The 69,833-nt window shown below is 35.5% G+C and overlaps 8 protein-coding genes, 1 long non-coding RNA gene, 1 other non-coding gene and 1 pseudogene across 22 annotated transcripts in view; 5 read left to right on the top strand and 6 right to left on the bottom strand.

Moving 5' to 3' along the window:
• The first annotated feature begins 5,477 nt into the window (after positions 1-5,477).
• Positions 5,478-9,299, top strand: LOC121265085 (nuclear intron maturase 3, mitochondrial). Of its 2 annotated transcripts, XM_041168552.1 has the most exons (3): positions 5,478-7,965; positions 8,223-8,305; positions 8,389-9,299. In XM_041168552.1, the coding sequence occupies exon 1, from the start codon at positions 5,529-5,531 to the stop codon at positions 7,851-7,853; it is 2,325 nt and encodes a 774-aa protein (XP_041024486.1). In that variant the 5' UTR covers positions 5,478-5,528; the 3' UTR covers positions 7,854-7,965; positions 8,223-8,305; positions 8,389-9,299. The 2 variants fall into 2 exon arrangements, with proteins under 2 accessions (XP_041024486.1, XP_041024485.1); XM_041168551.1 differs by lacking the exon at positions 8,223-8,305.
• On the top strand, positions 9,071-9,284 carry LOC121266629. The gene has a single exon (XR_005940851.1). It is a non-coding gene; the product is annotated as a small nucleolar RNA U3 (small nucleolar RNA).
• Positions 9,300-11,294: 1,995 nt separating the features above from the next.
• On the top strand, positions 11,295-15,615 carry LOC121265092 (probable methyltransferase PMT6). 2 transcript variants are annotated; one of them, XR_005940606.1, is made up of 7 exons: positions 11,295-11,648; positions 12,033-12,447; positions 12,895-13,184; positions 13,744-14,127; positions 14,258-14,504; positions 14,611-14,781; positions 15,371-15,468. XR_005940606.1 is itself a non-coding variant. In XM_041168560.1 (7 exons), the coding sequence occupies exons 1-7, from the start codon at positions 11,483-11,485 to the stop codon at positions 15,527-15,529; spliced, it is 1,800 nt and encodes a 599-aa protein (XP_041024494.1). In that variant the 5' UTR covers positions 11,297-11,482; the 3' UTR covers positions 15,530-15,615. The 2 variants fall into 2 exon arrangements, 1 of the variants encoding a protein (XP_041024494.1); XM_041168560.1 differs by having other exon boundaries at positions 11,297-11,648; positions 14,643-14,781; positions 15,371-15,615.
• Positions 15,616-32,728: 17,113 nt separating this feature from the next.
• Positions 32,729-37,855, top strand: LOC121265101 (BTB/POZ domain and ankyrin repeat-containing protein NOOT2-like). Of its 6 annotated transcripts, none has more exons than XR_005940608.1 (4): positions 32,729-33,482; positions 34,399-35,387; positions 35,576-35,705; positions 37,645-37,855. XR_005940608.1 is itself a non-coding variant. In XM_041168582.1 (3 exons), the coding sequence occupies exons 1-3, from the start codon at positions 33,018-33,020 to the stop codon at positions 35,619-35,621; spliced, it is 1,500 nt and encodes a 499-aa protein (XP_041024516.1). In that variant the 5' UTR covers positions 32,729-33,017; the 3' UTR covers positions 35,622-35,954. The 6 variants fall into 6 exon arrangements, 2 of the variants coding, with proteins under 2 accessions (XP_041024516.1, XP_041024518.1); XR_005940609.1 differs by lacking the exon at positions 37,645-37,855 and adding an exon at positions 36,816-37,202; XR_005940610.1 differs by having other exon boundaries at positions 32,730-33,482; positions 34,399-35,368.
• A 6,769-nt stretch (positions 37,856-44,624) lies between these two features.
• On the bottom strand, positions 44,625-46,665 carry LOC121265140. 3 transcript variants are annotated; one of them, XR_005940615.1, is made up of 3 exons: positions 46,558-46,665; positions 45,295-46,296; positions 44,625-44,850 (listed from the first exon to the last, which is right to left on the bottom strand). It is a non-coding gene; the product is annotated as an uncharacterized LOC121265140 (long non-coding RNA). The 3 variants fall into 3 exon arrangements; XR_005940614.1 differs by lacking the exon at positions 44,625-44,850 and having other exon boundaries at positions 44,959-45,448; positions 46,156-46,296; XR_005940616.1 differs by lacking the exon at positions 44,625-44,850 and having other exon boundaries at positions 44,959-45,451; positions 46,156-46,296.
• On the bottom strand, positions 46,660-49,252 carry LOC121265131 (annotated as a pseudogene).
• A 417-nt stretch (positions 49,253-49,669) lies between these two features.
• On the bottom strand, positions 49,670-53,223 carry LOC121265128 (ganglioside-induced differentiation-associated protein 2). Its single transcript, XM_041168623.1, has 3 exons — positions 52,901-53,223; positions 51,434-51,698; positions 49,670-50,414 (listed from the first exon to the last, which is right to left on the bottom strand). Exons 1-3 carry the CDS (start codon positions 53,139-53,141, stop codon positions 50,180-50,182), a joined length of 741 nt encoding a protein of 246 aa, XP_041024557.1. The 5' UTR covers positions 53,142-53,223; the 3' UTR covers positions 49,670-50,179.
• A 1,809-nt stretch (positions 53,224-55,032) lies between these two features.
• Positions 55,033-58,163, top strand: LOC121265100 (lycopene beta cyclase, chloroplastic). 4 transcript variants are annotated; one of them, XR_005940607.1, is made up of 3 exons: positions 55,073-56,819; positions 57,385-57,579; positions 57,654-57,877. XR_005940607.1 is itself a non-coding variant. In XM_041168579.1 (2 exons), the coding sequence occupies exon 2, from the start codon at positions 55,514-55,516 to the stop codon at positions 57,026-57,028; it is 1,515 nt and encodes a 504-aa protein (XP_041024513.1). In that variant the 5' UTR covers positions 55,033-55,178; positions 55,402-55,513; the 3' UTR covers positions 57,029-57,166. The 4 variants fall into 4 exon arrangements, 3 of the variants coding, with proteins under 3 accessions (XP_041024513.1, XP_041024514.1, XP_041024515.1); XM_041168579.1 differs by lacking the exons at positions 57,385-57,579; positions 57,654-57,877 and having other exon boundaries at positions 55,033-55,178; positions 55,402-57,166; XM_041168580.1 differs by lacking the exons at positions 57,385-57,579; positions 57,654-57,877 and adding an exon at positions 58,138-58,163 and having other exon boundaries at positions 55,076-56,819.
• A 42-nt stretch (positions 58,164-58,205) lies between these two features.
• On the bottom strand, positions 58,206-58,871 carry LOC121264774 (putative UPF0481 protein At3g02645). Its single transcript, XM_041168073.1, has one exon. It carries the CDS (start codon positions 58,869-58,871, stop codon positions 58,206-58,208), a length of 666 nt encoding a protein of 221 aa, XP_041024007.1.
• Positions 58,872-62,074: 3,203 nt separating this feature from the next.
• Positions 62,075-63,675, bottom strand: LOC121264775 (UPF0481 protein At3g47200-like). Its single transcript, XM_041168074.1, has 2 exons — positions 62,799-63,675; positions 62,075-62,717 (listed from the first exon to the last, which is right to left on the bottom strand). The coding sequence occupies exons 1-2, from the start codon at positions 63,673-63,675 to the stop codon at positions 62,293-62,295; spliced, it is 1,302 nt and encodes a 433-aa protein (XP_041024008.1). The 3' UTR covers positions 62,075-62,292.
• Positions 63,676-64,473: 798 nt separating this feature from the next.
• Positions 64,474-69,833, bottom strand: part of LOC121265125 (pyrroline-5-carboxylate reductase) — a 5,460-nt gene continuing 100 nt past the window's right edge. The window contains exons 1-7 of the mRNA XM_041168620.1: positions 69,543-69,833; positions 69,137-69,185; positions 68,078-68,169; positions 67,345-67,417; positions 65,872-65,992; positions 65,540-65,645; positions 64,474-64,842 (exon numbers count right to left, since the gene is read on the bottom strand). The exon at positions 69,543-69,833 is cut by the window's right edge and continues 100 nt beyond it. Of these exons, the coding sequence (XP_041024554.1) occupies positions 64,654-64,842; positions 65,540-65,645; positions 65,872-65,992; positions 67,345-67,417; positions 68,078-68,169; positions 69,137-69,185; positions 69,543-69,740 (828 nt within the window). The 5' untranslated portion in view covers positions 69,741-69,833 and the 3' untranslated portion in view covers positions 64,474-64,653. The remainder of the gene's footprint in view (positions 64,843-65,539; positions 65,646-65,871; positions 65,993-67,344; positions 67,418-68,077; positions 68,170-69,136; positions 69,186-69,542) is intronic.

A 69,833-nucleotide genomic window follows, 5' to 3' on the forward strand; every position in this document is an offset into this window, starting at 1 on the left:
TTTTGTTAATATTCCTTGGGGGCCATGGCACCCTCTAGTCACCACTTGGTTCATGGGGCTAGTGCTATTATTCATTATACGTATAATAAATGAAATCATGATGAGTCATGATATGTGTAAATCTCGTAGAAAATGCGAATATAAGAGTGAGACTTCCCCTTTTGATAGTGTATATATAGGCCCTTAAGGACGAGCATTATATTGATTCCATGCCTCTTCCTTTAATATTGGGTAGTTCTGCTTGAAATCTACGTGAAAGAGACACATAAAATAAGTCTTAGTTGTATATCTTGATTTTCGAAACTATTACAATATTGGTCAATTATAAACATTTTCGCCTCACAGATTTATGGCTCAAGACATTTGATAGAAAGAGAAACAGTAGAGATGTGATTACAATTTCAATGAATTATTTAGTTATTAGTCATGATGTTGAAATGGTTTCCGATTCCGGCCATGATACGTTAACATATTAATAAAATTATATTCCGGTAAAGCTGTGATATTATCTTGATCAAAGGCATGTTTGTTTTTATAATCATTTTCATCTTATTTTATTTTATCTAATTATTATGACTTTTACAAATTTTTATACAAAATAAAATAAATAATTTAACTTTTTTAAATTTTAAAACAAAAATAATATTAAAAATATATATTTTAATAATATTTTAAATAAGTTTTAACTTTTATCTCATCTGATCTTATTTAATCTACAAAAACAAACAAGTGTCATATAAGTAGTAGAATGTGAAAGAAAAAGAGTTTCTTAACACCAGCCTTTTTTTGGTTGGTTGCCCATGTGTTGCTGTCGGTCATAGTTTCAAAGGATGGTTGTTGGGGGCGGGGGGGTGGTGGTGATGCAGAGAATGTTTTAATCAAATCTTGATTTTTCTCGTATATGTCACGCATATTGTGCTCTTGAATCACAAACTTATAATCTAGCTATTAATTTATCGAAATCAATTTCTATAACCCACACTCTTACATTATGTTTAATAAATTTATAAAAAAAAAAAATGCTTTAAACACCCTATGAATACAGTAAATGATAGATTACGCATCAGACTTGTAAATAACATAACTCATTGAAAAATATTATGCGAAGTGTTTTCGTTCTTCGGTAGAAGTAGATGTTTTAAAGAAGGAAGCAAAACAGATTAGGATATGGTCATTAATCAAATGTTGTATGTTATTATAATGTTAGCCCCATGTAAGATTAAATATTAAGTTTGACAATAACGACTTGCTAACTAATTCATAGAGGGAATGACCCACAGGTTGATTCATGGATAAGTATTGTTTGGTAGATCCTCAACCTGAAGTATTGAAAAAGTATGAGAACTTGATAACCCATGTTTTAATTTAGGTCCGTCGGCTGAAAAGTCAAGGAATATGGGCGGTTTGGCGTGGAGTCAGCAGCTGTACCGGACTGAATATGCATGTGGTTTTCCTTGTATGCAAATGGAGATCAGAAATTGCATCTCACTACAAAACAACCATCACTTTCTTTCTATAATAATGGAATGAATATTTTTTTTTATTTGTACCAAAATGACCATTGGTGACAGATTTCTGTACCCTAATAATTGAGTTTAATAGTGAGAAATATTATGATAAAAAACAATTAAGGTAAAAAAATAAAATTATTTTTAAATTAATGGGAGGTTTGAACGTAAAATAGTCTTGCTAGAAATAAAAAATGAAAGAATAATGATACACACCATATTTTACAACAATATTTTAAGATTATGGCATTTTTATAAAATGGTGATAATTTTATAAGTTATTTTATAAAAATATTCCTAAACTTTAGTAAGGGAGGGTGTTTTTTCCGAAGTTATGGGCCTTCTGGCGGTCCTGCTTGTGACAATTTTCCAGGGTTTCAACTTTCCCGGAAACTTCGTGGCCTATCCCCATCAGTTAAGAGGACAGAAGAGGCAAAAGAAAAAAAACAAAAAACAAAAAAGTTGGCCGGACTCCTGCTGGCGACAATGACAAATGACAATGCAGTGGATTTACACCTCGTTAGTTTTTTTTTTTTAAGATAAAATGATATGAATTGAAATAAAAATTAAAAATTAAATAAATATTATTAAAATTTAAAATATATTTTTTAATATTATTTTTATTTTAATATTTGAAACAATTGAATTGTTTAATTTATTTTATATAAGAATTTGTAAAAAAATTTATAATATCATTTAAAAATATTTCATTAATTATCAAGTAAAAAAATCAGTGGCTGCTTACGGTGGCCTTCATCTGTAGATTAAATATTATTTTTATAAAAATTATAATAATTAAATAAAATGAAATAAAATAAATTGTGAAAATAAACGGAGGCATTAGACTTTTGCTTTGGGGCATTAAACGGAGGCAATTGAATTCAATTATGAACTGGAGACCATTGATACGATAAATATCATTGGATTCGTGCGCGCGCGCTGCGGCTGCAGCTGAAGCAGAATACACAAAAACCCAAAAGAGTTCGTTCGTTTGTACTGATGGGTAAAAAATATAAGTCGGCAGAGAAGCTATGCTGTTTGATATGAACAATTAGATTCGCGTTTTTGTCACTTTGCGTGTAGAAAACTAGATGAGAAAAACAAAGTCAAAATCGAGGCAAACCCAAAATTTGGTTCCAGAGTTGTAAGTAAATTCGCACTAAAATAAATAGCGAGATGAGATGAGATAGTTTTAAATTATTATTTTTTAATATTATTATTATTTTAAAATTTAAAAAAATTAAATTATTTATTATATTTTATATAAAAATTTGATAAATTTATAATGATGAGATAAAATAAAGTGAGATTAGATTAGATTAGATCATTTTTCTATCCAAACAAACCCTAAGTAACACAGCACAACAAAACAAAACACCCTGCATTCATACCAATTGATTGAAGGTTGAAAAGTTGAAACCATTTTATGGGCAGGGTAAGGGCATCGATGTCCCACCCCATTCATTGTAACATGACACCGGCAAAAACGACAAGCGGGCACTCTACATTCTACAACCTGGTGTATGAAAATTTGATTAAGACATGCTACTGCTATTAGGTATGGAGTATGTTCCAATGTTTTGAATATTGTATTGGTAACCGTTTCGTTTGAAATATTAAAATAAAATATTTTGATATTAATATCGTTTTATAATAATTTATATATGAATAAATTATATATATAAATATATATATAAATTATATTTTAAAATAATAATTTATATATGAATAAATTATATACAAATAAACGTATATAAATTATAAATAGTATAGTCTGAATTGAGGGGTCTAAAAATGAGCATGCATTTTGAAAAACTGAAAAAAAAAAAAGTAAAGGCCTAAATATGTATATCGCCCGGCCGAAATTTTGACTGGTATGAAATAATATACATGTCTGTACTGGCTACCTAGCCAATACGACATATTTTGACCGTACCAGCTGGTACGAAATGGATTTCAAAACACTGGTATGGACATCATACTCTCGAACTAGTATTTATGTTTTGCTATCTTTCTATCAAATTATCAATTACCTTAACACAGTTACTCTTTATTAGAAATTATAATATTTTGAAGGGTAATAATATGTACAGCTGTAGAGTGCGTAAATGTTGTACAATCGTTTTGAAAAAGAGTGAGATTCACTATTTAAAAATTTATTTGTTTCATGAGGATCTCATATTTAGTCACTTTTTTCAAAGAAATTTTGTTGTTCTTATACACTTCATGACTATAAATATCATTTCTCTATTTAAAAACAAAGTAAATACAAAATTGTACTATTTTTATTTGGTTTTAATTTTAACGGGATTTTTTTCTTTATAAACATTATAGGTTTATATTGTCTTTCCGGTTTTCTTTAAGCATAACTTTGACTTTTTAAAAAACAAGTGGAGTGCGTTGAAGTGATTGCCACAATTGATAACTTAGGTGGTGATAGTAAAAATAAGAAAATAAATTGTGTAGCATAGAGGATTCAAGTATCAGACTCTTTAAAAAAGTGGGATCATATAAAAAAATGTATTTTTTTTTTATGGTCAATTCCACTTTTTATAAATTTATATCTAACGTTACTTAAATGATGAACGAGAACATCTTTTAACACAAGAAATATAATTGCATACTTTGGCAGCCTATGCCATAGAAAACAAAAATCATTCACAAAAAAAAAAAAAAAAAAAAAAAAATCAAAACGTAAAAACTCTAAGAGCACTGCATCCAGATGCCTAAACCTTCATTTATGCTCCATCCACCTCCTCATTTTAGGATTTGGGTTGGGCGATGCTACAGTGGCTCCTCATATATCAAGAGCCACTGTAAATCCTCAATTCTTCATTTCGGTTCTTCATCCCACGCAACTTCTTTTTTCTTCGTGTCCTACTTGCCACTGACCGTCGTTCGCGTCCCCATCTGGCAACCCCTCCAGTTGTTGTCTCCGATAAGGCTCTACAACTTTGACACGCACACACATACACTTTCACTCTCTCTCATAACATAATCCTCTGTGCCAATTCCTTTTCAGGTGTTCACCTATATTGCTTCATTGTTTTTAGATTCCTTGTGATTTACAGCCATTTGTGTTCACTCGTATTACTTTGTGATTTACTCCAAAGGGTATTTGTGATTTACTCGAATGAGTATTTCTGATTTACAGATTGTCTTGCCTTGTGATTTACTCGAATTTTGTTGTGAATATTTTTTGTGATTTACATTTGGGTCTTTGATTATGGAGGTGTATCTATGAATTTTGAACCTCTCTATTTTGCAAAATTGAAGCTTTGATTTATAGTTCACTCGGATTGTTGGTCTCTGATTCGATCTGTTTAGGGATTTACATTTGGGTTTGTGATTTTGTTACTATAGATGTGATTTTGCAAGCCATGATTTATATTTTCTTACATTTGGGTCTCTAATTACATGTTACAATTGCTCTCATACATGAGCTTATTATTTCTGCTGCATTGGACAATGTACATGTTTTCATTTGAGTCTCTGATTCGATTATTCCTTGTAATTTATTATGTTTTGGTCTCTAATTTACATGTTACTATAACTGTGAATTTGGAACTTCTCATTTCTCCAATATTAGGATTTATACATGTTTCTATTTAGGTAGATGATTCGATCATTCCATATTATTTACATCTAGGTCTTTGATTTACATATTACTATAGCTGTGAATTTTGCCAAAATCTTTTCTACAACATGAGCTATGATTTACTATAGATGTGAATGCTCTAACAAACTATACATCTAATTTCTTAATAAATACGAGGTTTTGATTTATCTGAGTAGCCCATTTTCTAGTCTAAGGAAGCACCTGCAGCACTATGTGAAGGATTGTACTTTGAAAGGCCAGAAGCCCAGACTGCGAAGAAATGGAAGAAGTAAAGTCCAAGCCCAAATATCTCTCTCTCTCTCTCTCTCTCCAAATCTAAGGAGTGTAAACAGAGCCAGCCTCCAAATAATTTCAAAGAAGTGGAGGCAGCGCATTCTCACTTCTTTGCCATTGTTGCTTCAATGCTTATGCACCTCAGAAGAATAAACCCACTTGGATTCAGGCCTTCAATTTGCTATTCTCTCAAGCTATTCTCAACTCTGTTACCGAATCCTTCAGCGGTCCCCGAAACACTACCTTCAACCCCGGACCCTACTGAACCCCTTACTAAACCCCAGCTAGAACTCCTGGTGCTCAGACAATACTCCCACGGCAAGTTCTTCAACCTCGTCCAGAACGTCGTCGCTTTGCCCGCTGTCCTCCTCACCGCCTGCCAAAACCTCACCACCCCACGACCCAACAATGCCCTCAACCCTCCCGACTCATCGTCCCTTCTTCACTCCGTCTCCAAGCGGTTCGATATCGCAGATATGGGCCGCGAGCTCTGCGAGAATAGGTTCGATGTTAAAGCTTGCTGTGTCACAATGCTGCCCTCGAGAAAGGAAGGTGAGTCTTTCGTTTTGCCCAATTTGAAACTGAAGGTTTTGATTGAAGCTATTAGGATGGTGTTGGAAATTGTTTATGATGAGCGGTTCGTGACGTTTTCTTACGGTGGGCGTGTTGGTATGGGGCGCCATACGGCCTTTAGGTACCTTAAAAAATCAGTTGAGAATCCTAGTTGGTGGTTTAATGTTTCATTTGATCGTGAAATGTTTGAAAATCGGCATGTAAATAGGTTATGCTTGTTTATCGAAGAGAAAATAAATGATAGGATTTTGATTAATATTATAAATACCTTATTTGAATGTGAGGTGGTGGGAATTGAATTGGGTGGTTGTTATTTGGGAAGGGGGTTTCCTCAAGAATCCGGGTTGAGTTCCATTTTCATTAATATTTACTTTAATGGGTTTGATAAGGAAATTCAAGATAAGCGTCTTCGGAAAAATCAGGAGAATCTCAAATTTGATCCGAATGAACTGGTTTCAACAACCGGTGTGTTTTATAAGCCAGTGAAGATATATGTGGTCAGGTATTTGGATGAGGTATTAGTGATAACTTCGGGGTCAAAGGTGTTGACTATGGATTTGAAGAATTGGGTTGTGAATTATTTAGAAGGGAGATTGGAGTTCAAGGTGGACAGGATGAAAACAGCTATTCATAGTGCAGTATCCGAGAATATTAATTTTCTCGGCATGGAACTACAGGCGGTTACACCTTCAGTTTTGCATCCTCCTATGACAGAAAAAGCAATCAGGGCACGGAAGAAGTACCTCAGACAGAAGGAAGTTAGAACTTTAGAATTGAAAAATGCTAGAGAGAGGAATAGGAAGAAGTTGGGGTTGAAAATATTTCAGCATGTTTTTAAGAAATTGAAGCAATGTGATGGGTTTAAGTTTGAATTCCAAATTGAAAATGAAGTTCAAAAAATCTTCAGAAGTTGGGCTGATGAAGTAGTCCAAGATTTCTTGGGGTCCTTGGAAGAGCGTTGGGAATGGCACCGGAAGCTGACAGCAGGTGATTTTCTCACTTTAAGGCACATTAGAGATCAATTGCCCCAAGAGCTGGTTGATGCCTATGATAAGTTCCAAGAGCAAATATACAAGCATTTGAGTCCGGCCAAAGCTAGAAAGGAATTAGAGAAAGAAGAAAGGAGGGTGGAGGAGGAAGAGGAACTAAAATATGCTAACAGAACGGTTGAGGATTTGACGAGGCTGTGTATGAAAGTTGATGCACCTATAGAACTTGTTAGGAAGGCTGTTAAGATGGCCGGGTTTACAAACAGCATGGGTCGCCCGAGGCCGATCAAGTTACTCATTGCTCTTGAGGATACTGATATTATCAAGTGGTATGCAGGTGTAGGGAGGAGGTGGTTGGATTTCTTCTGCTGCTGTCACAACTTCAAGATGGTCAAAACTGTTGTAACGTATCACTTGAGGTTCTCTTGCATATTGACGTTAGCTGAGAAGCATGAATCAACCAAACGTGAAGCCATGAAGCATTACACTAAAGACTTAAAAGTCTCTGACTTGGATGGAAACGAAGAAGTGTACTTCCCTACAGAAAGGGAGGTTAAAATGATGGGAGATAAAAATCTTTCGGATCCGAAGCCCGTTGATGGGACTTTATCTTTGGCTTTGATCAGATTGGCTTCTGATGAGCCTTCATGTTCCTGCATTGCTCATTTCTGTGACCAAATGACTACTGTTTTTTATCGGGTACGGTTACTTCAAAACTGTCTGAACGTGAACCCATCAGATCAAGAGAAGTGGATCCCTGGGATGGGTGCGATTCATGAAAGTCTCAATCGGAAGTGCCTCCCTCTCTGTTCTGATCACGTAAGTGATTTGTATATGGGGAAAATCACCCTTCAAGACATTGACTGCACTTCATTTGTGGATGAGGATTGAATTTTTCTCATTCTGCTACTTTGTTTAATACGAATGAATTGGTTCTGGAGGATTCTAAAATTTGAAGTCCTGTTCAAGAAATTCTGATGGATATCTTCTCAAATGAAGTCAGGTAGGCGTGTGTGAATTGTTTTGCTTTTCTTGATTTCCTTTGTTAGTAATATAACTACCACTTCTATTCCACAAAAAAGTACAATTACTACTTTTTTGGTGATGAATCCACATGCATATTTCAGAATAAGAATGCATAGAGAAAAAGAAAAGAATGCATAGAGAACATTTTCAAGTAGTCATTATCGAGAATTTCTTCATTTCTGTGTGTGTGCATGTAATATTATTTTTATCAAAATGTATTACGGGCCATTGTAGGGTGCAATGTTCATAACACAGGATACGAAGCAGAAGTGCGTTGGTTTGAGTCTTGATGGCTATGCCATTTAAAAAAGAATACAGTAGAAAACGATTGTGCTTTTAGAGAATATTTAATATATGTCCGGCTCTTGTGAAAAATTCAGTGTCTGGTTTTTGGTTGTAGGAGTGTCTGCTGTTCACTGCATGAAAGTGTTCTGTATGGGTTGGCTTCGACAGAAGATGCCATTTTTGAATCAGTCGTGTGTTATATTTTATTTGAACCTGGCAAAAATACTTCAGAAGGGAAGACAACGAACGTATTGGCAATAATTACTTTGATTAAAAACTGAGTTTAGATTGTGTTGAAAAAATGAGTTGATTTTTACAGTCGTGACTAATAAAGGGTTCGAGAAGTGATTTTAATGTGTTAGAAGGGGGCTATTTTTGGATTTTCACTTGTCTGCTGCCTAATCTATATGATGAAGTAGCCAACTATCTGAACAGAAAAGAATGTTGGTTATTGATGATGTGCAAGATGAAGAGATCATCAAAGTGATTAAAAAGTTTTTAGTTTTGAAATTTTGGGTACTTCCAACATTATTGAGACGATAAGCCTCTAAAATGGATGATATTTGATTATAAGATAAAGTGAGCTACAAGAAAATAAACTAAATAATCAATAAAAAAATAAAATTAATTCCTGAACTAACAACATATAATAGAATTAATATTTGAAGCCTCAAATATGATATAATATTTGACTTACTTTTATGGTGCGGAAATAACGGCAGCTACGTTACGTCCCACATTGGAAATATAGGCAGCAAAACAATGCTTTATATACCATGGCTAATACATTAACGGGCACGACCTTACTTGAACAGGATCTGTTCTATAGGCTCGTACTACTGTATCCTTGAGTTCTAAGGAGACAGGATCCCAAGTCTGGTTGATGAATTATGGCCGCGTGATCAGAGCGTGATTAACAGCATCGTGGCCCTCGGACCACTGATGCAGTAGAGGATCGTCCTCAGCCATCTTCAGTGTGGCTGCGATGGTCATGCGGCTGTCTGACAGACTTCCAAAACTTTTTAACTGCCCCTCCCCCATCATTTTCCCCTCTTCTTCTTAACGCCCCACCCGATGAAGCTAATTCAAAGCTCCGGCTTTTGTACACCCAGTTATTCACACAGGATTTGAGCCTATCGTTCCATTTCCAGTCCCTTTTTTTGTTATATAAAACAAATAAGAGTGTGTTTCGCCGATGATATTTTTTCACTTCAGAGAAACGCCATTTACGGAGAGATGGTGCATTGCGTTTCGACGACATTGGGTTTTGAATTTTCGTGCATATTTTTGTAATGCAATGATCGAGGTTTATGTGAAGTGCCGTGATTAACAGCATCGTGGCCCTCGGACCACTGATGCAGTAGAGGATCGTTCTCAGCCATCTTCAGTGTGGCTACGATGGTCATGCGGCTGTCTGACAGACTTCCAAAACTTTTTAACTGCCCCTCCCCATCATTTTCCCCTCTTCTTCTTAACGCCCCACCCGATGAAAGCTAATTCAAAGCTCCGGCTTTTGTACACCCAGTTATTCACACAGGATTTGAGCCTATCGTTCCATTTCCAGTCCCTTTTTTTGTTATATAAAACAAATAAGAGTGTGTTTCGCCGATGATATTTTTTCACTTCAGAGAAACGCCATTTACGGAGAGATGGTGCATTGCGTTTCGACGACATTGGGTTTTGAATTTTCGTGCATATTTTTGTAATGCAATGATCGAGGTTTATGTGAAGTGCTGTTGCGTAGGTTATGCTCGATAATTGTTTGATGAGTTGTCTCATAGATATTTGGTTTCTTGGACATCGATGAAAATGATCTCGGCGATGGTGAAGGAAACAGTAGTGGTGCTTTTGATTCGCTCCACGAAATGAGGACCCAATTCAGTGACTTCGACGGTAATGTTGCAGGCGTGTTGCCGGTCGGTGAAAGTTTGACCCCGGGGAGGCAACTTTCATGAGTTCATGGTAATGCAAACAATATATACGTCCACCATTAAAGGACACGCTCTGATCACATGTATGGTTCTTCCACCAAACATAGGTTCCTTTCTAACTACAACTTAAAGAACAAAAGAAAAACAGAACCGCTTAACACCTGTCGGGCTGGTTTTTCTACAAAAACAGCCATCTATTTATCTTAAGCCACGTAAGAAAAAATACTCTAAAAGAAATACACCCCACCACAAATAATCTATTCGTATGTGCTACCCTTCTCTTCCTCATTTGCACCGTCCGCTGCCTTCTCTTCCTCGCTGCTCTCAATCTGAAGCCGACGTGTCAAGAAATCACGGGGCTCAAATCAACTTGGAGAAATCGCGAAGAAGAGATTTGCAAGGGTTCTGATTTCTGCAGCTTGGAGAAATCGCGAAGAGAGATGCACAATTCTGGTGTAGTGCTGGTCCAAGATAAGTGTGGTGGAACTCTTAGGTGTTGGTATGTGATTGACAGATTGTTATTTGACTAAAACCAATCCGACCGGTCCTAAGAAATTCTCAAAGAAAAAAGGTCTATTGGAACCGCACAACTATAAACGTGGCATTTCAAATATCTATTAGCTCATGAAATGATACAAAGATGTTGAGTGAAAGACCCTTTTGGATACATAACAAGCCAGAGAGGTCTCAGCAGAGGATAAGCCTTTAATTTGAGGCCATGCAAATACCTTCGTCCTTGTGCTAATTTACTTATTTTTTGGCCCACACTTTGGGTAGATTTTTTTTTTAATTCTTAAAAATAACAAATTAAAATCTGAAAAGACGGATTTGGAATGATATAAAAAGTTGTAAGCTTAATGCTGAATAGTTACTTTAAATTCTTGTTTTGTTTCTCAATGAATTGTATCATATTAACTTGTTTTATTTCGAAATTAATATAGAGTCACATAAGAATCGAGCCGAAGTTACTGAACCCAGGCAAAGGAAATAGATGGATTGGGTCCTGAAGTTGCATCCTTTGGGTTGATGAATTTGAAGCATAGAGGTACTTTTTACCGTTCGAAACTGAACTAGTAAAATATATAAATAAATGAGACCTGTATTTGTCACCTCCACCAATCGTGGTCACTAGTCATTGTTGTTCTTCAGCGAAGGATTTTTCTCGTATTTGTAAATGGTATGGTCCAACCGAATCCTCCTGAAATACCAGAAACCCAGTTGAGATAGAAAGCTAATTAACAGAGAGGAAAAGGAATAAAGAAGGAAGAGAGGCTGAAAATGGGTGGGCATGCGCTGGTTTCACCGTTTAATTCGAGATCAGGGCGGATGATAATGGTGGCTCTGCTAGTAATGGTGGGCACCTTCTACGCTGGCACCCTCTTCGGTAACAATGCCCCCATTTACGTCTCCCAGCTCCCGGTCAAGTCTTTTTCATCATCCACTGGTAACCTCTCTCTTTCTCTCTCTCGCTGCAAAACTATTTTGGGTCTCCCAACTTTTTTTGTTTTTCTTTGTTGGATACATGTTATGGTGAATTCAATGGGGAATACATTTAACAAGAATTTGTAGCTACCTGCCTGGTTGAAATTTGGGTCAGTAACACATATCCCCCTAAAAACTGTGTTTTGAAGCTGAACTATTTTACGATCATATATTGCAATATTCCAAATTTTTAGTGCTAGCTAGTGAATGCATGTTGGAAGTTTGATATTTGATGTATATTCTTTATTTTTGCCTTTTAATTGGCGTTAGTAGATGATTCTGGTGTTTCTGAGCCTTATGACTTCATATTTTTGTGATTGAAATTTTTTGCATTTTGCACGTGCAGATAATTCTGAATTTCCAAACAAAGTTGCTATTACTTACAGAAAAACACCGCTTTTGATCCCTGAAACTGGGATGAATGTGTGCCCATTGACATTCAATGAGCATATCCCCTGCCATGATGTTTCTTATGTAAAGAATTTTGTCGTTAGCTTGGATGTTTCTAGAAAGGAACGACTAGAGAGGCACTGTCCTCCACCCAAGAAGCGGTTATTTTGCTTGATTCCACCACCAAATAATTATAAGATACCAATAAAATGGCCAACCAGCAGGAATTATGTCTGGCGAAGCAATGCGAATCATACAATTCTTGCTAAAGTCAAAGGAGGACAAAATTGGGTGCATGAGAAGAATCAACTCTGGTGGTTCCCAGGTGGTGGTACCCATTTCAAACATGGGGCGGCTGAGTATATTCAAAGGCAAACCTGTTCTTCTAAGCTCTTTTTTTTTTAGACATGACTGGCCTTTGGGTTAGCATTTGACAATGTTTTGTTAATCAATTTATTGAAATAAGATTCATATTATCTTAGAACACTAATAAAATGATTAATTTCACTCTTTCCCATCATCTTATGCTTTTAGGGTAGCTGATGTTTGGCAGTGTTAAAACTGTAGTCATGCATTAATATCTCCCACACTACACCTCCTATATGAATTAAATATTCCACAAGTTAAACCCCAATTGTTAAGGGGGAGCATTTGTATACTGATGAGACAAGTGTTAGAAAACTAATTACTCATCCACTCCTTACCATTATTACCTCTATATATTTTTATGATTTAAATGTTTTTATCAGGATTGATTTCTAGGGTTTGATTTATGCCTTATATTTTCTAACTTTGCAGATTCTTGTCTTAAAATACAGGTTAGGAAATATGATTACGAGTGAAAAAGGTGATCTGCATTCCGCAGGGGTAGTTCAAATTTTGGATGTTGGTTGTGGGGTTGCCAGCTTCTCTGCTTACCTCATTCCCCTGGATATACAGACAATGTCTTTTGCTCCCATAGATATTCATGAGAGTCAGATTCAATTTGCATTAGAGCGAGGAATTGGCGCAATGATCTCTACTTTAGCCACAAAACAACTACCATACCCCAGTAGCTCCTTCGAGATGGTTCACTGCTCAAGGTGTCGTGTTGATTGGCATGAGAATGGTACACTCCTATCCTGAAGATATTAATATGTAATATAGATATAGTTGGAATGTTGGCCAATAATAGAAAGTAAAAAATCCTTAGTATCATATGAATTTAATTGAATATTTTATTTTGCATGATAAAAAGTATCCAACACGTATGATTATTTGTTATAGAGATTGGTGATGAAGGAAAAATGTTCCTAGATAGCTTTGCCAACTAACTTACTGTGTAACTTGTTTGTAACAATTTGATGCATGTGTTCTAAATTATGGACATATATTGGCTTCAACAATGCCACAGCTGGTGAGAGCTCATATATGTTCTGCACCTAAAATCACTTCATTTTGAAGTTGCTTACATGTCATAGTCATTCTGAACTCATTTGACTGGTTGAATGTGTGAATGCCGGGAATGGTTATTTATCCTTTAAGATGTCCGTTATGTGCTATTGACCTTGTTTATGTGACCAGTGGGATTTGCAAATTGCCCTTTTTTGAGTTGTTGGGGTAATCTTTTGTTTGTCCAATGTAAAGTTTCCTTATTCTTGTTTTATACTCTTAACTCTTTCTTGCAGATGGTATTTTACTCAAAGAAGTGAATCGCCTTCTGCGATCTAATGGGTACTTTGTATATTCAGCTCCACCTGCCTATAGAAAGGATAAAGATTTTCCCTTGATCTGGAATAAATTGGTAAATCTGACTTCAGCAATGTGCTGGAAACTCATTGGTCGAAAAGTTCAGACAGCAATCTGGATGAAACTAGAAAATCAAATGTGCCTTCTGGACAATGCAGAGCAGAAGCGGTTGAGCATATGTGATGATGTTGATGATTCCAAACCATCATGGAATACACCACTGAGGAATTGTATACAAGTACGAAGGGAAGAAAGAAATTTTCAGAAACTACAGTCTAGGGCAGATCGTCTTTCAATATATCCAGAGACTCTCTCCAGAATAGGTCTGTCTATTATTGTGTGCAGAACTTTAAAGAAGCTACCTTTATAGTTATAAAAATTTTGAACATTTATATTGTGTATTACAGAGCAGTGCTGTTCAGTCTGATAAGATGGTTAATCTATTCACAACAGGTATTAGTGAAAAGGAATTTACTTCAGACACTCTGTTTTGGCAAGATCAAGTTCGCCTTTACTGGAGGTTGATGAATATCAGTAGGACAGAAATACGAAATGTCATGGACATGAATGCTTTCTGTGGTGGATTTGCTGTAGCTTTGAATCCGTTGCCCGTTTGGGTAATGAATATTGTTCCGGCAAGCATGAAGAATACCTTGTCTGCTATTTATGATCGAGGAGTAAGTGGCGCTTTCCATGATTGGTAAGATATTGTCAATCTATTACGTAGTGTTGATAAATTTTGATATTTTCAAAGAAGAAAATTGACTTGAGATTGCTAAAATACCTAATTCTAGTCTAATTTGTAGTTATTGGCAGCTAATACATATCTTAATATCAGGTGTGAACCATTCTCAACTTATCCACGCACGTACGACCTGTTGCATGCTGACCATCTTTTCTCTCACTATAAAAATCATTTAGAAGGTTGCTTACTGGAGGATATTGTGTTGGAGATGGACCGTATAATCCGACCCCAGGTATTTATTCCGTGATTTTCTTGCTTGTGTGAGCTGTAGATGTCATAAGCAAAAATTCCTTTAAAGCCGTCGGAATGAAAAAAAGAAAAAGAAAAAGAGTATTTTGATAGTCAACTATGATATTTTGCTTCTAGCATTAGACCCCTGTGCCAATTTACTCATAAATCAGCTGCATGCATCACAATTTAAGTAATTACCATCCCTAGCTAATGAAAGATGAATGAAAATATTTTGACCAAGATGTGGCAAACTCAGTGTAAGGGTATTGTTGGGTGGCATAGGATGAAGGTGTTGGAGATCTCATGCCAAAGATGTGTGGAAATAGCAATACAGAGCTTTAGTAATAGGGCACATTTGAATATATCTGGTTGGTTGGTTTCGTGAATAAAGTAGCTGAAAAAGTCAGCTTCTGGCCCTTTGGAATTGAACCAGAGCTAATAATTGTGTAGAAAGCATGATTTAGAACTGGTCTATTTGGTTGGCATGAGGTACATTCTTTAGGGATTGTCTCTAGCCAAGGTTGGTATTTGAAATGATCTTGTTTGTTCCGTTCCAAGTTATTTCCAGAATTTTTATTGAAAATGTGCAGGGATTTATTATTATCAGAGACGAGGAATCTATAGCATCAAGAATCATAGATGTTGCTCCCAAATTTCTGTGGGAGGTTAAATCACACTTGGTAGAAAACAATAAAAAGAAGATGGAATCTGTGTTAATTTGCAGAAAGAAGTTTTGGGCAATTTTATAAGGTGTAGCCCGCCTGCTGAGCTTTGCCAATACAGGTTTCTAGACATGTAGGCTGTTTTTGTAATGACTCAGTTTTTTTCTTTTGCATCTGCTTGTAGAATCAAGCAAACTCACGTAAATCATTGTCTATTTGCAATCGATTCTTCTTTCCTTTTTGAATGAATAGCAATATTAAAGCAATTTTATGATATAGGGAACGAAAAGGAAGTGGTCCAAATGATGATAACGTTCAACGTTAAAACGAATGACACAAAATCAAATTAAAGGGGGAGAGAAGCCCTTGAAGTTATATACATTCACAGAGAGAGAGAGAGAGAGGCATTGATGAAGATGATATGACAAGACAACCCCACGCTTTGTCGCCCCTCTCCCCCCCCCCCCCCCCCTTCCCCTTAAATACATAGATATAACGTACGCATGCATCTGCCCCACTACTTGATTTATTACGTCTCCGCTCCTTCAAACCAATCCTCTGCCATAATCCAAGTTTCATCTGCATTTATAAAGTACTGAGAGATCCATTAACGTACGCTTCGACTATTGTGACACACGTGGGTTCTAAACATGTATGTTGTCACCCTTCTCGGACACATCCTGATCACCTCACTCATCTACTTCATTTTTTGGGCGACAAATGTACTTTGAACAAGTACTCAATTTCTTCTCCTTTTAATTTTTTAAATACCTTTCTCATGGGTCTTTTGTCTGTCATGATCAAGTACACATGAATTGGTTTCGAAGTTATTGGTACCATGTTACCGATCGAGGGCCGCTCGTGCTCTGTTAAACAGTTTTCATCTCCCCCTCCCCAGGGTGTGCAAAATCCCCTATTCATGTACGTGTCGTTGTATGCGACAGTACCGGGCAGTAATAATATGCAGCTTACTGAATGACATGATGCAAATTATAGATAGTATATAAAACAGCTGGTTAATTAACCTTTGGAATAAACAATATTACATGTAGTACTACCAGTGATTGGTCATATATAAGAGATTAAAGATTCATGCATGCATATATATTAAAGGATTTTACAATCGATGGCTATAATTAGCATGCATTTGTTTATTATATGATGTTTCAAAAAAGCTTGTCACAACTTCGATCGATCGGCCTTTATATATAACAAATTAAATGGTCGCTAGCCGATGATCATCGTCTACTTGCCAATTTCGTTTCTTTGTTTTCTTTAATGCAAAAGGTTATGAATTATGAACTTCCATTTTGAGGCATGTATGCATGCATACCCAAAACCAGTTTTTGCTTTTACAAAAGATAGATAGATAGCTAGCAAACTAATTACAATTCTAATTAAATGCACCATCCGTACTGCGCGCTTAATGTCTGGCCATTGTCATCATGTGGACCAAGAACAAATTAAGTTGTTTAATTGTTTGGAAAGATAGGGAGGCGGCCCACGTCTTGATCATGATTTTTTATACGATGTGACACATGATCACTTAATCTATTATATATATTAGGAGCAATATACTGCTACTGCATTCTGATCTTGATCTATATAAATATGAAATCATTTAATGAACGGATTGGGTCGTGGGTGAGCCGTTTGAGTGTTGATGATGATGATGATGATCAGGGCGCTGGGGTAGTACTAAACTTTACTTCCTTATATTATATTATTACATGTGAAGTGGCCGGCAATTTGGTCAAAAAATTGCAAGCAATCCAATTTCCTTTTTCACGCATATACATACGTCTTATACGTCAAATGCACACGGGTAGATCATACATCATATTGAGGTGGTGAAAAATCATCCTACATATCACAATTCGAGATGATCAGTAGCATTGTGTGAGACTGAAACGAACGACAAAAGTACACATGATCAGCAGTACCGAACCAGCTTAATATATTTCCTTATAATCTACTACGTCGTACGTACGTACGAACTTCTCAAAAGTGGACGTGTGTCGTGCGTGTATATATATATATATATATAGATATCTTCAAATTATAGGATCTATTATCATTATGATCATAGAAATAATAAGATCATGCAACATTAATTACTTAAATTATAAGTTGAGAAATTTTTTAAAAAAATAATGAATTCATGCATGCATGGTGGTAGTACAGAAGCTTTCGTATATATTATTTATTATGGTCTCGATCGGCCGGCCCACTGCAGGTGAACGAAATTGATCGATGTGTTAATTGGTTAAAAGCTTGATCTCATTGTGGAATTGATGATCCTAAAGTATTATGATCATCATCATCCTCTCCACTATCTAAGAGACAATGTCTCACTCGACTACTTTTTCAAGGAAAAGCTAGCACTTGGTGCTGCTTGCTTTGTAAAAGCAAAGATATGATAACATGAATGAATGCAATTAATTAATTAGAATATTAAATCCTAAAGTTTGGCCCAGCTAGGTCATGTCGAATTCTAGCAGGTGATAATTTTTATAAATGGGTGCGTTGAGTAGTTTTCGATCTCCTTTTTGTTTTAATTGGTTATTAATCTCTCTTTTTTCTTTTGTATGAATTTAATTTAAATCATTTTAATACCCCTAGAAAATAGGATCGAGAAAGTATTAGACGAGGCTAGGGTTTACCCGTTGATTTGTGTGTATTTATATGCTGTAATATAGCATATACTTTTACGAGACATTTGAAGCCTAAAATTATCATATATTATATATATGGTGTAATACGCTCAATAAACTACCAATTTTGATATATACACTGTATTATCTGCAGACTAATAAAAGGTTGTAATTAATCATGAATATTCCGATCAACTCTAATTGCTAGCATGCCCGGGGTTGTCTTTTTTGTTTTTAAGCCAGAGATTCACGAGGACGATGAGTCTCGTTTAAATAAAAGGGTCTGCATATTATAAGTTTTTTTTTTTTTAAACAGTACACCACCTTCACCTCGGGGGAGATCTTGGAAGACGATTCAATTCATTCTTTATTTTGCAGTTTCCCCCTAAAAAAAAGTCCACAAAAATATTTAAAATGCAATTTGATAAGATGACATGAGTGCCGGCCTACACCCAAGAGAACATGCATGTTAATTTTTTCTGACTGCGAAAGCCCAATGGTCACAGACCCTTGACTGCAGTGAGCGCTGTGGAGTCCTTAAGTCGGAGAACAAGACTAATCACTGCTCTGAGAGAAAGGGAAAGATGGATCAATGACAAAACCAGAAGAAGGAAAGGCAAAAGGAATGAGGGAGACGTTGACGGAAGGGACGTGTGAATTAAACATATCTCAACTCTCTGATCTCCCTCTATCTTTCTCTCCGTTTTTAATGAAGCGTCCCCTTGCTTTTCAGTACCTCTGGCTAGTGGCTAGTTCGAGTTCGAGAGAGACCCTGTATCTCGCGTGTCTGTCAAGTGCATGGATCATGGTTAGCACGTGGGAGTCAGTGCCCATTCACACAGTAAACAAACAAACAACGTACAAATACATGCCACCTTTCCAGATACATCGACCTCTGGGACTTGTCGTCTGTAACTAGCAATAACCGTGGAACATCCGAACTGAGAGAGTGAATACTGAGGATAGGGGCGGGTAGTGGTAGAGATTATGAGTTGACGACACGTGTACAGTTCACGTAATCACTCCCCAGGGGACCGTTTCTCTAATCGACGGTACGGGTTCTTAGCCGTTTTTATAGCATAAAGGCTGCGTGTTATGTGGCTCATGTCTGTGTGCCCAGAATACTGCCATGGCTGGACTTGAAAGGTCATGTCAAAAGTCTACATCACATCCCTCACATGCACTCCATCGTCTTGTCAAATCATTTAGAATCATTTAATTTCCAAGTTTACCTCACAAAATTACAAAACGAGGGCGTATGTCACTAATATTATTTGCACTGTTTCTGAATAACTTTTCCCATACAAGAAGATGCTTATGTTTTGTTTTGTTGGGTCGCAAATGGTTCAGAAAACTAGGGAGAGTCGTGTTGGTATATATGCACTGCATGGTCTCTGATCTTTGTTCACTTTTAATGTAATTAACGAAAGGATCTTCTTGCTTTGGAAGATCAATTAATTATGAGAGTCAGTACTGCATGTTGTTATTTTTGCTTGGAAAATCACACTGTTCATATATAATGAAAGTCTTGATACCAAAAAAAATCTAACAAACCAAAGTCATTGGTCCAAAAAACATGCAAGGTTCTGAAACTGAAAGCATATAATATGGCTTTTGAGATGTTGGAGGGAGGCGGCCTTTGCAAACAAGATATCAAAGATCTAATTCACGTGTTGGGGGAAATCTAATATAAAGTCTACAGTTGATCAATCGCACTTTACGATCTGGACATCCTTGGAAGGAAAAAAAACAAAAACAAAAAAACAAAAAACTATTACAAATGGCCAAAGTGGGGGAAACTTTTCCACGGTTATTTGGAGAGATGAATTCTATGCATCAGTTACTATTTATTTTTACATCTCACATTTATATTTTTTATTTTTTATAAGATGTGGAGTGTATAATACTAAATAGTAACTGAGAAGAATTTTCCATTTGAAAAAAAGTAGGAATAGGGCACTTATACATGAGGTCCAAATTTAGTGGGACCTTTTCGGACCCCTGCAAATGAAATCATCTCAGGTTATGGTCTTCATGCATGGAATACAACTAATTCTGGTTCAAAAAGATCATGTCTAATTTATTGGAAACTACCCAATAACCACTTGAATTCAGGTTCGGTTTCTATCTAAAACCACCAAGATTGTTGAAAGTATAATGGAACTAACTAGCTAGGAAGACAACCCATCCATCTATATACGTTGAAGAAAAGAAGGGGGGCCGAAGAAGGTGGTTGTACATGGGAGAGAGTATGAGAGGGAAGGAAAACCACAACCTAATTCCCACTCAAAAGGCCGGGATGGTTCTGCCAATCTCATGATGGTATATTTGCCCTAATTGGTGGAAGTCAAAGGGGGCGTAAGAAAGTGGGTTTCGCTTGGGATCCCTCTCCCTCCTATACATACATACATACATACATACATACATACATATATGTGTGTGTATGCTTTTATAATTAGTGGTGGTGGTCTCCTTAAGGAGGCCTGCAGGGTCACTCAATGATATGAATTAGCTAGGACTAGGCCCTGTGATCAAATTTAAGTCCAAATTAAACTCCTTTTGAACACTAAGTACTACTAGTCTTGACCAATATTAAATTTTCTCTTATTTTACGTACCCACAACATATATATAGGCCGCTTGCATATAAAAATATACGCTAGAAATATCGAATACGCTTTCACGTATATATAGTAAAGTACCGTTTATGTGAAAGCGTATTCGGTTACTACAAAATGCTTCAAAAAAGACGAACATGAAGTAGAATTTGTACATGTTCTTCCATTTCCCTAACTAGGGATCAATCGGTAACACCTTAGTTTCTTACTACATGACCAGATATCAGAAAAGTGGCCGGCCGGCCCTTCCATTAATTGACCACAAAAACTTATAAATAATTCTATTTTAAGTTCTTTACACCACATACTAAACTTATATATATATATATATATATATTTTGTAATTCATTAATTCTTGTCGTATTTAATTAATGCCCTGTGCACATTATTATTGATTATAAAAATTTATGTCGCATTAATCAATTGAGTAAATTAATCACAATAATCTCTATATGGTACTTCCATTTCATGTAATCAGGACTTGCATTCCTACTAGGATCGACATTAATTATTATAAATTCGATCGATAGTGATAATCAGATGGTTAATTAATCATATATTATGCGTCAAATGCTAATAATTTTCCCCACGACCAATGTCATATATGCATGTGGACAGATGGCATTATTATATATCACAAATGTGGCAAACCACATGTAGTCAAAACCATATATCTAGTGTTCAAACCTTTCGGTCTGTCATTTCACTAAGTCAAATTAAATTGGTCGATCTTTAATTGGGGGGAAAAAAAGGGATCAAAATGCTTCTCCAAAACGCAAAGGGTTGAGGAGACATAAGAGTTACGAGAGAGAGAGAGATAGAGAGAGAGAGAGAGAGAGAGAGAGAGAGAGAGAGATAGAAACCTAAAAGCTTTAATTGGTGGAATGTGCATTTATAGAAGAGGAATTTGTAATGGGATGGGAAGGCATTGAGCTGACTCGAATAATGTTCGATCCACTACCCATACGCAAAATTAATTGTGCTATTTTTTGACCCTATACCCACCACAAAAACTTAACGTGATTCTTTCACCCACTTCCCATTTATGGAATATATTGTCATATATCCTCTCCCAATAACATAATATCAAGTTACCAAGTACTCGATCGCCAGTCATCACTTTGAGAGAGAGAGAGAGAGAGAGAGAGAGAGAGAGAGATGCATGCAATCCAAATGGGCACCACCTAATTAAGATCAGTGCCTGATCCTAGCTAGTCAAAAGTCAACCGAATCCTATCATTGTAACCATTCAATAGACATAATTTAGTTGGACACCTTCTCCCATTAGCATCGACCCTCAACCTCTTAAAAGTGAATTATATTGTACTAGAATTAGATAGAGGCAATGCATGCATGCTATGACAGTTTTGCCAAGTTGTCTGGCCTTACTATATTATATATATTGGCAGAATTAAGCTTTCGATCGAAGAAAATTCTGGATCATTAGCTTTCAACTTTTTAGACCTCGATCGGGCATAGAATGATTGGCATATATACGTACGCATTAATTGATCTGTATGGCTTTCTCAGCTACAGTACGTATATCCATCGGTACATATACAAGCTAGCTAGGAGTACTTGGACTTGGGCATTTAATGAATGGAGGTGCCATGTCCAATCTTTTCTCTTTTTCTTTTGGCAAAGAAGATACGACACTCATAATTTTTTATTAAAGGAAACTCATGACTTGTAGCAGCCGAGAAATACCGCGATTACAATTAATATATTTTATTGGTTACGTAGTCCTTTATGGCTTAAAAATATGGTATTTACGCGCGATCCAGGTAGGGGCCGGCCGGAATGTTGACTATATACACCTGTCCAATCTCAACTATATATGGAACTAATGTCGGTATTCAGAGCATGTACTATATAAATTCGTTTGATATTGGATGAATGTTCATGAGCATGAAACTAATTAAACAAGATCTACCATAAATTATTACAAATATTGTTGGAGTATTTAGTACTGAAAATCCAATTAATTTTACTGCCTAGCTTCCAATGATTGGAAGTGGTCCTAATAATTATTCAATCCTAAATTAAACTAGATAATAAATGTATTTGAATCATATAATATATATAACACGAGCTCGAACGTGCAGTACTTATGCGTGGGAGAAAGTTAGGCATGCAACTTGTTTCGAGTAAAGGACACATTTATATCCGATCGATGAGCTTGCTAATGGCTGTACCCTTATTTCAATGATCTAATATATTTGAAAGGTTACGGACATTCGAAGTTAGGCAGCCTGCAAAAAGGATCTATTTTTAAGGTTTTGGCAACGATCTTTTAGAAAAGACAGCTTTGAGCTAGCCTTTGACGACACATACATTGTACGTGCCAGAGACAATCTTTGCGCACATGCATTCTTTGACATGAACTTCATTGACTTGCCTTCCATCACTTTCTTTATTAGTTTGATCTCCTATATTTCTAGTTATATCATAACCTTTTTTTCAATCTTTTATATATAGCTTGAACCCTTTTTATTTTATTTTCTCTACATTTTCTGGCATTGGAAAACTTGATGATTAATGATCTATTTTTCCAGTGATAAAAAAAATTCCTTGATTTGATCCCCTTCTCTTTAATAACTCATCCCGGCCGGATATATTATAAGTCCAGTCTCGATTCTATATATCGTTCGACACTCAATGAGCTTTCAATTATGTAAGGTTTACCTCAATCGGATGCATCTTACAGCAATCTCAAATATTAATTCAAATCTAAACGTACATGCATGCAGCAGGTAACAAAAATTCCGCATCTTGGCCAATCTTGGTTGTTGATCAAATCCTATAAGTTGCATGGTCAACATGCTATTAAAATCAAAATTGGGTTGTCACACTGATCGATCTCTCCAACCTAACAAATTAGTAACGTAGTGTATTGATTTCAAGAAATTAGGTTGGTAGTGTTGACATCAAATGCTAGCATAGGTCTGTGCATGAAAAGCTAAGACAAGTCAAGAAACAGGTTGCTTAATTATGCATGCTTAATTTATATTATTTCCTAACCTTTTGGAATGAGATATTCGATCGTCAAGTCTTTTGAACTTGACTAGTTTTATAATTTCAAGATAAATGCTCGAGCTCGATCTATTGAAATAATAATTTTCTAATTAGGCTGTGTCAATCTCGAGCATGGCTTTGACTAACTTGGCTAATCTGTACAAAATCATGTCGCTTATACTTGGGAAGAAAAAAAATTATAGGGCACTATTATGTATCATGCACTCTCATGATCTTATCGCAATATGCCACATAATTAAATTATCGATATAAATATTAAATTAAATTTATATGTTACCTTAATTATGATAAAGGGTTTGGCTCAAAAACTAAATGAACAAGATTGTTTGAAGTATTATTTTTTTAAAAAAAAAAATTAATATTATCCATTTACTTTTAATCAGTATTCTTTCTTGCATGGGTTGCTGCTACAACTATTAGCTGTTTCTCAGGCTGGCTTAAAAAATAAATAAATAAATAAATAAATAAATAAACTGGCTGTGATGATCAGCCTGACAATGTTACTTTTTAGAACTGAAACATTCTGAAAGTTGTGTTAAGTGGTGAATCATTAATTTATTATGGAGCCTTTAAGAAGATGTAGTCGCGTTAAATGCGGTTGTTACTCGTGATTTTGTGCCAAAGTTAGTGTTGAGATACCACGTAGTACTGTATGCAAGTCACCTATTTTTTATTTTGGTGCCAGCTTTTTACTGTTGAGCAGGACTACTACCACTGCACACCATGCCATGCTAATAATTAATCAATTAATTCCCCCGGCTAGCTAGAGGCCAGCACCACGCCACGATGCATGCTGGTTTCAGATCAAACCAACCTTTTACAGCTCTCACCTCACACTCTCTGATCTCATTTGCAAATTCCAAGTATATACAAACATGCTCGAAGAAGATTACTGGCTGTGATCATATCATGTTTGTGGGCATGCTGCATGCATGCGCAGTTTTAGGGGGCGACTAATATTAATTTTTTAGAATACTCGAGACGATTCAGCATGAATGCTATTTTACAATTTTTATACAATGGTAATGTGTTAAATGAGAGTTTTTTTTTTTTTTTTTTTTTATAAATAACTTAATTATCAAAATAATATTATTTTATATAAATATCCTTAATTTAACACATAATTGTATAAAAATTATAAAAATATCATTATTCAATTAATTAATACGGGAACCATAAAGTTAATTCTGCTCATGTATATATAATTAATTGTACTAATTTGGTGAAATTAGATGATGATCGTGCACAGGGTAGCTGCTCATGTATTATATATAATTAATTGTAGACCGACAGATCACTTCTGAGAATTAGAAAATATTGAAACATGATGATCAGGCTGATCTTTAATTCAGGGCTTAGATGATCAACATGTTAAATATGGATAAAATAAGGAACTAAAAAGAGATTGAAGTGACTCTCAATAGACAGAAAGGACCAAATCACATCTGCTTTTTGGTGATGTCTATGTAATTAATTATTTTTACACCCTAATCTTACAGCATCTTCAAGATGCCTACTGTACCCATAAAGATTAAAGAATGCGTTTAACTTTATAACAGCAAGGATTTATCCATTTCGGGGTGAAGGGGGCCGCCAGTACTCCACCACGCCATAGACTAATTGAAAGCACTCTTCCAAATCACAAGAAACATGGCTTTACGCAAGTAATTAATTAAAGGTTAATGGTCGATCGATAGAGCATTTTTACTTTAGGAGCTGGGTGTAATATCAACGGGAAGAGAACGGCCTTGACAAGGGGATCTTCCAACATATATATTCTAATCAACGGGGTTAAATAATAATAATAATAATAATAATAATAATAATAATAATAATAAAAAATAAATAAATAAATAAATAAAGAGAAGATGATCATCGTATGTTTATTACAAAAAAAAAAAAAAATTACTTATTTATTGCCAATTATTAATGGTTTTCATACTAAATAACTAATCATAAATATTCACTTTCTTGCAGTGACTTACTGTAAATCTTGCAAAGAAAATTGGGAGGGCGTACGCGTACGTAGTCCTACATTCTGGCCAGATCACGTACGTTAACGCAATTTTCCTTCAACTCAAAAAAATAAAAAATAAAACGTGGGGATGGCCGGATCGAGCTAGTTCATGTCCTTATAACGAATGACAAGAACCTCTCACCAACCCAACTCCAACAAATATTAATTAAGTAAATTATAAACGAATGAATATAGAATGTTTCTTTCTCTTATATATATATATATATATATATATATATATATATATATATATATAAAAGAATGTTTGAATTTCATGCATGATGCTCTTGGTCGATCTGAATAATAATAATAATAAAGTTGAGGCCAGTACTGTTATTTTTCCACTCAAGTACTGCAGTAAGTAGGTTGAAATTAAAGCATTTGATTTTATTAATTATTAGGAGACATGCATGCATTAATCTCCATTAATTTCTGAGGTCACTTTCTTTCTTTTGATCTTTTCGATCGTTTCTTTTTCAACATGACTCATGAATATACTTTAACTCTTCTCAAACTCTATCCACGGAGTCCTACGTACGTGCGTTGTGGCCGAAGAGAGAGAGAGAGAGAGAGTTCTACAAAAGCTGAGTCCCTATCTCAATTGGTATATATATCTAACAGAATTTTACAAACAGAAATCTGCCTCTGCTTTCTTCCTTTGACCTCAAAGCCGTCGGCAATGATATTATACCGCTAGCTAGTATATATATCTGGTACGTGCTTGCTCTGGTATTCTTGAAAGAGATGGGTCCAGCTTACAGTCAATTAAAACTGTCACTAATTAATTATACAATTTTACATGCACTCCATATTTACGTGTTTTGATCTCCACCTAACAATAACCGAAAGAGACATATATATATATATAATAATTTAACGTACCAATAATGATAATTCCGTAGAATAGTCATCCGTAGAATAGTCATCGGCATCGACCAAAATTGCTTTTACTTCATCTTCTATCTCAGTCGATGCAAAGTGAGAAGAATAAATTGAGATGAAATTTGAGAGTTAATAAAATATTGTTAGAATTTTTCTTAATATTGTATTTATTTTGAGATTTGAAAAAATTGAATTATTTATTTTATTTTGTGTGAAAATTTATAAAAATTATAATAATTGGATAAGATGAGTTAATTAGATGAGTTAAAAAAAGTTCATATGAAAACAAACAAGACCTAAATTAACGAATGAATCACAAAGGGTTGAGATCTCCCTCTCAGTCTCCTATATATTTAATATTGCGGTGCCAACATTAATTGGGTTGAAAATTGATATTCATTATACCAAAATATACCTGAAAATTTGCAAAATTATAATCGTCTCTTATGATCTATCACTATTCACAAAGAATTGAAATTTGCCCCATTTAAGCGTCGTTTGTTTTTACAATTATTTTCATTTCAATCTCATCTAATTATTACAATTTTTTCAAATTTTTATACTAAACAATTTAAAATTTTCAAATCTTAAATCTCAAAACAAAAATAATATTAAAAATATATATTCTAACAATATTTTATTCAATTTTTAACTTTTATCTCATTTGTTTTCTGAGACTGTAATGTAATTAAGTTGAATTCATGAATCTAGTTTTGAAATACATTTCTAGTCCCGATTAAATATGTATTCAAAATTAGACTAACATTAGTCGAAGTTTTTACTAAAGAGGGATCGAAGTTGTTTTTTAGATGTAAAACGAGAACTGTTGTAATTTATTTCTGTTTGTTTTAATGAAGTTATTGACTTTCTAACTAAACAATTTGAAAACATATTATTAGTTACAAATAGGGGTAGAAGTACTATAACTTTTCGGTAGGGATCAACTTGCATAAATACATGATGAGTACATAAAGAAGTAGTTGGGATGTCCATGCACCCATTGGTTTGCCGATAGCCAATGTTATGTGGTAAAAAAAGACTTTGAACAAACATCTTAATCAATTAACCGATTAAATCGACCCTGCTTGACAGCTCTACTGATATGATCATTACATTATTTTTAAAAGATATTAGAAACAAAATTATTGCTTGGTCCTCGAGAACTCTAGACTAGACATGATTTGTTGTTTTAAAAGTTCTACCAACCATATTTGTTGTTGGGTCCTCTTACCCAACTTAGGCTCATGTTTTTGACCGACCAAGTAATACCAAGCAATCGTGTGAGGCACACTTTAGTTTAGATCCGTTTAGATTCAGAAAGTGTTTCATTTAATTATTATAATTTTTTCAAATTTTTATATAAAATATAATAAAAAATTCAATTTTTTAAAATCTTAAAATAATAATAATATTAAAAAATAAAATTTTAACAATATTTTCTTTTAATTTTTATCTTTTATCTAAAGCCATCTTATTTATCTTGACATTTTCAATCTCTAAAACTTAACATCTTTAAGAGCATTGGCATTGGCTTCATCAAAAGCCTAGCCAAATATAAAATATAATAAATTTCACCAAAATAGAGCTGCATTGGATTAGCTAAATAGATAAGTGTGAAACTTTGAGTTACAGTAAATAAATGAGTTTCTTCAAATTTGAAGGGCTACTATTCACTCATCAAATCTATTTTTAATTCATTTTTAATATTCAAATGTCTTTTTTATTCATGTTTAATCTCCAACCTTCTTGTAATAATAATGTAAGAATCAAATTAAATTATTAATTAACATATGATTAGTGTAATTATAAAATATGAAAAAAAATAAAAATATTTTTATTAAAAAATGATATTATATTATTATTTTGATGAATTCAATGACTAATTTAATGTGAGATTATGGCTAGAGAGATTTTAGATTTATAAAAATTATGTACTTTATATCAAATTTTAAAAATAATTTTAATAAAATCAATACCAATACTCTAAACCTCCCAAATAAAATAGTAAGGAATTAATGGATCATCCCATCAAGAAACCAGCTAGCACGTTTTTTTTATTTATTTTGGGTGTATTTTGGGGCGTATTGATACGCGTAAAAAGATTTCATTTAGAGAGAGAGAGAAGTGGCTAAAACAGATGAGATCGATGTAAAATTGTGTGTATGTAGAAGCCATGGTACACGGTACAGACAGAGAGGTGGGTGGCTTCTTTTGAGGGCGGTGTGCAAGGATTAAGAGAGTGAAAAGACAAGTCAAATGTCAAATCGGAGGTCTTTGAAATCATAAGACAGTCAGGGATGTGCTGTCAATCAACAGGATTTTCTTTTTTTTCCTCTTATTTTCTTTCGATACAGAGTAACAGATATATATTTTTTTCAGGGGCAAAACAATAGCTTCTATCTTGTCACTCTCTCTCTCTCTCTCTGCCTGCCTCAGAGTCTTTACTGACCACTAAACTAACAAGATTGCATGCTGTTGATAACATTTTGCAATACCTAATTCTATCCAAAAACAAAATTTACGACTCGTTTGTTTAGAAAATATTTTATCTTATTTAATTATTATAATTTTTTTAATTTTTAATATAAAATATAAAATTTAATTTTTTAAATTTTAAAATAAAAATAATATTAATAAATATAATTTAACAATATTTTATATAATTTTTTAACTTTAATACTAACTTGTCTGATCTTATATTATCTATAAAATCAAACAAGAGGTAAAAGTTAAAACACTTGGCAAGATCTCTTTCTACACGTGCCAAGTCTTGTCTCACGTGTACAAATCCGGCCCCACTAAAAAATAGGAAAAAAAAACTCTCGATTAGTTAAGGTTCATTAACTGCTATCATGTTTTGTTTGGCTCCAGTCCCAATAATATGAACCTTGAACCAACCCCCACGCTCCCCAGCAGCAGTACTCGGCCTCCGCTACTACTGTGTTCATTTGGGTTGCGTTTGAGTAGGAATTATTTTCAAATATTTTATAAATTATAATGAAAAATAATAATAATTAAATAATAATAAATAATATAAAAAAATAATAAATAATAGTGAGATATTCTGAAAATATATAAAATATTCTTATTATCAAAAATTCTATTAATAAGCTGCATATACTACATATCACATTTTTTGTCATTTTTTTATTTTACCAAATGTATAGTATATAAATGATGAGTAGAAAAATTAAATTGTTTTAAGAAGAATAAAATAAAAAAAAAATTTAAAAATAATAAATAATAAAAAAATTATGATATATAATGTGTGAAGCTTATGAATAGTAATGCTCTTCCTTCCCTCTCTTCAGCTTTTTCTAGTCTAATATCAATGTGATTCAACGTGACAAGAAAAATAAAATTAGTGTGTATTTTCAAGGGCGGAAATCATGATATCTCCAAATAATGGTTTCGTTGAAGGAATAATGGACCTTCATGATCACAAGTTAACAACTAAGTAATTACTAATAAGACAACTTTCATCATCATTTGATCTTATATGGTCTTAACAATATATTTATTTATATATACCAACGAACATATTTATTGATGTAAAATATAAAACAGTGATGCTTTATTTATTTTTTTAAATAGGAACCTCATTATTTATTTATTTTCCATATTGGTGAGTCTTTTAATAGAGAACGACAAGTCTTGCAAAAATTAATAATAATAAAAAACAGTAATTAACATAATAAAATTATGGCTGCATCATGTGCAAATATATTTGTATGTATTTGAATGGTACTTGGTGATCAATAAATTATAATCTCACTGATGATGTATATACGACAGACCTTAATATTTTTATTATATATTGGTTTGAACTAAATTATTTTGTGTCAAATCATCTGTAATTTTATTAAAAAATAGTGTGAATTAATATTGGATCTCCTCCAAAATGGACGATATATATGATGGTACTGCTCTCTCGCGACAAATTATAACGAGCTGTACGTGTAGTTGTGGTTTTAAGGGTAATTTCCTTCTCACGCTATTATGTATTTTTAACCTTGTCATCAACGACATAAGATTGAGAGAATTAACAAACTTGATAAATAAAAAAAGATGTTGGCTAATTGGGTAGGTCGGTTGGTCCCTAAATTGATTTTCTGACGGCCGGGTGTCAAAAAATTTGAAAAAATGAATAAGAATTAAGGAGGAGAAAATTAAGAAATTATGTACTTGTTAGTAGGGGCGTTAAATCGTGTTATCGGGTCGTATTTATGTCGTGTTAAGACATCTATATTATATTATATAAGTCAACCCTAACCCGACCCGTTAAACTTATCGTGTCAATATCTCAAACCCTAACACGACCCATTAACATAATGGGTCGTGCGTGTCAATCCGTTTTGATTCGTTTATGTAAATGGATTGAATAGACTCAAAATTAACCCATTGATCTAATTAAGTTTAGCATAATTTTATATAAATGTTAAAATCACAATATCTATAAAAAAATATAAAACTAACTACAAGTCCAAAATTACAATTCAAACAATAAAAATATCGAAATTAAAATCTAAAAATTTTTATTTTTTAGGTATAAGGGTATAATTGTAACTTTAATATTTTTAACGGGTTGATAACGGGTCAAGTTATAACGGGTTGACCCGTTATCAACCCGTTAAGTTATCGTGTCTTAACGGGTCAACTTGTTTTGACCCGAATCCGTTAAGGATAAACTTTAACCCGCTTTTATCGTGTCGTGTTCGTGTTGGATTAACCGGTCGTATCACATATTGTTACATCTACTTGTTAGTATCATATATATATACATGTATATATCTACAAGAAAATTGTTTATTTGTGACCAGTTATTTCCTGTGAAAATGATTATTTCCTGCTAATTAAATAAATTTATTTTCTTCGTAAATAGTCATTTTCATAGCAAATAATCCGTCATAAAAATTTATTTTTCTTATAGTGTATAATACTCTCAACATGAACATAAATATATATATATATATATATATTTATAGGAAGCACCAAAAGTATATATAGAAAACTTCCAACATCGGTAAAGGTACTAGCTACGTAATTTTGTATGGAAGTCAAGCTATCCCAATCCCAGCTATCTTATATTTCTAAAGGCTAAAAGCTAGCTAGCTCCAAAGAATCTTTTACCCAAGGGCAAAAATAAAAAGCTAGCCTTATTTCTTCAAAATAATATATAATGTATCAACGTACAAATAATTAGTGGGAAACTAGCTATAAGATGTTAAATTAATGGACTTTATCCAATTAATATTATTGTTCGGTATTCATGGTGAGTTACAGTTGTACGTTGGTGCGACATGGGACTGGCCAAGAAAGTGATGGCACTAGTCGGCAAAGACATATGATCAACAAGATCAGGATCATCAGTCTCTTCTCTCAGAAACCAAAAAATGTCTACAAAACGCTTTTTCTAATATATATATATAGGCTATATAGCCTTGTAATTAATAAACTAATTATATAGATATAATCGAATGTAAGAGTAAATTATAATTTTTTATGTGAGTCTCATATTTATTTATTTATTTATTTTTTTAAAATTTTCATTTTAATTTGAATTAAAGATAAAAGAAATGTTTTTTTTTTTTTTTTGGAAGGGTATGCAGTAGCAGGTGAAAATAATATTGTTTATAGTCTGTTAATTAAGGATATTCCCCCCAACAAATTAAAAATTCCATATAATGATGAAGCCCTTGATCAGATCGAATGGTGAAGACGACAACAGTAGTAGTAGTAGTAGTCGTGATCTTGGCAGTCAACAGCACATCCATATATGTCGTCTAAAGTAGTACACACCTTTTACCAATAATTCGTTTGTTTAAGACTGACGTTCTTCTTCAATATGATGTTAATGTACTGGTTTTTTAAGTATATACAATATTACCAATAAGTGAAACACGGACTAACCAAAAAATAACTTATAAAATAAACAAAGACACAAATGCTTTCATTTCCATCTAATCATTAATTTCTTCTTTATCATTTATTAATTAATTGTCAATAATTATTCCATTTTTTTTTTTAAATACCTCAGCCGCCCAGAACAGCCACCCATACTGCGCTCGCGCTCTCTCTCTCTCTCTCAAAATATCTACTTGAACAGTTCTACTAACACAAAAACACCGCCATCCCCACACACGCACTACACCACTCCATTTGACACAAAGAATCTCATAAAAACACACAATAGTGCCATCATCAACAAGAGAAGAGGAGCAAATGATCCCAATCCTCTTCCTGTTTTCTTGCACTACTTCCTAATAACTCTTCTGTTTCCACCTTTCTCTCTCCCTCTCTCTGATCAGACACGCACTCCAGTAAGCACAAAAAGAGACGACGCAACCCTAAAACCAGAGGCAATTAACCATGACCCTGGATGACTCCCTAAGATCTCTTTCCATGGACTACCTCAACCTCCTCATCAATGGCCAAGCCTTCAGCGACGTAACCTTCAGCGTAGAGGGTCGTCTAGTCCACGCCCACCGATGCATCCTGGCGGCGCGGAGCCTCTTCTTTAGGAAATTCTTTTGTGGGCCAGACCCGCCTTCCGGGCTGGATCCAGCTGGGTCCAGAATCAACCCGGCGGCGTCACCGGGCTCGAGGCCGGGCGTCATACCGGTGAACGAGGTGGGGTACGAGGTGTTCTTGTTGCTGCTGCAGTTCTTGTACAGTGGCCAAGTCTCTATTGTGCCTCAAAAGCATGAGCCAAGGCCTAATTGTGGGGAGAGAGGGTGCTGGCACACGCATTGCACCTCAGCCGTTGATCTTGCTCTCGACACTCTTGCTGCCGCTAGATCCTTTGGTGTCGAACAGCTCGCATTGCTCACTCAGGTTTCTTTCTACTTGTGAGACGATGCGTCGTTCTCTGTCTTTCGTGGTCAGTGTGGTAGCTAGAGTGAGCAAGTCATAAGTTTTTGTGGGTTTTGGGAATTTGGGCAATTACTGGGTTTGGATTTGGAAGTGGGTGAGATCTTAATTTGGCGGTTTTTCTTCTTTAATTCTTTATATATTATCGTTTAGGAATTTATTTACTCTTCGGATGAAGTGGGTAAGACTGGGTTTCTGTTCTATAATCTGCAACTTTTTTTAAAAGAAAAGTTATGTCCAGTCTTCTCCTTTATAAGCACTTGAGCTTTATTTCACGCTGTGTTTCAGTTCTCCTATCGCGCGTACGCATTTGAATTAGTACTCTCTCTCGTTTATCTGGTCGGATACAATCTGTTATATATTCAGTTCGTCTTCGAAGTATCTCATCCGATTAGCTTTTCAATTTTCCTACAGAGTTTGTTGTTCTTTACCACCTCCTCTTCAATATATTGTCTTCGTTTTCTTCTTCCAGTTACACACTAAAAAATAATAGTTTCTTTTCTTCTGGGTAAAATGTTGATGTTCGTGTGACAAAAGAAGCATATATATCTTGGTTTCATGTATAATTTCGTGTTTCTTGAATTGGGTTCCTTCTATATATCTTTATGCTGCATACCCCAGTTTCTAAATTTAGATCGTGATAGTCTTGTCTTCCACAGTCAGCACACCAAATCTTTCCCAAACATTTCACTTTCCTCATTTGGGTTTAAATTGAAAAACTTTAGAGAGAGCAAACCACGACAGAATGGCTACTAAACGCAATTTTACCACAAAACATCCCATCATTTTCTTTTCATCTATGCGAAAACTTCCCAGACATCTAACACCTGTTATGTAAATTCTACTTACCATAATTATCTTTTTGTCTTTTGGGCCACAGAAGCAATTGGCGAGCATGGTGGAGAAAGCCTCAATCGAAGATGTAATGAAAGTCCTACTAGCTTCAAGAAAGCAAGAGATGCACCAGCTTTGGACCACATGCTCCCACCTTGTTGCAAAATCTGGCCTCCCTCCTGAAGTCTTAGCCAAGCACCTCCCCATCGATGTCGTGACCAAGATTGAAGAGCTTCGCCTCAAGTCCTCTCTCTCCCGCCGCTCCCTCATGCCCCACCACCACCATCACCACCACCACCACCACCACCACCAAGATCTTGGTGCAGCCGCTGATCTCGAAGACCAAAAGATCCGCCGTATGAGACGGGCACTCGACTCGTCTGATGTGGAACTTGTCAAGCTTATGGTTATGGGCGAAGGGCTAAATCTCGATGAGGCATTAGCTTTGCATTACGCAGTCGAAAATTGTAGCCGAGAAGTTGTGAAAGCCTTGCTTGAGCTCGGTGCAGCAGATGTTAATTACCCTGCTGGACCGGCCGGGAAAACCCCACTTCACATTGCGGCTGAAATGGTCTCGCCCGACATGGTGTCGGTCCTTCTCGACCACCATGCCGACCCGAATGTTCGGACCGTCGATGGGGTTACTCCCCTCGACGTACTGAGAACCCTAACGTCCGATTTCCTTTTCAAAGGAGCCGTCCCGGGGCTAGCACATATCGAACCCAACAAGCTCAGGCTTTGCCTTGAGCTGATTCAATCAGCAGCCCTCGTTCTTTCTCGTGAAGAAGGCAATGCAAATGCTCCTTCTTCCACCAACATATATCCGCCAATGAGCGATGATCATAGCAGCGGTAGCAGTGGGAACAACATGGCGAACCTTAACCTTGATTCCAGGTTGGTTTATCTCAATCTGGGTGCGACGGCTTCAGGTCAAATGGGATCTAGATCAATGGATGGAGAGGATGATAGCAGCCATAATAGCCAGAGGGAGGGCATGAACAGGCATGGGTCGCAAGGTGGCTGTGACCCAACATTGTATCACCACTCTCATGACTTCTAAGCTGAATCAGATATATTTATCTTTAATCTAATATAATATATCCATGGATGGTGAAAGAGAAGTTGAAATTTGATGAAAACTACTCATGGAGTTTATTGGATTATATATTTTCCTTTAATTTTCAGTCACTCGCTTTTCTTTTCCTTCTCTCTATGTTCTGTAGGACGTACTTTTGGGTTTTTGTGTGCTTTTCAGTGATCAGAAGATGAAGTTCAGTTTCATTGGAGATGGAAGATGAGACAAGGTGGATCTGAGATTTTGCACCGAGGATACACGAAGGAGGATAGACGCAGGTCAATCTTTTCACACCCGGCCTGTCAACTCCTTTGTATTTATTGATCAATATCTAATATCATGGCCTATTTATTGTGATCACTTTGTTTCTTGTCCCCCACTGATCACCTTCCTCATGTTGCCCCGTTATATATATTTCTATACACGGGAAAATCTTTGGTTTCTTTTGCAAGGGGGGTTTCCTGTTTTTTCATTCTTTTTTCAAGCTTTTGTTTGGATATGGGTGCTTTATATTCTAACGAAGGAAATGAGCTGTCTCTTCCCCTTTTACCTATTTTTTTTCTAGCAAACCAGGCTTTTGGAGAAACTTGATTGGCTATAGTTTTGGCTGATTATTTTAAGATAAATGTATGGCTGTGGACAAATTGATTGGTTGTCTTGCATGAATGCAACATGAGTGAGTGTGACTACACACGACAGCTTACTTATATATTGCTATATATTTATCTAATTCTGGATTCCCTCCATGCAATCCCCTTTTTTGTCCCCCCTCCCTTTTTGGACCTTCTATAATTTTAAAATCTTTCTGCTAAAACCCTAGTGTTTTTAATGCATTTTTTTCTTGACCAGTGGGTATAATGGTCTGTTTCGTTGATCTTTGAGCTTGTCTAGTGTTTTCCTGTACAGTGTATCTTGTTCTTGCCCCGTTTTTTCTTCGACTTAATTTGGGTTCATCAACTTTGAAAGAAAAATTAAAAAAACGTCAACTAGAGTACTTGGCATCACTCTCATGAGAACATTCATGTCTTCGTCATGACCTCTCACGGTAGACAATTTAATTTGAGAATCCATAAGGTCAGACTCCAAATGAACAACAGAAACACAGTTGAATCATTTAATTAAGTTGTATTTCAGTTAGGGAGTTGTTTACTCCAGCCATTATTCATTGTTATTGCTTTGAGTTCATCGATCAACACTTGTAAATCTGATCGATCTCTTGCAGAGAGAAAATAGCATTAATATACGGTCAGAATGCCATATAAAATGATTCTTAGTCATTATGAGTGTAGTTTGGCATAAATCAATTGTTTATTGTTCTGACAAGTTCTACTTATTGATGCAAATTCCTCCCGCGTCAAATTGACTCTTCAAGTTTTTTTCTTTTGTAGCATCTCACAAATGAATTATAAGCAGGCAACAGGCTTTTAATTATTGGTTCGGTTAGGCTTAGTGCCTTTCGAAAACCCTAAGGACCAAGGAAGCTTTATAAAGCTTATATATGATAGCTAGTACTTATACGAGAATTTGATCTTATATATCGTGTTCCATTAATCTTACCGTACGTGTTCTAAATGAGTTACTTTTGTAAACTATAATATATGATCTCACAACACTAAATATATATCACGGCCCTCTAATAGATAGATAGTCGTGTCTACAAATTAAGCTTATTAATTATCCGGAAAAAAAGCCATTTGCAGCAGAATATTAATTGGTACATGCTAATTAATAGCATTTCATGAAGCTAAGAGGCCAGCTTCCAGCTCATAATTAAATATCTTATGCTTGGTCATTTTCTTATATATATATATATATATAGCCTGGAATACAGAAATGTAGGTTCTTTCCTCAAGAAGATTATATATATATATATATATATGTTGTATCAAGAAATGGTTTTAGTTGTGGGGGTACCGAACACATATAAATCTTTCTTTGGTTGCTTGTCTAGATTTATCTTCCAAATTTGCAATGATCATCAGCTTCCTCATTCTCTTTTTCTCTAATTTCGTTGTGTCTGATATTATGTCAACTTATAAGTGCGTTTTGTGAATGTCCATATATAATCATCTATGCTTCAAAGTGAATGTTGTGCGTTCTTTGTTGTTCAACCATTAATTCAAGTTAATGTGTGGTGATGACGATATCCTTACATGAGTTACATCGCTTTGAAAATTACTAGTATTGTCGTAACAATGGCATGCATTTTGTTTTCAGATGCATCAAGCATGTCGATTGTGCGAATGAGCAGCCTGAGATCGGGAATTTTAGGCTGAATTAATCAAAATAAGTTGAAGTACTACTGGACCTTCGTGCACTTATACTCCACAAAAACCTTACTCAATCACTTCTCTGTAGCCTCTGTTGAATACTAATTAAGTACTTGCATTGCTCCAAAATATTCAACGCTAGCTTAATTACAATTAAGTACTGCAAAAGAATAAAATTAAAGGTTTCCTGGGATTCTTAAGCAAATGCTGCATGGTGGTCTCTTCCGAAAATAAAAAGAAATAAAACATATTAAAGGGTACGTATTTCATAGAAAATTAGGTTCTCATCTATATATATATATATATATATATATATATATGATCAACTTGGGGATTCCCTTGGCGTTTCTACGGTTCATCTAGCTTACTACCTTGGGAAACACAGGTACGTGGAAATTTGGAAACCTGATCTGCATGCAATTTTCTTTCTATAGAATAGTCATTCGTTTGAGATTGGACGTATCACAGCACGTGAACTAAGATGATCATGACTGATCTCTCCTTCATATACACTTGAGTACGGAAGCTTCTGAAGTAGTAGTAGTACCGATCCATTTTGCCAGGAATATATTAAAAGAGCTCAACCAGCTAGCTGCCATCTTTAAAAACTCCATCTTGCAAGAATTTAATTCAATATCTAGTATTGCATGATCCAGCCTCGCTTACTACTATAGATGATCAAGAAAAATAAAGTTAGGGTACGTAGGGATCATGGAGCAGTGGTAATTTATAATGGCTTTGCTGCCATATAATTGAGAAATTTGGAATCTTTCGATCACGGCCTACTTAAGGTTGAAAAATGGTTGTTAGACGGATTTTCCATTAACTTTTTGGCATCTCATTTTGTCTAATCGGTAACTGAAAGAGATCGATTTGACAGTGTTTTCATGACCATGAACGCTAGTACCGTAGGAAGTCTTGATATTTTGCGGTGGAGGTGCTATATTTGACCCCAGAGAGAGAGAGATTTCTGAGGAAGAAGATTGGACTATTGATTTGATATGAGTCCTAACTTGGAAGAAGAGATGCTGGCTTAGCTCAGTTCAGTTGTGTCAGGCTAAGTGATTGATAGAGGACACTTTGTTTGTTTGCTCGACCGGCTCTGAGTGTGAGTAGGTAGTAGCTGACTAGAATTTTGGGTCAGTTTTTCCAATTAATTGAGAGAAGTCTTTTTTTTTTTTTTTTTTTTTTTTCTTTTTTCTTTTCTGTAGTAACAATAAACAATCAAATTATACATAAATAATAAATGTCATTAAAAAAAAAAAAAAAGTATGCTGGACCTTCCTTAAGTGCTCATTGGGCTGACCATGAATGGGGAAAAGATTTTTATTTTATTTAGAAAAAAGGAACAATTATGAAGTAATATCTACTCCATTATATAAAAGATAGATCAGTAAGATGATGGATTTGGCACAAGGCAAGTCTTCTTTTTATTTTCACCATCTTCTTGAAATATTATTGAGAAATATTAGGAAATAAAAATAAAATTAAGATCTGAATGATATTAAAGAGGAGCAATTAGGACGATGGCATGTATAGTTTCTTAAATATTAAAACTAGCTAGCATAATTAAAGTGGTCACTCTTTCTTGATTTTAACGGAAATAGAAGATGAAATCATGAAATCTCTGACCAAGGCTATAGATCCAAATAGAACAAAACAAAAAAATTCAAAACAAAAGTTGAGAAAAGAAAATTGAAGGACACGTCATGATCAGAGGATGGATGATCATCAGAGATATGATCTGGCCGAGGCCCTCTATCTATAGCCTCGATATATGGCATCGATGATGATGATCTGCGCGCAGACAGGCCAGTCTCCATGAAATTAGGCTGCACATAAAGGGCGCGCAGCTAGCTCTGATCTCGTATGGACGCGGGGGGAGGCCCCTCCAAAAACCATGAAACTAAGATGGCATGCTGCAGTACTAGTACTACTCATGTGCCAGACAACCCAACATGCATCAGTTATTCATGTAATTGTCAGCAAACAAATATGCATTATGATCAGCTTTTCTACGTACTGATTCCGCTATCTGCTAGAGCCTGCAGCTCTCTTGAACTCCGCCCCTACCATGCGCCATTTTTGCGCACCTTTTTCTAATACACACATAAAATGAAACCGAACATTTCAACACTACGTACGTATATATATATATATATATCTCTCTCGGAAGAGTCGGTATTGCAGAAGCCAAAAGAGCCTGGGCGCTAGCTAGCTGTGCTGATCATACCGCTGCCTACAAAAGGTAACTTATGTCGTGAAAAAGAGGGGTGGGGTAGGGGCCCTCTCTCTCTCTCTCTCTCTCTCTCTCTCTGTGTTATGTGTAATGAAATAATATTCTTTCCAATCTTTCATTTTATGAGTTTGCTTTATTTGATGATATAAAAGTTCCTTAAACACTGTTACACTCGAGTTAACTAGACGTGCTTACTTAATACATATTTATTCATGTCTTTCTTGTCTAGATATATTATATCTATTTTTTCATTATAAATCATCTCTAATTATATATATATATATATGTCGTATAATGAGTGTAATTACTGATTTTTTATAATGAGTGGATTTTTATTGTAATAGTTGATCAACCAAATTATCAATTAATTAAGCGTGTCACATCACCCAAGATTATTGCGGATGGTAAAATACAGGATGAAAAAATATATAGCCCTACTAAAATAAGTACCATTCCTCTTAATTACTTTGTATTTATTTTCATCACAATTAATGTGTAGTAAATAAGTATTCTGTGCGCGCATGATTATCATCGCCATTGAAATGGTTAAGGCTGCAACCCTGATCTACCTCTGGTGCTGCTCAATTTTCTTGTTTTGTTTTCTCTTTGAAGCACTGACATGCGGATCATATATATATATATATATATATATATATATAGTTTTGAATATCTCCAGTTCATGAACTTCTGCAATCTGTTTTTTCATTACCCAGTACCGGAAGGAAGACACGAGAGAGAGATTTACATAACCGAGGAGGAGCACTATCAGAGACTGCAGGCATGCTTCCAAGCCCCCTTTTATTTTTTTCCTCCTTTGCTACCTCTCTGTCCTGGCCTTTAAAGCTAGGGGAGTACAATATTTTCTAAAGAACATGATATAAATCAACAAGTGAAAGAACCAATTTTCACAGCTAATTCAATTATTATATTTGGCTATGTTAAGATTATATGATTAAATAATAAAATCTATCTCTTTTCGTTAATTTAAATTTTTAAGACAAATGATATTTTACGTAGCATCATAACAGAAGTTTTGAATTCGAATTTAAACTCTATACTCATCTATTTCATTTAAACAAGAGAATAATATTTATGTAAATTAGCTGGTCATGAGAAAATGCATATATATTCTTTGCAAAGATGACATTCTCGATCATAATGTTTTTAATTAACTTAATTGAATATTGAAATTACGGCTAAAGATCACATTAATCAGCCTCTCAATCATCATCATCGTCATCTTTCCAACGTCTTCATGACTTTTTACTCAACGAGACTTGATCACTTAGAAATGAAACAATATTTATGTAAACTAATTATTATATATATATATATATATGAAACCCTTTGCGGAATTAAAAATAGTCAACTTAGAAACAACGTGATCATTATGATTGAAAATAATGATTTTGTGGAAAGAATGCGCAGATTCCATTGCATTGCCTTTGAATATCATCAACCTTGTCCCAAAAATTAGTGTCAGAGCAGGACTAGAGTGTACCATGAAAGGTCAAACACTTCACGTAATAATGTATATGATGATGATCATCATCATCTAGTGGCCGGCCCTCAAAAACATTAGTCCTTGATGAATTTTTCTGGGTCATACAATTGGTCTTTATGTTAATGATTTCGGACACGAAAAATATTTCATTTTGTTGGTCCTTGGCTTTCTCTGCCAATTCAATTATGTCTACCCATATATACATTATTATTTTCTTTCTTTTTTTTATTTTTTTCAAAGGAAAATAAAAAGAAATAAGGGATGGAAAGAAAATGATTTAAACGATGCTGACTCCGACTTGACTCACAAACTTACCCAACCAAGCCAGACTTTTATCCATTTATGCCTTCCAGCTAGCCCACCAAATCAAGAGACTATCGTCGATATTGCTTAATTAATTAATTAATTAAACTTGTGAATTTGCGTATTTCCTGGAAATTTAAGGACGTAATTAGACTGATTAGAAACAAAGGCATTAATGGGTTCGAATTCAATAGTTTGGAGGAGGGTAGTATAGGGGTTTTAACATGCATGTACTTGGGGTTTTGATATTTTTCTTCAAACAAAAACTCTCTATATATGTATATATAATTACTTTTGTGTACTTTTTATGTATTCTATTAATGTGATTGACTGTATCATTTTTTTTAATATAAAATAATTATTTTGATCAATTATATTAATAAAATGTATAAAAAAATATATAAAAATAACTGAAAAGCAATGAATTAAGGGAAAGAAATTATTATCTTAAGATCTCGGCGTAAGTCTTGTCAGTATTTTTAAGAAAAAGGGACACACTTGACATTCCAATAAAAGAACTATATTTTCATGTACCTTACTTTTTCCTCATCTATTGTATTTTTGCGCTAGATTTACATAAACAAGTCATTTTTTCCAAGAAAATATTGGATACCCGAGACCCGAATCTGGGCCAAGGGCTGGCTGGTCACGAGAGGACAACATCTAAACGGCAGTAGTTTAGCTCTTCTTAATTTGGGAATGAAACAATGTAGAGAGCCCGGCTATGTAACTGCGCATGGATGATGCTATATATATATATATATATATATATATTATTATATCGTGATCCAATGTGTAAAAACCCAGTTAATTCTACACCGACTTTGAAAACGTGGACCAATTATATCTAAACACCTTCAATAATTGTTTTTTAATCGACAGATGATAACTCATGCATGCAGGACGACAAGTTGGATAGATTATTCTAATTAATCCTACTTGATTGTCAGCATTCATGCAAAAGTTGACAAAGATATCAAACATAACGCGTTCATTACATTCTTTTTTTGACAATTTTATTTATTAATTATTTTCTTCAAAGCATATATTCCGTGGAGAAGTAGCAAAGCTATTGGTTTAACTTTCTTATTTTCTTTCTCAAAAACTCTTTTTATTTTTATTTTTTTATAGCTTTTCATGCATCCGACAGCTACACTTACATATTCTCTTGATCTTCACGAAATAGAGAATCTAAAAATCAAAAGCAAATGTACAACTCTGCTGGATTTAGACACTCTTTTCGCGATCACACACCTTAGAAATAGGCTTTTGGTTTTGCTTTTTATTCGTATGAGGTGGAAAACTCATGCTTGCTTGCTTGCTTCCAATGTGATATGCTTTTGAAAAAAAAAATGGAATCCAATTCTAAAGTGGACAAGTCATGTACCCGAACCGGCCATGCACATCCATTTCAGCTCAAAAGATTAAGCAAAAGAATATTAATGCTATTCGACTCTCGATCTCAACTCACGCATGCATGCATGCAATACCGCGTTCACCATGCAGCTGAGTGGACCGTGTTTTTGTTTATTGCCGACCCAAAAAAGATGGAAGCCTCATCCGCCAATTGTTATATTCCATTCCCCCATTTCCATGTAGGGTTACGGGTTAGTGTGTATATATACTATGGCAGGGAGAATACAATTAGAGCACCACATGATCATAAAAGACTAATACAAGACACTGAAGGAAAGGCACAAGACTAGCTAGCTAGCTGCTGTTTCTGTTTCCCTTCCAAAATGAAGTCTTCTGCACAGGAAAACCAGCCTCCTCCACCTAAAGGTTATTATTTCCTAATCTCTCGATCTTCCTGTCTCTTAATTTGCTTATTGCCTCTGAAAGAATACAATATATAGAACTCACTGTTTTATGTTTGTTCTTTCGAATTGAAAGGATACCCAACCGAGAACCCCCCGACGGAGAAGAAGAAATGCTGCAGTCGTGATAAGAAGAGAGGAGATAGGGGCTTCATAGAGGGATGGTAAGCCATGAAATTCCTTCATAGCAATCTTAGTAAGAGGAAGAATATAAGTTGATTCTCCTGACTATATATATATTTGAATTTCATAGACAAAGATAAAAGAGTTCTGATCAGAATTAGGAAGGGGAAGTGGAATACATGAAGCCCGACCTGCTCTTTCCCTTATCATGCAACTAATGTTCTTTAATTCCTTTGCCTGCTTCTTATTGGTGCAGCCTGTTCGCTTTGTGCTGCTGTTGGCTTTGCGAAGCATGCCTCTAATCCATCATCTTGAAAACGATGGGGCTCGGAATAAGCTTAACAGCTGCTGTATTGAGTAGTAGTGTACACCATCATCAAATCTTTCCCCCTTTTTATTATTCCTTCTTGGGTTCGTTTGTTGTCGATCGGTGGATTTCCAACTAGTCTAGTACAGCTATTCTCTGTGCGAGCTAGTATCATGTTGTAATACATGATATATCAATTACGACCAGCATAGTATCATAATTCTGCTACTTGATGTGGCAACTTCATTGCCACAGCAAATTCCTCCGACTGGATGATTTCTTTTTAACATTTCAATAAATTAATGAATATTTTCTATTTTTTCTGATTCGCGAAATTCGACCAAGCCCCAAAAGTGTGTAGTAAATGGGCCATATTATATATATTACTCGGGAAAAAATTAAAAGCATCACTTGACAAGTAGAAGTAGTAGATTTAGAAGGACGGGTGAGAAGTATGGGGGATGGAACCTGCGAGTAATTTGTACAGAGGCTAATGAGGGGATCAGTTGGTTGCTTGGACTAGAACAAGTCGAATGGTATAAATTTGGTCTGTCAAAGATGATTTAGGGATGCTGTGCATTTGAAATCCAATTGCTGAGATCCACTTTTGGAGGGTCCTATTTTACATTTTACAAACGCAGCCATTAATTTAAAGCCTAACGAGATACATGATCCGAAGATATGTGTGGAAAAGTAACATAAAAGATAAAAGAGTATAAAATGGTGATACATCCAGAGCTGGCTTTCTCATAAGTCATGATGCTCAAATGGACCACTCGACCCCTTTTTCTGGCACAAATTAAAGAACGACTTCGAGAGATTTGAGCAAACAAACCCTCTAATTGGAAAAGGCCGTAGTACTGCAGAACAAGACCACGTAGCAACTTATTTCCTAAAAGGTCTTATACCCATATCACCTGGTAATTTGGCCAAAAGACTAAATGCATATAAAAAAAACAAATCAGTGATTAACACGCATACAAAGGCCGTCACTTGACAAAGCACAAGAGGCATATGTTTCATGGAGAATCCCTACAGTCCCATCATACGACATACATACATATACACTTGGTAAATGCATACTTGCTGAAAGTAGCCAAACAATTTATTAAAAAAATCTCACCCTCCCTTCAGAACAGTTAATACACACTGACTTTTCTGACTCCACTCACTAATTTACATTTCCTCGTATTAATGTACGGGAAATATATGTGTGCTAGAGATCCTCGCATCAGTGAGTAGACAAAAGAAAGAAAAACTCCATGCAATGGAATTATAAAAGCACTTATAGATGAGTGACTAACCAACGAAGATGCTTCTCAGATGGTATCTGATAATGGGAACAGTTTCTCCAGTTTGTTATTAGAAGGATCCTGTTAGGGTCGAATTCCCTTCGAGCGTTGTTGTATGTGTCCACAGGAAAACGCTTCCTCAATCTTGCTTGGAGAGCTGCAAGCTCTTCTTTGTCATGCGGAATCCGCATGTGAGTGTTTATATGATAAAAGAAAAAAAAAAAACAGAGAAGGAAATGCTTTTAATGTAACACTTATTTGACAGTCAATCCGCCAAGGTTAAATCAGTACAAAATCCTGTGAAAAATCAGATTGATGAGCTACTCAAAGGTATTGTGACTGCTTGGCATTTTTTTGTTTTTTGAGGACCATTGGGGGGAGGGGGGACGGTTTTAGGGGGTGGTAATTCTAGACATGTTCCAAACAAGATAAAGGAATTGAAAAATTCTACTCATCATCCTCACACCACACACCAGACATGATTTTTTTTTTTTTAATTTTTTTTCCCTTACCAAATGTGTGGTGTATGGATGATGAGGTAGAATAACTCAATTAGTTTAGGAGGAATAAAACAAAAAAAAAAAAAAAATTAAAAAAATTAAAATAAGTGTCGTGTGATGAGTAGCAAAGGATTTATATATAGTTTTCAATTTAACAAATCCCTTTTAAGACAAAAACAAAAACTGATTTATTAGAATTAACTAAGATGTAGAAACTAAAATGAATTTTGAGGAAATGTGGAATATCAAAAGGTTCCAAATAAATTTAAGCCAGAAAGTTTCTATGCATTACAAGATACCACACAATGACATCTCATGATTTAAAACTTATGAAGACATGAATAGAGCAGTTTTTCCAAGATTGAATTAGTACCTCAATCTAAGCCCAATGTTCATAAGCAAAATATTGATCCCACAACCGTGACTGGGTCAGATGACGGTAATAGAAGAACTCCTCTGTTATTTCCTTTCTCTGGCAGGCGTCCATTGTGGGAAGGTACATGATTATACCAACCTGATCCACAAGCAAAAAGTAAACATGAATATTTCTTTTTATAAATACTTTCACACCATTCTGTCAAACAAGATTAAAATCATAAATTTCAATAACATGTAGAGTTGTCCCTGGAAGCCATGTTTCTAAATTATATCATGTTCAATACCTTCGACTACCCAAGTACACATCTTTACTTGGCAATAGATCTCTCCTGAAGCCAACATCCAAAAATCAAGAAAGGAATGAAAGTAGAAAAAGGAAACATGTAAGTGAAACTACCCGAGAAAATATTATCATCTACTGAGCTTGAAGCAGGACTCATGGCACTCCTGGTGCGAGCTGTCCAGCGTTGCTCTATTGGAGCAGGTGCAGGTATCTTTCATGCTTGGCTTGGCTATCGTTCCTGCAGGGAAACATGTCTCAGAAACCCACCGTTGGCCACCACAATCAAAGTCCAATATTTCATCACTCCATCCCACTCTATATCTCTCTGACTTCCTCCAGAACTCAGCCTCAGCTTGATTGAACTTAATGACATGGTCTTTGTTGAGAGGATCCAGGGCAAGTAATTTATCTCTCAACTCTGTAAATGATAGCTCATTTATGTCTGGATCATAGCTGTCTGGAGATCCAGTTTTAAATTTTCTGCAGGTAACTAATATAACCAATCAATTGATTAAAATAAATTAGTCAACACAATAACAATGCAAACATGTCAATAACAATAGAGAGAAAAAAAAAAAGAGAAAGTTTTCTTTTTTATTTTTATGAGTAAAAAAATGAAATAGGTTTAGGTAAATATCTTTCATAACCGATGAACCAACAGAGCTGGAAAACGATCTAAGCCACTCTAGTTCAGATAGTGATTTGCATGTCTGAATGCATAATTAAACAAGCAGAGCAGAGCTTGAACAAAAATCTTACCTCAGTATTTTTCCAAGCCAAGCAACAAAAAATAACATGGCAATCTTATTATATCATTTGAATACATTCTTCATTTTGTCATGACTTATTAAATACTTATCAACCCTACCAGGTAAGCTAGATAAGAAGTTATAGATTGATTTCGTTTTAGTTTACATCCTAATCCCACGTCATAATCAGACAGTGACACAAGGTAAGCAGTTTCTGATACATCGTCAAGAAAAATTTAAACACAGGATGAGGTAGCATGTACGCATCCAAATGAACATTTTTAGCAATTCTGATTTCTTCTCAATATGACAGAAACCTTATCACTCTTCCAACATATCTCTCAACTGCTGCTTGTATCTCTCACTAGTGCTTATGTCTTTCCTATCAATAAAATTTTACTGACTGACTTGTCAACTAAATACTGCATTCACCCACCTTTCAATAACGTGGGCACCAACCTAACGATATAAGAGTGTTAAAAAAAAGCTTAGAACCAAACTATTACCCAAAAGATGCATATATATATTAGACCAAGATGCTTTGCTGACTTACTTGTCAACTAAATACTGCATTCACCCACCATTTTTATCTTATGTTTGTCCTTTTTCCCAGTTTAAGAACCGGAAATATCATGTAAGTGTACATTCTCGGCCACCATTAGACTAACAGCCTGACAAATTACAAATTATAACGGCTCATAAGTTTCGAACTCTCATGTTTGGAGCACAAGAAAAAGTAGATTCTTGGATGGCGACAGAAAGCATCAGAGTCTGTATCAGCTATAGTTCATAATCCATTATACAATTTATACTCGTGAACAATCATCAGAACCAGAGCTAGTCATGTATACCACACAGCTTGTCGTGTTTTTAAGTTACAGGCTTCTCAGTTCTTTCGTAGCTCTCTTCCCCAATCCCCAGGCTCTCTCATGAGCTCCAATATAGTTAATGCTCCTCACATGAGAGATTATTCTCACACGTTTAATGAAATATCATATCGGTACGTGTATATTGCAGCACTTTTCCAGCCTTTTTTTTTTTTTTTTTTGTGCAAGTATTAAGAATTTCATTAAAAAGTCCAAATGAGATTCCGGAAGCTGCCATTAGATTAAACCCGAAGAGAGAAAAAGAAAAGACTGGTCAAGTCAAGCCCACCTGCACAATGCCACCAATCTGCTGCTCCCTACTGGAGGCGAAATTCTGCAACGTAAGGCCATCGTCTTTGATACCATCCACCAATTGCTGAACCCTTATCCCGGCCTTAACCCTCGCCGTCTTCCTCTCCTTATCCACCACCAAAACACTATCCATCAGCGCCAAATTCACTATCCCGGCCCTTGAAAGCCCAATGCCGTTTGGAGACAGGCCCGACCCCACCGGACGAATGCTGGTTTTCCTCGGATGGGCCTCCTTGACGACATCCTCCAACTGCTGGAGGTTCTCGGGCTGGTGGAAGACTCGGGTCTGGACCTCGTGGGTTCCGCTCTAGTTGGAGACGGTGTGGAGGTCATCGGGCAAAGGAGCGTAGCGGAAGATCCGAGCCTTCTTGTCCTTGGCGCTGTCGGGGAAGGGGAAGGAGCAGTAGGTGGCGGCACCGCAAAAGAGGAGCAGTGCAGCGTAACCGAGGTACTTGCGGAGGTCGGCGTCACTGGCGGAGGGAGAGCTGGTGCAGGAAGGGCGTGAGGAGGGGGGCTTAAGAGGGTGTTGGGGGAAGGTGGAGGAGTGAGGGGAGCGAGCGTCTGAGAGTGAGGACTCTCAGCATATTTGAATGAAATGAATGAATGCGTAGGTGTCGGCTGTGGGAGGTTTGACTTTTCAACTTACAAAGTGTTAGAGTTCTTCGGTACCCTCCACGCAGGCATTACACGTTTACAACGACACAAAACTGATTTGAATAAATAGGGGAATGATGTGTGTTTGGGCCAGTTGGAAGGCCCCTTTATTTCTGTTACCCACAATTGAGTTGGGCTTGGGCTTGGACCCATCTTTCTCACCAATCATAATAGTTAAGAGTTATTCTACCAGCCTCAAGCCACATACCTGCTCAAGAAAAATATATATATATATATATATAACAGATATATGGCATGTAATTGCTGAATAGAAATTTTCGAATAGTTATAGATAATTTCGGATATAGAATATGGTGGTCGAGAGAAAAATGAAAAAGAATACATTTTTGCATGGATAATTATGCTGAAAGTCTCTAGTGATGTTTGGAAAGATTTTAATTGGTGATTTTTTATCAGAAAGAAGATGCTGGTTATCTCCATCACACTAGGAATTTAGGAAAGCATTTATTCCTCCAATTGAAAGAATCCAGCTCAGACAAGACACATATAATTCCTGAATAATGCTAAATAGAGTCGTTGAATACATAAACACCTAAAAGAATTAAATCTACTATTAAAAAATTAAATTTTTATTATGTAAATTTTGTATTTATTCATTTTTTCTAAAGAGATTGTGCGGCAGCATTCCACAACTATAAATATCATTTCTTTTAATTCCTAAATCTCTTTTCCCACATCCATCCAATACAACAAACCCCTGCGTAATATGGCAACATTGGAACTTCACATGATCTCTGCCATTACGAAAAGCATTAATATGGCAAATTTTCTAGGTACAACTGTCCCAAGAACACTGAGAACAGACACCCTTCAACAACGTAATTATACTACAAGGATCCTAGGCTCTTCAACCTCTAGTCCAGGTTCTTCCCTCTGCTGAGTAGAAAATTTCATCGTCTCAATCATCAAGTTTCTCCATAAAACTGTAAAGAGTCCACCTGTAATTTGGGTTACAACAAGGGAAGCTTGGGTTTTCCAGATAATCCGTCTCAAGCTGGTGGGAAATTTCTATGTATTTATTTGGATAGCAAATTTTGTCCGAGGTGCACCATACAACATGAAGATGATACTGTACAGATAGCTTGCATATGTATATAAAATTAGCAACAACTCAACCCTGCACCAACAGCTAAGCTACGACATATACTCCCTCGATGGCCATCTCTCTTCGTACCTCCCAAATGAGTAGGCCGTGGAAGGCACTTCACTCAAGTGTAAAGAGTCTGGTTCAATGCCATAGTCTGTTAGTGGTCTATGCTCGAGTACATCATCGTGCTCTTTCACAAAATCAGGAATCTCAACCTCTCCCTTCTTTATATCATCCCAAAGGTACTGCAGGCGACTTACGTACTTGATTTTCCAATATAAGCTACAAGAAGAATAGAAAATTTCAAATAAAAAAAAAAATACAACAAAAAATTGCGTTAAATCATCATGAATAAATCACTGATCGCATAGTAGTAATTGAAAAGTCTAAAATAATTTGTGCACAATTCTCATATTAAACTACCAATCAGAAAAATATTCATGGCCTGACTACATGCTAAAATTTAAGTCTTCGCCTTAAGGCGTCTTTTTAAATCAACTTTGTTTTAATTTAATTTAAACTTTGTACTTATAAAAAAAGAAAAAACTTTGTGAGGGAGTTCCTTTTCCTTCTTCTTGTTGCTTGATATATTGTTCATACACATCTTCTCTTTGTTTCTCGAGCCTATAGTGAGTTACAGACAGAGTTCGAAAATGTCAATTCTTTGATGAGTAAAAAGCCTAAAATGAACTCTAGTGGCCACAAAAACTTCTAATGGCCAAGTCAGGGCATATGTCCTCCACAATTACTAACTTTTCATATCTTATTGTTACTAATTACAGCCCACCCAACTTTCCAGGACTCTTGTTCTCTTCAAAATTGCATTGGTTATGTTGACGTGTAGTTCTTTGATCTGAGTGCATAAAAAAACAAATGAACAGAAGTATTTGCATTCAGGTAATGCATAAATTTCAGAGACCTTTATACGGATAAGAACGACAAAAATATCTATCTTAGAACATACTTCATTCATAATCTTTAGCATGATGTCTGCCTACTGAATATGTATGACCATGGCAACACTGATGCCTGGGCAACTTGTAAATCTAGCATGGCCACATAAAAAATAAGCATGTTGCATACTTAAGACTAATGGCGATCAGGAGTCCCTATTCCTAGTCATTTAAAAACATATCCTACTGAGAACTTGAGTGCAATGCAGGAATCTTTGAATAGCATGGTCAAATTGATTCTTATAACTTGTAAAATAAGGTTGTACTCCAAAACATGATTTATAATTTCATGGTATTACTTTTGGTAAGTAATTTTAAACTTTTCAAGTATAAAACAAAATCACTCACTCTCCACTTAGGAATAATCGGCCAAGAGTGGCAAAGACAAGCCTCGAACGAAGCCCAGGGTGAACAAAGTAAAGAGCTTGAAGCCTGTCCTTGATATCTGATGGGAGTTCTTCATAAATCCACCTCAAGATGGTGATTCCAGGGGAGTTGTCCTCCTTCTGCACGGTGCTATGCAGGTAAACAATGCAAAACGGCCCTTCTGACAATTCACTGCATATTTTGTGGAAAATGTACTTCTTCAATCGCTCCCCACTCACAACTGGAGCTGCATATCATAAACGAAAGCAGTAGCTCATAAGTGTATCAAAATAAAGAATAACCAACAACAGGAACAAAAAATTACTGAAATAAGAGACATTTTAGTTTATACTAAAGAAAGAGAAGATCCTCACTTGCATCATTCAAAATACAATTGATTTCAAGCACAAAGAACCATATCATGTGATTTTCTTTTCAATGAAAAAATGTACACCACTGAAACATCAAATATACTCTTCCATTATGTCCATATTTATCGACAAAATAATTTAGCTGATAAAATTAGAGTGGATGTATCAAAACTAAAGCTACATAGGAATAACTTAGTACAAATGTGAGGAAAGTAATCCCTGATAACCACTAGATATGAAGAAGTGCCAGTTCCTCCAACCTCTATGTGTCAGGAGTCAAAGAGGTTGCACCTAATATGATTAGTCAGGAATGATAAAAAGTGCTAGTTAACCCCAAGGGGTTGGCCCAAGTGGTGAAGGCCTTGGTCTTGGAGTATCACTCCCTTCAAGTTCCAAGGTTCAACACCTCATGAGTGCAAATAATCCTGTAGGGCCACAACCCCGGGTGAAAAGCGAGCGATTTAACCAATTCCGTTTAGGAAAATTTTCGAGGGTGCAGTACACGGGACCGGGGTTTACTCTGCTGGGTAGGTCCGAAGGGCCTTGCCTTGGATAGGTTTCCCGACATCAAAAAATAAAATAAAAAGTGCCAGTTCCTCCAACCTCTATGTGCCAGTTCTTCTTAACATTGCAAAACAAAAATAGTTGTTTCCATGAACGAGTAAAAAAAGTCCGGATTCAGGTACCAGCTTCTGCCAATAACATATAAAACCATTACACGGAAAATTTTCCAATGTCACAAATACTAGGTGATTTCTCAAGTCCTTCACAAGTATATATGTTTCTCATAAGCTTAAATTGTTGATATACAAAACCAACTTAACCCGGATGCCAGAACAGATCAAATTGTTGATGATAATACTCAAATCTCGATTTAGGCCACAGAGGAAAAATAACAATACCGATATTATTTCAGAAAGAACCAAATCCAAATTCCAAATAGCTCAAAATAATAAAACTCATAACAATCACTAAAAGAAAGCCAATAAGAATTTAATATCGTACAGAAAAAACCAAATCTATTTTAGAGAGTCGAGACGAAGCATCAAGCGAGAGAGATCCAGGTCAGTTTGTTTACCGGGAAAGTACTTTCCCACAATACGATAAATTCGGTTCCCATGCTTGTCGGAGCCTTGGAGGCGAAAGAACTGGAGGAGGTCGAGATCGGAGAAGTCTTCGTCGGGAGAGAGATACTGAGAGCAATCGTGCCAGTTCTCTTGCTCCTCTTCTCCTTCTTGGTGAGACAAGAAGGGACGGGCGTCTATGCCCAGATCCGAGGCCAGCACCACCACCGAGAATTCGTCCGATGAGGCTGCCATCTCTGTTTTCTCACACTTTCTCGCTCTTTGGTTCGGTTTTCTATTCCTCCTTTCGCGTGGTGGAAAGTTGGATGGGGATGGGGGTAGTGCGTCGAACAAGATGGACTCTTTTGATTGGCGGAAACAAGCAATGGTCACGATAGTCGTGTGTACTTCGCCACATCCTATGATCGCAAGCTTCATGAGCATATATACCCTCAATAATTGCGAGAAGGTTATTGGCATAAAAAATCTATACATCATTTATTTTTTAATTATTGTTCTCTCATTATTTTATAACGTAGTAGATGATAGATTTATAAATAAAATATAATAAATAATTTTTAATCATCTAATATCACATTATAAGATAATAAAAAGATGATAAAAATTAAGATGATGAGTAATATTGCTCAATTATGATATTGATTACCTTGCTGTACGAATTTTTTTTTTTTAAGAAATATATATCTGTCAATTCAAATAAAATTACACATATTAGTTTTCATGTTATTTTGTGAAAGTGATCCAATTTATTAAAAATATATTTTGATTGAAAAATATTTTCAATATAATTTTAGGTTGTTTTTGGATAATGAAGTACTTTTTAGTATTTTGTGAATAGTAGTAAAATAATAATAATAAAATATTAAATAGTAGTAAAAAATATGTAAAAATTAATAATAAATAGTAATGAGATATTATGATAATTCTCAGAATTCAAATTAGACCTTATTAAAATAAAATTTAACAAAATAAGAGATCTATTGAAATTATATTTTTTAAAAAACTTATTGATATACACTTTTTTCATTTCTTGAAAAAATTAATTTTCAAGAATACGAGCGAATAGCTCCCAACATGATTGGAAAAAACCTTAAGAATTGTCAACTTCCAAATAAAAAAAAAAAACATGAAAACTATGGAACAAAAGGGGGGAAAGAAGGAGGTGAGAGAGATGTTACTTTAAGGTTTTGGTTTTACGAGGCATTATGACAGCGTAAACAGTACAATAGACCGGATGGCAATACGTGATATGATCCGTTAATTCAATACAAATGTAACACGATAATAACAGATTTGAATTTAGTTTTAACGAATTCGGATTAAAATGGATTAACCCGTTAAGATAAGATTGCTTAACAGGTTGATAATGGATCAATCCGTTTTGATTCGTTAAGAAAATTAAAGTTACAATTATATACTTATACCTAAAAGTGAAATTGTTGAGATTTTAATTTCGATATTTTAATTTTTTAGATTGTAATTTTAAATTTGTAGTTAGCTTTATAATTTTTATAGATATTGTGATTTTAATATTTATATAAAATTATACTAAATTTAATTATGTCAAACAGATTAATTTCAGATTTATTCAACTCATTTACATAAACGGGTCGGATTATGTTAACCTATTTCGTAATATTCACTAATGAGTCAAAATGGATTGACATGACATGACCCGTTATGTTAATAGGTCATATTAAAGTTTGAGATTTTGACACGATAAGTTTAATGAATCGTATTCGGATTGATTTATATAATATAATATATATATCTTGACATGGGTTAATACGACCCGTTTACATGATTTATACACTCCTTGTCAATGGCTCTCACGTGAGATGATTAAATTTGGAACCTTAATGCTCTCAGGGATTGATTAATCGAGAAAAGAAGTTCAGGAGCAAACGACAAGCATATCAGAATCCCAAAAGTTTTGGTTGGAAAATGGCCTCAAATTGTCATGAGAAGTGATACACATAAACAACTCTATATATTATTTTAAAAATATATGATTTTATTTATTTATTTTTATATTAAATATAAAAATAAATAAATAAACTCACATATTTTTAAACAGTGTGGGTGTGGGGGTGTGTGAAGATTCTGTCTAGAATTTTTCAATTGTTATCCGGGTAGACCCACCTACGTTTGTCGTCGAGGAGAGGCCACACATGCTTTACCATTACCAAATCTCTCGAAGAGCACCTTTGCTTCAGAAAGTTGGGCTTCCAAAATGCTTCTCTTTCTCTCTCTATCTCTCTCTACTTCGTGGTAAGTCATCATCTGTATCTGTTGAATCCGTGAATTGCTTTCAATTCTTGTATTTCTTTGTGGAACTTGTTGTTCTTTGTATAGGAATCCGTAGATTCTTCTGAAAAGTTTGTGGACTCGTTTCAGTTTCTCAGTTTTCCTGTTTTTTATGCTCGAGTTCTTGCCGCCAGTTGATGATACTCTGAGTTTCAGTTTAGACTAACTCGTAATTGTGTGGGTTCGGGAGTTGAGAATTTGAATTGGAGGTATTGCTCGGACTCATATCGCCTTTTCTGGATTTTGTGGTGACCAAATCAAGATTTTAGGCAGATATCTTAAACCCATATTTGAGTTACATGGATACGTTACTCAAAACACCTAACAAACTTGGGTTTTTGCACCCACTTCATGGGTTTCCTGAAAAAATGAGTAATTCAAGCTCTTCAAAACTTCAAAACCAGGAGTTTAGATTTGGTCCCAAGAAGTCTCATCTGAAACTGGTTAGAAATGGTTTTGTAAAGGCTAGTACTGGTGCTCTTTTGGAGCTTGTTCCAGAAACTAAGAAGGAGAATCTTGACTTTGAGCTTCCTATGTACGACCCATCAAAGGGTCTTGTGGTGGACTTAGCAGTTGTGGGAGGTGGTCCTGCTGGTCTGGCTGTTGCGCAGCAAGTCTCTGAGGCAGGGCTTTCAGTTTGTGCGATTGACCCTTCTCCTAAATTAATTTGGCCTAATAATTATGGTGTTTGGGTGGATGAATTTGAGGCCATGGACTTGCTTGATTGTCTTGACACTACCTGGTCTGGTGCTGTTGTGTTCATTGATGATCAATCAAAGAAAGACCTTGGCAGACCTTATGGAAGGGTTAATAGGAAGCAGCTGAAGTCAAAAATGCTGCAAAAATGCATATTAAATGGTGTCAAGTTTCACCAAGCTAAAGTTATCAAGGTTATCCACGAGGAGTCCAAGTCTTTGTTGATTTGCAATGATGGTGTCACAGTTCAGGCTGCTGTGGTTCTTGATGCCACTGGCTTTTCGAGATGCCTCGTTCAGTATGATAAGCCCTATAACCCTGGATATCAAGTGGCTTATGGGATTTTGGCTGAGGTTGAAGAACACCCGTTTGATGTGGATAAAATGGTTTTTATGGACTGGAGAGATTCACATCTGAGCAATGATACAAAGCTTAAAGAGGGAAACAGTAAGATCCCCACCTTCCTATATGCAATGCCTTTTTCGGCCAACAGGATATTTCTTGAAGAAACTTCCCTGGTAGCTCGACCTGGAATGCCAATGGAAGATATCCAAGAAAGAATGGTGGCAAGATTGAGGCACCTGGGCATAAAAGTGAAAAGCATTGAGGAAGATGAGCATTGTGTCATTCCGATGGGTGGGCCCCTTCCAGTGCTCCCCCAAAGAGTTGTTGGAATTGGTGGTACTGCCGGGATGGTGCACCCCTCAACTGGGTATATGGTAGCAAGGACTCTAGCAGCAGCTCCAATTGTTGCAAATTCCATAGTTCGATACTTTGGTTCTGATAGAAACTTTTCGTGCAATGAATTGTCTTCAGAAGTTTGGAAAGACTTGTGGCCCATAGAGAGGAGGAGACAAAGGGAGTTCTTCTGTTTTGGTATGGATATTCTTTTGAAACTCGACTTACCAGGTACAAGGAGGTTTTTTGATGCTTTTTTTGATCTAGAACCTCGCTATTGGCATGGATTCTTGTCATCTCGACTGTTTCTTCCCGAGCTTCTATTTTTTGGGCTTTCCCTGTTCTCTCATGCTTCTAATACTTCTAGAATAGAGATTATGGCAAAGGGAACTGTTCCTTTGGTAAACATGATCAACAACTTGATACAGGACAGAAATTAAGTTGACTGGGAATTGGATACCCATGTGTTTTATGCTTATTGTTTTGACATAGCCACTACTTGAAGTTTTACTTATTGTTGCTAATAATTTTCTATACGATAAATCCATATGAAATAATTGCCATGCAATTACTCATTACATGCATTTCTTCCTGGAGTGGTGATTCTTTGTGAGAGAGGAGTTCTCAAAAGTCTGGGATGTCTATTTATTTTTTAGTGTATCCATACACGCAGGCAAATATGTTTATGTTTAATATGTTCATGTACGGTATTAGAAGCTATATTCATTTGTCTTTTGGCTACCCATCTGTCTTGATAAGAATAAAAGGACTGTTGGTGCTGTTTGAAACCTTTCAGATTATTTTAGTGACAGCAATGTCATCAAGTCATTAAACGTGATTGCTTTTACCAACATAGAAGAACTTCATCTGCAATAATCTTTTTCCTGACAAGATAGGAAGATGACCAGAGTCCGTTTCTTAGGAGAGTGGGCTATAGACAAGAAAGGCTGGGCATCATACCTTAGATTAGGAAAATTTTAAAAGGAAAATGATAGGGTTACTACAGTAAACAGCTAATTATTTACTCGTATACTTATCAAAAAAAAAGATTAAGAAAATTTCATAAGTAGGTTTAGCATGTGTCAGATAATGAGAGTATGGGAAATACGGCTTGCTGCTCGGCTGATATAGGCTTGGGATGCATGGAGAGATTTGTGAATGAGGATGAAAGCAGTCGTTTTTGTGAATAATTTCTCTCTTTCTTCGCAAGATAGACATGACTGAAACATATAATTTATAATACATCGAATAGTCCATGTACATGTGGGAAATCATTTATGATGCACATTCAAAATCTTGATGGTATCTTGGTTGGACTATTTATGCTTTTTAAACTGGCAACTCTGGTGAAAATTCATCCATTTGCAATCTAATGACGGTGCACTAGAGAGACAGAAGTACTCCCACCACACTCACTTTTATTTAAACCTCACATTTAAAACACATGGGTATATCATATATCATAAACTTTTTTTTGATCGGTAAGACATATATCATAAACACACTCCGAATTATTTGTAGACTGACTTACAGCTTTCCATGGGTCGAGGATGTACCTGAGAGGACCTTTATATTTGCACTCGCGAGGAGTGCAGAACTCCAGTGGGGGAGTTACCACTATGGAACTGTGTACCAAGTCTGTATGGCAGTTAGACCAAGTCCTATTACTGCGGCTAAGAAAGCCAGAAACGTCCAGGGGCAGCCGAAATGGTCGTGAATGGCTTCAGCAATCCAGGTCTTCCACTTAGTATCGTAGTAACTCTGAATCTGCTTTCTGATGTTGGCATATGTTGCTTGATCTGGCACCAAGTCGGTGCCTATCTCATTGAAGAGTTGAACCACTTCTTCATCGCTGCCCAGGAAGTTGTGAAGTATGCGCGCTTTTCTCAGCTCCTTAACGTTGTCAGGATGATCAATGAGTGAATCAAGCAAGGATATGTAAGAACTGATCCCGAAGTCATTTTTGAAATCCGGACACATCTCGTAGGCTATCAAGTTGAAGAACTTGGGACCCGTGGAGTCATCAACTCTTATGGGAGGAAGTTGAAGGTATCCGGGGAAGAAATTGAACAGTTCACTAAAAGATACGTTTCTCAATAAACCAGTTTTGCTAGGCCTTAAATGGATGCCTGCTGTTCTAAGTTCCTGCACGTTGCGATACGACTCATGCTTATTATTGTCATCTTGACCGGATGGCTTGGAACCGTCTAGAAGGCTTGTCCGTAGGAGGTCGAGAAGATGGATGGGGTCATTCTCACCAGCTTCATTGTGACCTTGTATCATATTATTCGAATATATGAAATTTTTTATAGACGTCGGCATCATGCTCAAATTCGTTAAATCCTTGAGGAGTTGATAAGGAAGTTGGTTCTCCAAAAGAACAGATCCAGTTGCCCAAAGGCCACTTGATCGTTCTTAATATTCAGTTCCTTGAATTTCTCTTTATCTGCACAGTGAATGAATTGTAATGTCGCACACCGGTCCACGAATAGCATCCAGGCGAGGGTGACGTTGTCATAACGGTCAATCACCTTCTCATCGAAGCACTTCTTTAGTTGCTTGATCTCCTTCGCAATCATGTCGCAAAAACTTTCAGCGCTCATTCCACTTTCCGCGACGAATTTTTTCGCTAATCTGAGCTTTAATTCCTCTCCAAACCGGTACTGATCCTTACCATGATGGATAAGACCAAGTGATAGCACCCTTGGCTTAAAATACTTATCGAAATTCTTGTGATCTCTCAGCAACAATGGAACCTCCTGTATTTTGGGACTAGTTTTGATCTGGGCTTCATTTGAATTCGAAAATTTCTCTAACTTGCTCTTCTTTAACTCGTCAAGGATATCGACACTACTTCCGCTTGTTTCATCAGTTTTTGTTGGGATCACATCATGGGGATCTGTTGTCATCTTCCTCGGAGATTCAATGGGTATAATTATTTGATCTTTAGCACTAATTCTGGCAAACAAGTGAATTATTTGCTATGGGAACTAGTTGTTATGGGAACTTCAACATTTCGGTGGTAAACTTTATACGTACTGGGCAGCCATGGAAAGTGGAAACTTAATTTATGTTGAGCTTTATTAATCTCCCAAGTCAGGTATCTAATTTACTTTATTGATACCTTACATCTCATTTACTTTTGCTTTATTACTTAACTATTATTATTATTTTTGTCTACTTGAATCTGGATTAAGAATCCCAGAATATGACATTCTTGCATAATTTAAAAGAAAATAAATTTAATCAACCAATGTAATCATGTAATAATTCAAAATAAATTCGTTTTTATAAAAATTAACTTAAAGAGTAAAAGAAGGTCAAGTTTTATAAAATTGAATTTATTTTTAATTAAATTATATGGTTACGGTAGTTAATTAAATTTATTGACTTGAAGATTATAAAAAAAATTCATATTTTAGTATTCTTAATCCATATCCAAATAGAAAGGAAAAAAATAATAGTTTAGTAACAAAGCAAAAGTAAATGAGATGTAAAGTTATCAATAAAGTAAATTGGATACCTGACTTGGGAGATTAATAAAGCTCAACATAAATTCAGTTTCCATGACTGTCCAGTATGTTTGTTGATAAATTTATTTTCTTTTAAATTATATAAGAAGAACATATTCTAAGATTTTTAATTAAATTTAAAGAGAAAAAAAATTGAATAATAAAATAGTAATAAAGTAGTTGGAAGAGTATCATTATTATCAAATTTTGAAGCAGTCATGTTTCACGTCAAGTTTAGAGGGCTCCATAATTAGAAGAAAAAAGACTGAATAAATATTTAAAAATTTTGATCTAGAAAAATTCTTAAAAGCACAAGAGTCGGTCTATTCGTAAGGAGTACTGCTACATCTCCCGAGAGATGTAGTCCGAGAACCAACCGAAAAAGTAAAAATAGTTTTTTTTTTTTTTTTGTATTTTTAATCATTATAAATATTTTAAAAAAAATTATAAAACTAATAAAAAATACTTCCTTAATTAATAATAAAAAAATAAAAAAATCTCATTTGGGGCACAAATTCAAGATCCAAATTCGGATCCCAAAACATTTCTCATTCGTAAAATTATTTGTTAGACTACAACACTCTACTTCCTACTTTCATTGCATGATTTGATTTGTAAAGAGGATCTAAATATATACATGCAAAGTTTTTTATAATTTAAATTGAGGATGTGTAAACTTTGTTTTTTTTAATAGAATGAAAGTGAAACTATCATATAAAATAATTATATATATTATCATTAAAACAAGCAATTTTCCGTACTTTTTTTTTGTATGCGATTATATCATACTAAGGGTGTGTTTGGCAAGTGAGAGTACTTCACTATTCTACTTCCTACTTTTTTACTATTCATTACTTTTCACCTACTTTTTAATATTTTTTTATTACTTTTTTATTACTTTTTTACTACTATTCACAAACATTCTCAACACTTCTCAAGTATTCTCACTACCCAAATGTAGCCTAAGTCACTAATCTTCAAGAATTTAATTTCTCGTAAAAATATAGTCATAACACAGAAGATGCATGATTATTGGCAAAAGGAAAATAATATTTTGACACCTCATATATATAAATTTTAATTTTTTTTACTTAATAATTAAGAAGGTAACTATTATTATATTAATATATTTTATATTTTTTTAAAATATTTTAAGATGATAAAAAAATATGAATACAAAAATTGAGAAAAAACGAGCAGATAAATTTGTCTTATCATTTATAATTCACTATCTCACACCCTATACTTTATGAAAAATATTCATACACTCTATAAAAAATACCTCCATATCCTATAAAAAGTTAAATATATTATAGGGAATGATATAAACAGTAACTAATTTGTAGCAAAACTCGGCAAAAAAACAGTTTCCTTTCTGCGGGTATACGTATCAGTCAAATCTCTCATGTATCACAGTAGTTTCGGTTGTCTGATCAATATCGATTGGCACATGAATATATATTGTTTCCATTTTCAGGGAAAATAAAGGAAAAGCTTGACCAAGAATACTTGTACGGTGGAGCCAAAGCACGCACCTTTGCAATGATATAAAGGCATAAATTAACGACGGCTGTATCTTTAACTATTGAAGTGTCTTATATTAACTTATCATGTAAACTATCTATGTGATATAATTTGATTTTAAAAATATATTTTAAAATTTAAATCTTACAAATTAAATTATATCATGTAAATTATATGTGATATAAAAGTTTTTAAATAATACTATTCGTAAATATTTTGTGTATGAAACACGTTTTTAAACTTAAAATACATGGTTTTAACTTAATTAGTTGTATTATTGTATAGGGAAAAATAGAGAAGCTCCTTTCAAATTACGTACCATTCAACTTGCAAGTACACATTCATAAATTTATCAATGAGAAGATGCAAAGATAATGGAACACGTACAACCACAATACCCATTTGTATACATGGAAAGAGAAGCTTATACACACATATGATTAATAGATATGATGGCAAAACCACATATTGTTATTTGTGTCCACATACCAAAACAATGTGCAAACAATCTACAATTATGTTACATGACAAATACTTTCACCTTCATGCTCAAAAAAGGGAGAAAACAAAACACACAAAACAACTCACGTACAGGGCAGGGACAATGGCCACGGTAGTTTACATAAAAAGATGACCCAATCGGCCACCCCCGGTCTGCAGCTCTCTGATCAACACGAACCATTCGGTGGATTGGCTGCATGGTAAGTCTGCAGGCAAGTAAGGGTAATGGCAAAAACTGCAACAACGAATGCCAGAATTGCCCAAGGGCTACTAAAATGCCTATGCAGCCAATCAGCAATCCAAATGTTGACTCTATTCTTATAATGTTTTTCCATGAGAGCTTTAACTTGAGAATAAGTATCGGGATTGGGCACCAAATCATTGGCTATTTCATTGAAGAGGTCGGCAACCTGTTGGTCACTGCCCAGAAAATTAAGAAGCACGCCGTTGGATCGCAGCACCTTCACGTCTTCAGCCGTGTCAATGAGTGTATCCATGAGACAAACATAAGAAGTGACTCCAAAGTCATCAGGGGCATCAGGGCATGTTTCATATGCTACCATGTTCAACAGTAAGGACTTAGTGGAGTCGTCTACGGTTATTTGAGGAAGTGTGAGTTGTCCACCCAGGAAGGTTGATTTAAAACTCACATCTTTAAAGTTTCGAGTCTTACCAGGCTTGAAATGTATTCCCACTGATTTAAGTTCGCTGGCTGAACGATAGGAGCACCAGCCACCGCTAGATGCAGGTTTTTCGTCACCCTGACCATTTTGTATTAGGACTTTTGGACAAAAGTATGGCAAACAATTCTTGAATTTTCCAAAACATGAGGCGAACAACTCCCGTATTGAACTAGATTTTCGGTCTTCTGTTGCATTTGCATCGAGGAGTTTTTGGCGAAAGATTTGAAGAAGATGAACAGGTTCTTCAGTCTCTCTGTTCACTGACACATCCTGGGCAACTGATCCGGTACAAATTTTAGAAGAAATATACTTACAAAGTCTTTCCCTGAACAATACGACTCGATGGAGAGATGCGGCCTGAGTCATTTCGATGAACTTGTGGATAATGCTCTCCCTTTCATCAATATCGTCATTGAACTTAAACGTCATGATCAACTTCTCGAGGACTAGATAAGGGAGTTGGTTCTCAAGCAATAACAGATCCCGTTGCACGAATGCCATGATGTCTCTTTTCATTCCCAATTCCCCACGCTTCTGCTTCACCGTGCAATACATGAACTGCAAAATGAAGCAAGCATCAAGACACATCATTCGAGTGAATTCCTCATCGCTAATCTCTTGTTTCTCATCCTTTTTAATCTCTCGTTTCAAGTCCCCCTCATAGCATTCTCTTGCCTCTTTAGCCACCTCGGCTACTTGGTTGTACACATCCTCAATATTTGATCCAGTCCCGGCGAGATACTTCTTTGTCAATAAAAACTTATGATCCTCTACCACACTGAGCTCAGGTTTCCCATGGTGGTAAGGACCAATGGAAATCACCAACGGAACATAACATTTCTTGTTTGACTCGATCAGACTAAGCATCTGCGGCACATTCTGTATCTTGAGTCAGTTTCTTCCAGAAATATTCTGAATCTGATAGCTCCTTATACGCTCGAACCACTCGTTACGGGAAGGTGAATCCCGTATGTCTATCTTAACGTCAGTCATTGCTCTATATTTTTCTGTTTTTTCTACGAATACAGTGCCTCCATCCATCCATGTTGTCGGGTTTAAATCGTGCTACGGTTGATTCAGTTGTGTGACTGACGTAACCTTTCGATCGATCTGGGGGAATATGGTACATTGAACTTTAGTGGCATGTCAAGCTTGGTATCGCTTGACACTTGGGCAATACAGGATTCACTTTACTCTACACAAGCTCGTGAGTAAATTAAATTTAGTTGGCTATTGATTCAAATTGTTCATTGGATATAAATACCTGACTGGCCTAGAAAATAGGAAAAATCCTATTAATACCTGCCTCGCTGGCTGGCTGGCTGGCTTGCAGGCCAGGCTGGTGCAGAGAAACCCAGACTCTCGGTTCAATAATTCTCCACAATTTCCGTTATATTTTACCGCTCCTATCAAATGACGAGGGTGTACAAGCATCACAGAACCTATTTTACTCTGAACTAATTAAGACTCTTCGTGATCCAGTTAATTTATTGCATCACTTCATCCAAATTTAGTTCTCTCATTTCCACCATCAAGTCCACTAGTGACTGAAGCAGTTCATCAAATACCGTATAAAAAAAAAAAATGGGGGGCAAAGTTGTTCAACAGATGCTCACTTGGCCTTTCAATTACCCTTTTTCTTTTTCTAGTCATGCAAAAGTTAAATTTTATTATAAATTGGTATTGATTTCTTATTAAACCAAGTAATTTCTTCTAAGAAAAAAGTTGAAGAATGACTAAAAGATCACCTAATAAAAACTCAACAAAAAAGACAAAATATAATTGCAAACTCCAACGTTATACCGGCATCACCATTTACCAGCGTTGTGAAAGAAATGCATATGACTAACTTTGGGAAAGTTCTTTGCTGCGCTTCGAAGCGGCAATAACTGCATTCATTAAAGTTCCACGGAAACCACCTTTCTCCAACTCATGAATACCAGCAATGGTTGTCCCACCAGGTGATGCAACATCATCTTTGAGCTGACCTGGATGCTTCCCAGTTTTAGTGGCCATAGTTGCTGCTCCCAATACCTGCAAAAGAAACAAGGAATTCACTTGCTCGATGATATGGCTGACATTTAGAAGGGCATATACAAGTAAAAAGGAAGCAAATCTACTTCTAACTACTCTGGGCCTTCCCCTTGCTAGTCTCTCCACCTCCAAAAATAATAAACAAATAAGAAATTCTTTAATTTGATTATTTGAACAAGTAATGCGTAATGTAAAGAGTAGCAACAGTGAAAGACGTGAAAGGTATTTCTCCTGAGCACGTTAGATACTTCTATTCTGAACCTAAAGAAATTCATATTATGAAACTCCTCTTTTTTTACACATCATTTATTTTGCACGGTACCTACTTAATGGTATCAACCATTTCAGTCCAACAACAAGTATCATGTATTTTACATGAATGCATGTAATATTCCAAATACTGTCCTAAAAATAGTAATTTGAACAAAAAATCTGCAATCTCAATGATCAAATCTTTTTTTGACAAGCCTTACTCTTCTGCAGCTAATAATACAAGTTAATTTCTGGCAGACTGATGCTATAGTACTCTTGACTTCCAGTTAAGAGTTTTCGCAATTAAGTTACACCAAGTACTATTATTTAAATTCCCAGAGAGCAATAAAATCCTAGTTCCTGTAAAAGCATCACCAAATTACATATATAAGTGATTTCCTTTTGTTAAAAAAAAAAAAAAAAAAAACAGAAGAGAAGGACTAACAGTTTGAGAAGCAAGACCCAGTGCAAGTTCTCGTGGTAGACCAGCAGCCACACCTCCATCAGCCAAAGCTTCAATTGCTAAGAATATATATGCTGGGCCACTGCCACTGAACATTTCCAGGAAAATGTTGTATTTTAAAATAAATTGTAGTTACCTAATCTCCCTATAGATACAAATGCATAATTTTTTTATAGGTAAAAGAAAAGTCAACAAAAATTCAAATGCTGTTCTTGATTGATGAACCCAAAAACCTTTTCTGAATAAAATAGTTGAATCCATTAAATATAAATAGTGTGCCAAGGTGCTCTTATATAACGACAAATGCCACATACCTCAGACCAGTGACTGCATCGAACAATTTCTCATCAGCTCTCCATATCTTACCAATTGATCCAAATAGTTGAGCTATTAGGTCCGCATCCTCTACAGTTGCAGATCCTCCCAAGCTCATAACTATGCATTTCAAGTATATTAGAGACCTTACCATTTTGATGAAAGTTCTAATTTTTTAACAACTTTTATGCAAAAGGTATAGCAAACAAGAACTACAAGATTTGAGTGGAAAAATACATGTGACAGAAGAAAATGGCATTGATATGACCAGAAATCCATGTTCAGCCCCTAATCCCCTTCATTAAAATGAGTTAATGAATGTGTTATGGCACAAGTTTTGATCATTAGTTTTATTACTATTCAGGATAAAATGAAGGGGAGATCTTATCACCATGAGAATAGGTGGTTTGGGAGGAGTCCCAGTTTGCATAGGTAGACAATTTGGCTAAAGAGTAAGCTTGCAGTACAATATACAGCCTAATCAAAGCTTGCTAAAATCCGTTTTACCACAACCATGAGTGGTTGTGGACATTGTGAATCTTTCCCAGAATTTTTCGTCCTTTCGGAATACTATCCTCTCGTTTCTTTCTCCTTTTTTTTTGGGAAAAAAAATTAAGCATGTGTGTGACACCAACATAATTTGAAACCACATGGAAAGCAAAGAGTTGCAGTCCGTATCTAGGGAAGTTATTCCAAAAGGCCACATAAAGTTTGAGCAGAGTGAAAGGCATAACTTGGCCTCATACTGTTAGACATTTACCTTGTACAAGTAGAATGTAATGCTCTCATACTGTTTGAAAGTGATGCAGAATTTGGCCTTCTAACTACAATGAACAATAATAATCCATAGAGCACACTAAATCTTCTTCATCTCACAACATTCCATACTCTTGACTGACCAAATGAGTAGAAATGCATGCCCCTCCTTTCAATCAAATTTTTAAAGACAGGTGACATTCACAAATGCACCCATCATGATGAGCTGCAGTGACTTCCAGCTCATAAACTTTTGTCTAACAAAATTCTTTCATGCTTCTTTTTTTTTATTGGCACCATGTGTCCGGGAACAGCATCTCAACAATTCATTCACGCTTAACAATCGGAGAAAATAAATTCTCAACAATGTCTGCAAATTGAGAGTAATTGAGAATAAGACAGTATACTCACATTCCCTTCATTAGACATATTGGATTCTTCGCAGAATGCATTGCTACTTTAATGTATGATACTTACAGCAGGTAAAGCTCTTGCTTTATATCTAAGGGAATAGTAACAAAAGAACAAGGGAATATGTGAGCACAGCAAAGTTGCCTATGTGCGGGCTGATGAGTAACCCTAAGTCCTAACCAAAAGCCAGGAGGAAAAATAATATACAACTCAGTAAAATGAGTATGATTTTAACATGATAATTTTGCCTGATCAAGATGATAATAATTATAAATTAAACAACATAAAAGAAGAGAAAAAAATACCAGATGCTGCCTCGCCTACAGCTGAAGGAGTATTTGGCATTACCCTTATAAATCGGCTTTGATCAGCACATTCCTAATGAAACAGATCACTTCAATGAAGTATGTAGAGTTTGAAAATCAATGACTTAAAAATACAGTAAAAAGTGAAACACTATTTGTACATATGAAGTTCGAAACGAGGATTAAAGCACCCAGGGTATGACACAAAGGGCATAATGAATGTGTGCTAACACATAAGAGTGGAGAATGAACAGATATTTTGTGAACATAAATGAAACCAAATTTAATAAAGAAGGTTTATATTGCAGCCTTGTTCATTTGTGCTCATTCATCCATAACATATTCTGCAAATAGATGCTGGTTCCAAACGTCCTCCTAGATCGACCTCAGGATACCATATTTTAGAAATATAATTATAAAGATGAAGATGAGGAAAAAAATTAAAAAATGGCCAATTTCTAATTCACTCGATAAGATGCATTTTTACAATGGTAGTTCTACCATTAGGCCAGTGACAAGGCCATACAGGATCCTGGTCCTCGCTAACTGAGAATGCCATGTAAGTCATATATGAGAGATGAAAACGACATTGGCAGTGACAAGGGATGACTATTTCTAATATTCTTGGTAGATAATTCATATTGATCATCGGGATAGGTTTGACTATTTTGAGACTCAAAAAGCCCATCCAGATAAAATTTGCATAGAGTAAGAAGTGTTAACTTTCACAAACCTCCAGATCCTTCAATTTGACTCCAGCAGCAACAGAAACCAGAAGCTTCTTTTTTGTTAATAGTGGCTTCAACTGCAAGAGTACACCTTTGACTAAAGCAAAAGAAAAATGTGAAAACTGATTATCCAATAAGAAAACTCACAACAAAAGCATGTACATAATTATCATCCATATGAGTCTAGAATTTGGTTTTGACATGAGCTACAAGAGCAACACCCGATTAATAAGAATTTCATAAAAACACCTCATCAAGTGTGCTAACTTTTCTCGAGCAATAACTCATCCTTCAATATTCTTCACAACTCAAAATTCATATCATTTAAGGGGGTGCGGAGACTGGCTTATTTGGAAAAAGTTTTCATCCCAAAATTCTCATCTCATCTCATCCTATCTCATTCCCAAACATCACTCAAACACAAATACTTTCAAACTAATCATTACAACTTTCCCAAACTTTTAAACAAAAAGTAAAAAACAATTCAACTTTTTCAAATCTCCAAACAAAAATTATATTAAAAAATTATATTCTAATAATATTTTAACTTTATAATATTTTTTATTCAACTTTTTCTCTCTCCTTTCACAAAACCCCATAAAATATTGACTCAGACTATCTCACTATTATTCACAATCTATCTTACTACTATTCACAAAATTGTCATCTCACTCGCCAAACTTGTCTGGGATGTAACAATTTGTAGATCTAAAAATAAATAACAAAAAAAAAAAAAAAAACAGAGAGAAAGAAAAGCAAACCCAAATTCATTATTCTTCACTACAAAGCCTTCGCAAACTCAGATGTTCAAAAATCTCTGAACGTAATTTTTTTCTGCACTTATGTTTCCAAGCGTTGGATTAGAAAGAATTAAACAGCCCAAAAACCAAATATTTCCCCAGAAGATGAGTTCTTGAGACATAAGCGAGAAACAAATTTCAATTAAACATTCACAATGAGCACCTAAAAAATAGAGGAATTAAATTTCAAGAACATAAAATATAAGTGCAGACACAACAACCAAAACTGTGAGTGGGGCGTAGTATAGGACACAAGGGCTATACCAACGTGAGGTTTCACAGAGAAAATGACCACATCACTGTCTTTGATCACCTGTCACCACGAGAAAAACGAATCGAAATCCACTCTAAAATAACTAAACAACAAAGTAACCGATATAATTATAGAAAAATAGACATATCATATACGAAGCACACCGAACTTAGAAATGGCCTGAGCAGGAAAGTCAAGTTTCAAAGAAAAGTAAGTCATAAGGCTCTGTTTATCTAGTAGCAATGTTGTTACATCCTAAAAATGTGCAAAACCTGACATTGGCTTCGCAGTTAGCATCGAAAAAGGTTTCTCTCCACAGTTGAAGCACTCCGTTACTAATTTCCGTTTTTCCTTCAAACTAGGGGAAATAAGGACAAAAACGAAAAGGAGTGTGGGGAGGGGGGAGGGGAATCATACGTCTTCGTTGCGGGGAAGAAGAGTGACCCCGAAGGACTCGAAGGCGTCGCGGCGGACGGGGTTGGAGTGAGAGGTAATGATACGGGAAGGAGGCAAAACACCGGATCGCACCACTCCACTGGCGATGCTCTCCGCCATTTTCCCCGCTCCGATAAACCCTAGCTTGTACGTTTCACTCGGAATAGGAAACAACTCCATTGTACGTCGTCTTCGGTTCCACCACGCGTTCCAACCACTGGAGTGAACTTAGGAAGTGCAGACTGCACAGGGTCTACGAATTGCAGATTCACC

This window comes from Juglans microcarpa x Juglans regia, chromosome 5D (genome assembly GCF_004785595.1).
Source record: "Juglans microcarpa x Juglans regia isolate MS1-56 chromosome 5D, Jm3101_v1.0, whole genome shotgun sequence".
NCBI classification, from domain to species: domain Eukaryota; kingdom Viridiplantae; phylum Streptophyta; class Magnoliopsida; order Fagales; family Juglandaceae; genus Juglans; species Juglans microcarpa x Juglans regia.

Bases quoted from the DNA above. Each gene is read 5' to 3' on its own strand.
- LOC121265085 (XM_041168552.1), top strand. From the start codon at position 5,529: ATGCTTATGCACCTCAGAAGAATAAACCCACTTGGATTCAGGCCTTCA.
- LOC121265092 (XM_041168560.1), top strand. From the start codon at position 11,483: ATGGGTGGGCATGCGCTGGTTTCACCGTTTAATTCGAGATCAGGGCGG. The intron at 14,128-14,257 runs GTCTGTCTATTA...TATTCACAACAG, and splicing joins AGAGACTCTCTCCAGAATAG to GTATTAGTGAAAAGGAATTT. The intron at 14,505-14,642 runs GTAAGATATTGT...TCTTAATATCAG, and splicing joins AGTGGCGCTTTCCATGATTG to GTGTGAACCATTCTCAACTT.
- LOC121265101 (XM_041168582.1), top strand. From the start codon at position 33,018: ATGACCCTGGATGACTCCCTAAGATCTCTTTCCATGGACTACCTCAAC. The intron at 33,483-34,398 runs GTTTCTTTCTAC...TTTGGGCCACAG, and splicing joins AGCTCGCATTGCTCACTCAG to AAGCAATTGGCGAGCATGGT. The intron at 35,388-35,575 runs GTATCACCACTC...TATGTTCTGTAG, and splicing joins GGTGGCTGTGACCCAACATT to GACGTACTTTTGGGTTTTTG.
- LOC121265128 (XM_041168623.1), bottom strand. From the start codon at position 53,141: ATGGCAGCCTCATCGGACGAATTCTCGGTGGTGGTGCTGGCCTCGGAT. The intron at 51,699-52,900 runs GTAAACAAACTG...TATGATATGCAG, and splicing joins TGTGGGAAAGTACTTTCCCG to CTCCAGTTGTGAGTGGGGAG. The intron at 50,415-51,433 runs GTGAGTGATTTT...TTCTTCTTGTAG, and splicing joins CGATTATTCCTAAGTGGAGA to CTTATATTGGAAAATCAAGT.
- LOC121265100 (XM_041168579.1), top strand. From the start codon at position 55,514: ATGGATACGTTACTCAAAACACCTAACAAACTTGGGTTTTTGCACCCA.
- LOC121264774 (XM_041168073.1), bottom strand. From the start codon at position 58,871: ATGATACAAGGTCACAATGAAGCTGGTGAGAATGACCCCATCCATCTT.
- LOC121264775 (XM_041168074.1), bottom strand. From the start codon at position 63,675: ATGCTTAGTCTGATCGAGTCAAACAAGAAATGTTATGTTCCGTTGGTG. The intron at 62,718-62,798 runs GTAAGACTCGAA...AAATAACCGTAG, and splicing joins GGGAATACATTTCAAGCCTG to ACGACTCCACTAAGTCCTTA.